A 72089-nucleotide genomic window follows, 5' to 3' on the forward strand; every position below is an offset into this window, starting at 1 on the left:
TTTTAAATTATTCAACATATTGTTTGCTAATAATTATCATCACATTTACATTATTATTTTAAATTAATTAAATATTTTTAAATTCCAACTCGCCGCATAGCACCGGTAACTTGCTAGTTTTTCAAGATACCATGTGTTAGCAAGCATCTAGGAAGCAATTCAATAAAGAACTTCGTAAATTACTGCAGGTGAACATTTGTTGAAAATTTTGTTCTGGTGCAATACGATCAGCTCTCCCATCACCAGTTACTGGTGAAAACCCAACGCTGATGATGATATGACCACGCCCAACCTCACATATTCACCGATGAGGCAAGACTTTTCAGCATCAAAATATGACCACGCCCAACCCCACAAATTCACTGATGAGGGAAGACTTCTCAGCATCAAAGAGCAATTGCAGCGAATCGCCATACAGCGATGTGGCAACCTTTGTGTGGATAAACTTGCATTTCCAAAGACCAACAATATTATCTCTATGCACGTACTTCTCACAACAGATGCATGATGGAAGGTCTCTTATCTCATTTGAAAGTAGCAATTACAGTTACTAAAATGTTCATGCTACAAGACCAACCGCCATCTCGATATTAAACCTCCTATCGATACCGTACTATTACAGTCTCAATACATGATACAATATGACAACATTGGTATAATATGAAATTACATACCAATTCAGTATGGTATGCTACCGATCAGAACAGCAAACCTTGCCCCTAATATTATTTCTGTGCTATTCAGTGAATTTCTAGCGGCTTGATATTAAAAAGAATTGAAAAACCTGAAAATTACAAGGAAGTTGCCAGAATGCAGGACAACAGCTTATCTCAGGACCATGCAAGGAGGCTATAGATAGCTCCAACCAGTCACAAAAAAATTCAACCAAAGTATTCCCTGCTGTCGGCTTGGAACACGAAATAAATACATTTACTGAAAGGACAATACATACAACTGACAAGACCACTTCATCCCAAGGTTAACAATCAGCTCTCATGACATCGGTGGTCCATAACACCAAAAACCTGGACCAAACTACTGTCACCTCTCATTTTGCGTTTGCCCATTTCATGCGTGAGCAATGACAATGTTGTAACCATGATGGTAAGCTCCTCCAGAGAAGAATAACTTTACAGATGTTTCTAGAGCATTTAGACTGCTACAGGAGGCTTGTAGTCAAGCATCTCTCTAATATTTAACCGAATGGAAGGCCCCATTGAAGAGCAAATATGCGCACTCTTCCAGTATACTCCTTTTGCACCAGAAGGTTTGTTTGCTTCTACGGATCTCTGCAATATCATAGGTACGAAAAAATGTCAGGTTCCATGTAAATAAGTCCACGTCTTTGTATATTGACCTAACTCATCATTGGGTGCATTAGTGGAGCTCTAGAAAGAAGGTAAACAACATACAACTGCAGCAATCAAATTTATGATAAGATCTTCATCAGGAAAGTTGGCCTTTCCAAAAGGCAGGTGAACAATCCCAGTCTTATCTGCTCGATATTCAACTTTGCCCTTCTTGAACTCTTTAATGGCCTGCAATTGTCCTTGTATCAGAGAATTTCTACCCAGTAGATTACGATAATAATTTTTAAATTTCAAAATATAGCAGCTAAAGTAGTCGAAGCAATAAGAACAATGGCATGAGCTTTTGCAGAGCATAACGTGATTCAATATTAATAGATATTCTTAGTGGAAGATCTATATAAATAATATTTAGAATGATGATGCATCTCTGGTAACCCCTTTTTTCTGAGAAAAAGAAACAGCTCGGAATTCATACAGTCCAAGAACTCCTTTCCTGGACCACTGCATGACATAAAGAAGTGCCTATTATAAACGTCAGTACTCCAAATTTCAGAAAATAATTTCCCTCTCACGTCCAGCAGCTGAACACAATAATTGTGAGCTGACTGAGATTTGCCCTTGCATGTACGTGCCCTTATGTCATGACCAATATTTGCTGTATGAAGGTAACTTCTATGAGGATTATACACAACATCACTAATTTGTAGTATATCAATTAATCTGCAAATGAAAATAAGCCCAAACTGTTTTTGATGAATCTCGTAATTCATCAATGGTATACTATCTTGATATGTTTTCAGAAATCTGTCTATGCTTTTCTTAGTACTTCATTCTAGCATTCCAGTTAAGGTTCAAGCCAACATTTGAAACTAGTCAGAAATGAAGGGACTTAGCCAAGGCATACTAATTCAGTTCAACCAAAACATGCTCCAAAACCAGAAGGATCAAAAGTTACCATCTAAACTGAAGGTACCTCAGTCTAGCAAAACTGGATCTAAGAAAGGTAGATAATTTTACATTCTTTGTAGTTGCACGTAGAATTGTGTTGTCAAGAAACTGAAACTTCTTGAACAATGACAATTTCCATAATTTTGAACTCAGATGAAATCTGAGGTAGTCAGGTCCAAGGAAGGAACTGACCCAGTCAAGAGAAAAAGCAATATACCAGCATCAACTTCTGGCTACTGAATATTGAAAATAGCAAAACTACAAAATGTGATAAGCTTATATCAACAAATTACCCAGCCATACCTGAGGTATATCTGTAGTGACTGTGCCCGCTTTAGGATTTGGCATAAGTCCTCGTGGTCCTAAAATCTTCCCCAAACTGGCAACCTGAATGATGTTCAAAGAATTCCAGGATGTAACTGACCCGTAGATTGTTCTAAGATTGGGCAAAGTCAACGTCAAATTACAAATAAAGCAATTCTTCAGACCTATCTCCATGCTGGGCATTATGTTTAGCCAGTCTTGGATATGTTATGAAGCTCAAATAAATGCAGAAAGCCTTTCCATTATGGAAGCAGAAACTATCTGAGTATATAAAGATTAATGCAGGACAGAAAGCATGCAAAATCACAAAAAAGACAACAATTACAAGCAAGGTTGAATGTAGCAAAACTGCAAAGACAGTTTTGCTGCTCATGTTCTGTTAGGTATATAGCACATCTGATAAATGTTCCCTCACACTCTCAAGAGATAAAAAAATGAAAAAGAACATTGGTGTATAACCATCCTACGCGACATTAGTAATAACAGCCGCAATTAATAGTCATGCTCCTCTCTATCAGATCAGATGGACAAGAAACAATTGTTTCTCCATAATGCTCTCTGAGGAGGTTATCCTAACCCACGACATCGTCGCAAAGTATCTGCCTTCATTTGTCCATTTTAAAGACCAATAGGGGCCCCTATAACCTGTCCTTCAAGAGGTATTTTAGGTTTTAGTTACTGAGAACTGGCAAAATTATGCCTCTTTTCTCAGTAGTGCACATGAATTGTTGTCATCTACCAGTCCAATGCAGGTAAATGATTATTATTAATGAAAATGCTTTGACCATTATCAATAATGAAGGCCGCTTTCTCTCTAAAGGTACTTGCTTTAGCAAAATAAATCTTCAACCTGGTTAGCCATGTTTCCAGCACTGATATAGTTGGCAGGTGATTATTACAAAACCTACATAAGTCCTAAGCCAATACAACATATTTAAATCATGGACTAGTGTTTTTCTTTTATACGCTAGAGAACCCACAGGTTATTCATTCACCCAGGAAAGCCTACACGGCCACACCTGTATGATTAGCAAACATATAGCTTCTTACAAAAATCAATGACAAGTCCAAGTTGGGGAGCATCCAAATCTCAGGCACATTCATTCATTTGCCTCTCATTGCAAAGACAGATATTCTGTTGGAGAATTGGCTTACTCAATAGATGTTGACACTGGCAATCATAAAAACTAGTTCTCTAGCCCATCAAAGTACCAAACTGAGATATCAAGGTAGTGGTTTACCTTTGTAAAGCAAGTTAATTAGGATCAGGTTTGCAGTCTTGGTACCAGACCCTGTACTGGTACCCAACCAATACACCTGTAACAAGCATTAGCATGTTATATACCTCAACACTCAATATGGCGGACATACTGAGTCTTGGTATGCTACTGGTACAGTACAATACACCCCATAGCAGGCAATATGGTCTGCTATAGCAAATCACGCTTGGGACCTAATTTGAAATTCAAAAGACATCCATCTGTCCTATAGCGCAAATTCAAGTCCTTTTAAAAGGTGACCACTTCAATCTCATGTTTTAAAATGTGGTGCATAAGGGCACATGCATAGATGTGATGTTGACCACACCTCATTGCCTATATATGGTTCTTATATGCAGTTATACTTCATATGGATCAAAAAGTCAATCCATTTAGTGGTATGGAGCTGTATATGTGGCCCAATTAGCGCAATATGGTTGCACGTGTGGCTTGCTTAGCATCATGGAGTCCAATATGTGGCCATTCTTTTGTGGATCTGGTGGACTGAGCATGTTTTAACTGATGGTTATGTTGGACAAATGTTTCCATGATGTTTTAATCATCGCTATTAATATTAAATACTAAATAATAAATGCTAATTATTAGTTATCATTATTATGAATATTTATATTATTTATATAAAAGTATATCAGCATTATTATTTTTTAATATACTTAATATATTTTACTTATTATCACATTTAAAATTACTAATGTGCCCGCATATGCAACCAGCATATCTGGTCCCTTGACTGCCTGCATACTGCACTGTTACTTTGATCTCTAGTGGATCATGAGTAACTACTTGATCTACAAACATGCAACATTGTGGGCTAGTTGGTAGACACCCCTCCATCCACAATGTAGTTGAATCGTGCACCTGGTAACTCCAGGAAACAATCACTTATTGTTGTTTTCTTCCTTCTTGCCCAAACTACATGGTTTCAAGTATGTTCGATATCGACGATATTTTAGTCACCATTATGCTACTGGCTTCTTAAACTCTCAAGTCTATGGCATTTATCCAGAATTAGACATGGAACCAGTAGAGTAGCTTTCCTATATATGAACTACATATAAACATCATATCGATAAATCAACTTTGTGTATTTTATAGGCAGAAGTTTGTCCTTCAACAAAAGTTTTAAAGAAATCAATAAAATTTAAGGAATGAAAAATAACAAAGAAACAGTTTCTGATACAGGCAAATGAATAGTTAGAATTCAACAAAATTACGAAGGCAATTCAGAATAAGTAATTAAAAAAAAAAAACCTCTCAGCAAGTATGCATGCTTGTGCATCATAGACTTACATGTGATAGGAAGACCTAGTAAGCTAAGGTCATGGACAATTGTGTGTACGTTCATCAAGATCTCTCTTGCTTGCTCTCTCCCCACCCTCTCCCTCCCGCCCGCTCCCCCCCCCCCCCCCGCCCCTCCCCCAACCTTTAATAGCAGAGACAATCCACTATTGTGAATTCCTAACATGGTTCACAGCTAGGAGACACCACATCTTAGAAGGCTGGATAGTCATAAAATTACATGATATGCTAAGCAACTTAAAACTTTAAATTTTAAGCTAATGGCTTTTCTTAGTAATGCATAAACAAATAATCACTGAGTCATCTTTAATTACAAATGACACAGATAACATGATCTTGTAGATTTTGCCACATTTTTTACTGAATATTATCACTAAAAAGTTTTTTATTTGCAGCTTTACTCAAAAAAACTGTAAGCACAAAAGAAGATGAAGATAACCTATTTGACCTCTTAAAATCACATAACTTTTAATCCAATTCACAATTAAGTGAGATGTTTAAGTCTTTAAGATCTAAGACCTCAATCTTCTAATGCTGTTTTGTGAAAGTGTTCCATTTCACATTCTAGTTGATTCTATGATTCTAGCATACTAGTTGGTAAATTCTTTATTATTATTATTATTATTATTATTATTAGTATTTTTAATTCTCTATGAAGTCTCAGATTTAACTTTCATTTTTCTTCTCTAGAAACCCTCAAAAGGCCACCTTAAATTGATTTGAAAACTAGACCAAATGGGCATCTCCACTGTACAATAACAATGTCCAACAAAAGATCCTCGCTAAATCTGCCATCCATGGTTCAGATATATGTTTCATCCACCCTGCTCCCAAAATAGCCATAAAGTATTAGATCAAACAAAACCAATATCTAAGTCAAGCTGCATAATGTAACAAGGCAGGCCAGGGCTTTTTGATTTTATGTTGCATCTCCTCCAAGAGGATATAAACCTTGAGACCGTATGCAATACAAACACAAGAAACCATCAAAGGAGATTATCAATGAATTTTGAAAATTTATATAACTCCAGGCTTCCACGAGAATGCTAATTGTGCTAATTAACAATTAGCAATCCAGATAACCAAGCCAATAAAGCAATCATAAGGTTATAACAAAAGTATGACTGATGGTGATTAAAGAAGAGAAGTAAGTTAACTACTGAAATTGCAGAAAACATTGTTTTTTGGAATATAGATTTCCATTAGCACCATCAAAGGAAACGATGCACCCTTAGTTTATGTTCCACTAGAGGTTATTAAAGCACTTAGATGGTCTCTAAAAGTTCTGCTCCAGTTAGACATTCTACAACAAGCTTACTAAGTACGAGGCAAAGATGTGAAAGAAAATGCATGTAGATAAAAAAAAACATATCACAGAAAAAATTATGGTGAATAAGTATTATTTATCTAGGCAGCAGGATATTAATTTAGATGGGTTATTAATGCAGCAGGAGCAGCCAAGATGATTAGTGAGAGATAAAAAAAAAGGGAGAAGCAGAAAGGGTGGATGATTTCTCCTATCAGCCACTTCCAAACCTCCTAAATTACCAAGGAGCAGTCTTTCAGCATTCCAGTTAAGTCCCAATCACAGATGCAAAAAGATTTCATATCTTAAGAGATTTCATATCTTAAGAGTCCCACTAACAGGAGAGTGGATAGGTTGACTGCTCATCTTGACTCACTTCTTTTCAAAGAATTCTTAAAGAAAACAGCTATACCTGTAGCTAGAAATACATAGCCTGCCGCCCCTAATGCTTTCTCTCTCTTTTTGTTAAGAGACACCTCACAGAAGGATTATACATGTAGAGTAATTTCAAAATTAGGACTTTTAAGTGTACATCAGTTGTTTTCATTTAATTTCTTTACTTTCTAAGTGTGATAACTTAGTCAATACCACGAAAAAGTGAGCTTCAAAAGCTTACATAGGCACCAGGTGTCTCTTTTCAAGAGCTAGATGATGTACAAACTACAGACGAAGGAAAATTTTTTCTACTATCTATTTTAGACTGTGCTGCAACTTGAACCGACAAGTATGAAGCTTGACCATGTCAGTCAAGAGCAAACCATTACTTCTAATACAGTATGCAATTGTAAATAAAAAATAAACCTATCTACATATAACAATCATGTTTGTAGTCCGTATATCATTTCCAGGATAGATAACTACTATATGTTGTTATTAAAACTATAATCATAAGGAATTTTGTAGAATATTTCCATATAACAATCTAAAGTTAGCTACCCTAGCAGATATTATGTGCTTAAGCAGTTAGAAGTTACTGATTAAAAGCTTAACAAAATAAAAAAAAAGGCACTGATTAATTTTTGTTTCTTCAACAAAAGTTTATTTTTTTAATCATACAGTCAAATAATTTAAATGGCTGTTTAAAATTTCACTTCATTAGCATTGAAGCAGCATCATATATTTAATAGCAGATGAAATGCATTTTTAATAAAAAGTAAAAGTATAAAATGCCATGACCTATTTTGCTTACATCCTCTATCTGTGTCAACATGAAAATTTAAAATGAAAAGAAAAGAGAAAAAAAATCCATTTTGAATACAAGATACATACCTTAGGCATCATATCTGGAGAAGCAATTAGCTTATCAAACTCCATGAATCCTCCCTTTATTTGTTGTATTAGATCTTCTCCACCAACTATATCAGCTCCCACATTTTGTGCCTCATCGATCTTTTCACCTATAAAATTTAAACCTAATAAATATCAAATTCAGGAAGAGTAAAGTTTTCAAAAGCTTGCCCGAGTAAAAATTAATGGAATGCCATCATCATTGTAGACCGAAAATAAACAAAGGCTCTATATTGAATTATGTATTGCATAGTTAAAAATGTCTCCAATTCTGCCAACAAAGAAAAACTTCTATTAATTGTTCAACTTTGATAAACAACTGCTGCTTTAAGCTGACTAAATTGAAAGCAATGTTGGATGAGCTCCACTTTAAGATGAATCTTTAGTGACAGACTAGGCAACACAGGCAATATAGGACAATTTTCATTAAGTTTATGACCCTGTTGTTTAGTCTATATTCAACCTCACCTTGACCTGCTGAGCAGCTCCATCACCAATAATGACAAAAGACCTGATCTCAGGTCTGCTCTAAAAAAGTTGTTCTCATCAAGGAAAATTCATCCTAAATTCACAACAACCACCTGTTCATGCAAGAAACCCAACATGGTCCAAGAATTCCTTATCCTACCGACAATAACAGGCTTCTTTGATCTGTGACAAAAACAGAAACATGCAGTATTTTTGCAAGATTCTGAACTGCTAGGCACATTTTAACACCCCAAAGTCTAAGTTTAGGCATGGCTGCATGGGCCATCATAAAGAGCACAATTTTACTAAGATTGCCCTCTATAGGAACACCATCACACTATACTTAATCCTTGTCCATTCTAGAGCAGCCTTTGATACCCAAAAGTCTGAAAGTTGACGAAGTGCCATTTTTTCACCAAGTGAGAAATCTAGAGGTTGGAAAAGCAAAAAACTCTCACCATATTAAGAAAAAGATTCGCCTCCAATAAGTTAGTTACTTCAGGCATCCCTTTATACTATACGTTAGATTTCATTATGCTTGCAGCTGTAAGCTGAAGAAATGGCCAAGGTTATGTTCTTCTTGAGTTACAAAAGGTTGGGAAGATGCCATCCAATTAAGCAAAAAGACTTTCATTGGATTTTATAACATAATGATGCAGGACCTGAATAGGAAAGATGATTCATAATTTGGTAAATTATTATTCAGGGGTTGATCAGCTGACGGCTCTATGGATCAATGTTGCTCATATAAAACTGAAACTACATGTCTCCTAGAATTTCCAAATATCATTTAAGTTAGACTTAGTTTGACATATTAAAAAGGGGCTAACTTTATGGAAATATCATATAGCATGAAAGCTTATGTCTAGGGTTAAAGGATGCATGGATTAGATTGGGCTTTGATGTTTTTCATCAAGGAATAAACAAATTTTCTGGCATTCTGGAGGGGAGGACTATGGATAAGTGGGGTTACAAAAGATGAACAGGATACCATCTGATTTAGAAGGAAAAAAATGGTTGGTGTTAAAGACACTTAAGAGTTTGTGATTCCATAGGCTGATCAGCTGTTGGACCTACTATGGATCAATAGGAAATTCAACAAGGTTTTTCAGTAGGAATGAAATTATAAGCCTTCTGCAATTTCTAATCATGCCTCAAATTTGATACAAATGGAACAAGAAAGTGGGAATCCAGACAAAATTCATTATATGAGATTCTAAGCTATGAGTGAAAATCGAGGACCCATGGATTGGTTTAGGATTTGCTAGAGTTTTGCAAATTAGTCAACAGAATTAATTTGCTGGATTTTCATGCATACCAAAGTTTTGGACTATGATAAACTTAACACTTTGTAGTGTCAGAATTGCATAATGAACAAGCTGAGAACTCTGCCAAATTCTGAATCTTTTGCAAAAACTAGCTATTGGCAGTCATGATTAATGTGACTTATCCAGAGCAGGGAATCTGATTAATAATTGTGTAATTCCCATCAAACAATGAGATGTTGGAGTAGAAATTATGCCATGAGAAGAGAACATAATTATGTAAGGCAAGATTGCTATATACACCCTCTTATTTTATTAATGTACTCTTGTCATGTTTCTCTTTCAAAAATGTACCAGAGACTCATGATTTATGCAGTCATGTATTGATATAACAGCATTAGGAAACCATGGAGGCAGACTCCGGAGATTGAACAAAAGCAGTTTTTAATGGATGGCTTCAAATCCATCTGATTTAAGACTAACACAATGGAATGCACCGTTCAGTACAGTTTGCATGAATTGAATGAGATACCGGACCTTCCTAAGAAACAATACGTCTTTGAAATCAAAATTTTCTTGCAAAACAAATGAAAAGATTGGAAATAAGCATCTTCCACAAACAAGATACTTCTAATGTCAACACAATCAGAGACTAGCTTTATCTAAAGCTTTATACCAATCTAGAACAATTAGTTGCTGAGAGATTGACCAGCTGTCAGGAAATTACGGTCAGAAACATAACATTGAAATGAGACAAATCAAAGTATTAAAATCACATTGTAATATTATGATGAAAAAGTAGAAAATTCATAAGTCTTGCTGAGAAAGCAAAAGATATCATGTAAAAGTATTTCAACTTCTGTTTAGATGTGTGCGATGGGCCACTATAACAACATAAGTATTTAGCTACCCGCCTTGTGTTAGTACGGCCACTTTAACAGTCTGCCCTGTCCCCTTGGGCAAATTCACCTACAAGAAGACAGAACAACAGATAAGCAATCAACCCAGAAACACTAACAAACCAACAAATTTAAAATGCAACAAAGCGAATAATTTATTGAAATTCCAAACCGTGGCCCTCAGCTGTTGGTCATTGTATTTGGGGTCAATGTTAAGCCGGAAATGGGCCTCCGCGGACTCGACAAACCTACTGTTAGCCATCTGCTTGAGAAGCGCCACGGCCGCCGGCACATCATACTCCTTCTTGTTCTCCCTCAGCTTCTGGATCTCCAAGAATCTCTTCGACCTCGTCTGCCATCAAAACACCACTTTTATCCGAGGCCTTTTCACTAGTTCCTCTAAACCACAAACGCGGAATAAAGAAGAAGAAGAAAAAGATGAAGATCAGAAAAGGAAGTACTCTATCCCTCTTGAGGAGCAAGGCGGCCTTGCCGGTCTTGGGCTTCGATGGTGGGGACGGGGCCTCGGCGGCGGCCTCCGAGGTGGCCTCATCATCCTCCACCACGTCGGTTTCGGTGGCGGTTGCGGCGACGGCGGCGATGGCGGCCTCGGTGCGGGTGGGTTTCCGGGAGACGATGGGAAGGCATGGGCTGCGGGAATGGAGGGTGTGAAGAGCCAAGGAGGGGTAGGAGGAGGAGGAGGAGGAGGAGAAGGGGCGGAGGGAGAGAGGGGCAGCGGCGGGCTTGGGGCAGGCGAGCGCGGCCGGTGGGGAGAGGGAGGAGGGAGAGGCGGCGGCGGGGGGGGCGGTGGCCATCATCGCCGCTTGTTTGGGAGCTCCACGGGCTTCCTCGCGCTGGGTGTGGGGAAGGGAGTGAGGGGAGGATGAGAGAAACACTTGGGATGAGAATATGTACTAGTTTTGTGTGCGGGTTGGGTTGAAGCGCGGTCTCGCCAGGACGGTGGGGATGTGGTGTGATGGTTGTCCGTGAACCGTTGGATTTTGAGGATAAAATAGAGGGCTGGAACGTTACCGTATTTCGGTATTTCAGGTCTATAATGGTTGCCGAGTCCCCATCAAGGTCCTCGATGGTTTCAGCCTGGCCACTAATTTTTTTTTTTTTTTTTTTTTTTAAATCCGGCTTACATTGCCACATTCTAGTATCAATACAATCATAAAGCCGTGAAAATAACGTGGAAGCTCAGCACCAAACAAACCATATTACTTCAGCCACAAAAGATACAATAAATACATGAACTATATAAAAAAAGTAATTAATATAAAATTTTAAAAATTCAAAACTAAAAAAAAAAAAAAATTCAGCTGCCTTTTTTTGCTTTACCAACTGAACTAGTCAATAATCTGGATGTATGATTATTTCCTTTTTTTCTTTTTGTCATATCCAATGAGGGTGAAAGGCCTGCTTACAAGAAGACACGGTGTCAAAAATCAGTGGAAGCCAGATTCCTTTTGAACCCAAAAATTTCCATCTATCGGGAATCGGGATTCCATAACCTTGAAATTACGAAAAACCTGTGGCTCCCCGAACAAAAACTTTCGCATTCTGCAAATTTGTGGCTTCTTACCTTCACAAGTGGGAGGCGGGCAGGGAGGTATAAGAACAAATGCTAATTTCTTCATCTCTTCAGTCTTCTTCTTTCTATTTTCTTTATTCAACAACTACGTTAGTGATGCAGGAAAATCAACAGCACCAGTATCGCTATGGATAAAGTTGGACAGAGCTTCAGCGTTGTCACCATCGCTATGGCAGGAGAACATAAACTTTCGTCAAAGAGCCAATGAGCTGCTTGATTGGCTTCTCTATACTGATCCTTTTCATCAAGCGTGCAATCTAGGCCTCTTCCTTTCAACAAAAAGGATCAAAAATTAAAAAAAGGAATCTAGGTCTCATAACCATCATGCAACTTGACATCTAATACAGCAACCTAATTCATTAGGTAATAATCTTTACAACTTACATCACTTGTTTTTTCAAATATGGTCTCTTAGGCAAACTACAGAAGTCGTCTTTGGGAGAAGGCAAATTTTAATTTCTTCCAAGACAAATCCCCGGGTTGATTTCGGAAAAACAAACAGCATCAAACAATAGAACGGCTACCAATACATGATGGCAGGCAGTGCGCTGTCCTCAGTGTTCCCACAGGATCTGGGATGACGATTCCGGAAGCTACAAGAGGACACTTCTTTTTTACTCTCTCTTTTTCTTCTGGGGAGACATCATAATATGATTCATACTTAGTCCCCTAATATTAACAGATATCCTCCAGAATGATGTCTAGGTATATTTAAGTCTCACCCAAGCACACCCGCACACGCACACGCACACGCACAGACAGAGACGGACAGGCATACATACACACATATATTATCAGACGTTTTCCTTTATGGTCGGCTACGGCAGTGAGTATCAAATCTTCAAGGCACCAGCAGATGTACCAAAGACTGCATTCTACACTCAAAGTGGAATACATTTTGTTCCAATGTGTTGTGTACACACACTCATATATATATATATATATATATATATATATATGGATGTATGTATGTATGTATATATGCATCAGGTAAGCAATTCCTGCAGGCAGCAAGAAGATCAACGCACATGATTTCTGAACCAGATTTGCAACAGAATTTCCTTAGCAAATGAGGGAATTTTCAAGTTGATATATTATAAATAATTAGGGTACAGATTTAGATCTGGAAAAACCCGTAAAAATTGGCCATTTCAAATGGTAGCATGAAAGATCAAAACAGAGTAAATGAATGTAAAAATTATTAAGCATAGTTAAACAGCTCCGCTCATTTGTTTGCCTCAATAAATTCTCTGTATTCTTTCTTCATTTTCACCCCAGACACAGTCCTGCAATGTCCAAGGACTAACAGGATCAGCAGCATAACATGCAAAAAAGTAAGTTACATAAGGTTCTCAAAACTCTAAGCTCATATTATTTACTATGAGAATCAGTTTAAAATAAATAAGGAATTGAACACATAATATTGATGCTGCATTTTCAGAAGATCAGTTCTCAAGGTATAAATTGATCAAAAAATATAAAACATGCAAAGAAGAATAAAGCATCAAATGATATAATGTTTCTGGAGCATAAATGCGTGGTGTACACAACCATATGCTTTCAGGTGAATGCTAACAAACATATGGGATGGAATCTCACCCGAAATTAATTGACTTGTTGTTCCCTCCAATTGGAGCCACTCATTCTAAAAAACCCATTACTAAAATTCGGTAAGTCGTTCCTTTTATTGGAAAGGATGGTAGCTGGTTTGTCCGTACCTTTGGCATAGCCATAACCCATCATTCATTTATCTGTCATATTGTCCTAACAAAGATGGTAAGATCTTTCTTGCAACTTCAATCAAGAGTTCCAATTCTTCACAAAATCTTCAACTCAAAATAAAAAGCCCCCCTCCAAAGGTCAAAATTCTCCATGTCTAGGCCCTCGAGCTTACCTGAATTATTATAAGCTTAACTTTCTTCTAAATAATAAGAAGCCTCTTTTATTAAAAAAAAGCATTTGTATTTCATTCAAAATTTTAGCCAGGCCAGTTGTTTCAGCAGAAACTGAAGGTGACTTTGATTTATTTATGTTGTTTGCATGTGGCGGCTATAGAGATGGGAAACAATCAAAGAAACAAAAAAGTTTCAATCCAATGTCATCAAAAGTAACTAAATTGACCATTTTGCAACCACTTATTGCATGGTCAGCAACCTCCAACACTATTGGCATTGAAATTGTCATAGGTCATTACAAGCTATGGTGGTTTCTCAATTTAAATAGTGCATCATGGGTTTTCAACTCATAGAGTTTGGTCTCAAATCCTACTAGAATAAGATATTATGTTTTGTTGCCATTTTGGTAAGGCTTTTCAGGTTCTCTAATCTAATCTGTGGTGATCACTTGCACATATGTAAAGATGAGGCTATTTAGGTTCTCTAATCTATTCTGTGGTGATCACTTGCAAATATGTACAGATGAGGCTTGTCAATGAGCCGGGTTGGACATAGGCACAAAGCAAGCCCAACATTCAAATCTCAGGCCAAAGCCCAGTCTGGGTATCAGGTCCAAGCATGACCAGACGTGGTTTTTTTTTTTTTTTTTCTTCCTAGTACAGACATCCAACAAAAAGAACATGGAAAGATTTGGTAATATTTGAACCTTAATCCTTCAATCTATTATTTAAGGGAAAAAAAAAAAAAACTCCAATAATGCTAGGGTTCTCACACCACCTAGCATCCTAATTCAAAATTTCTTGCTCCTAGATAAGGACTTATGGTCAGACCTTACATATCTTCAAGGCGCAAAGGCAAAATTCTTCGGTTGTAAGAAATCAGATTCTTGATAAGATTTGCTTGAAACTTTGAATTCATGGGATTCAAGAAATTTGACCTAGAAGGTTGCATATTTTTAAAAGAATTAGCCTATTTTAGACTTAGATTCTTCAGTAATTTTCCTTATGAGCAAGTCTTTTTCGTATTAAAGCAAGACCTGTCTAGATCCGATGTGGCCCAATTTTTGCCAAGCTCAAGCTCAAGTTTTCAGCCTAGTGGTTTGTTCCAAGACTCAACTCTCCAAGCCCGAATAAAATTGAGTCATGCTTAGGCTTGCTATTTTTTAATCTGGTGCAACCTGAATCTTTTATAAATATATCAAATTATCAATTCATATATAAAACAATACTACATAAAAATTTACAACGTGAAAATAGAAAAGAAAAAGAAAATGGGGAGAGAAACCCTAGATCTAATAACCCTCCCCCGCTTCCCCCCCATTCTCAGCAGACATCGTCCCTTCCACCCCAACCTTGCTCCCTAGCCCCCCATCTCATGCATCGTGGCACTTCTTCCGTCCACGCCGCACCTTCTCTCTCTCTCTCATGCACAGCCACACCTCTATGCTCCATCACCACTGCTGCTCCCTCTCCCTCCGCTCTCTTTCTCCCTCTCCCCACAATCAACATCCTCCTCACTCTCTCTCTCTCCCCTCTCCTCCACCCCAACTCTACAGCCGGCGACTCCTCTACCCCCTCTCCCTTCCCCCCCACTCTCTCTCCCTCCCTTGTCCTCTTCCCCCATCTCCTTCCACACTCTCTCTCCCACTACACCAAGAGAATCACTGTTATGGCGGACTTGGGTCATAGATGTCAAGCCCAACCAAGTCAAGCTCGGGCCTGCTGGCTTATTGCCAAACTAAACTTACACTCAGGTCTAAAGATTTGATGTCAACATGGATTTATGGCCCAACATGAACCTGGCTCAATTCAATGGATGCACAAGTCTAGTTATCGCATGTCCATCTAAATCTAAAAGGTTCTTACATATTTGAGACCAACATTCTTAAATTTCATGTAAAATGGTTAAGGGTAAAAATCTTAAAAAAATATTAGTCCATGATAATATACAAGTCAAGGACTCAAGTCCTGGCCGGACATCTTACGAAACATCGAGATGGGATACCATCCTGAATGTTGGGACAAAACCATCCTGTCATAATCCCAACATCTCAATTGATATATCTTAGGACATCTCCAGTCCCAAATATCGGCATGGGATAGGACAGTGTCGTGTCCCATAAGAAAACCAAGACAACCCCATCCCATAGAATTTAAAACCTTGATAAGTATGTTGCAAACTAATCACAAGACTATGGATAAATCCACATTGACCAAGTCAAAATTGACCCAAAAAAATGAGTAAATTTCAAAAGCAACTAAGAAATAGCCAATGAAGGTGCTAGCTTACCAAGCTGGTAAAGCCTTCGAGAGTGGTACCAAATGACTTGGGATCCAACCCTGCCTTGAGCAAGGTTCAAGGGGCTAGGGTCATTTGGGGGAGAGCTACCCCTCTTTGTTAACCAGGAAGCAGCTATCCGATGCTTCAACTTTGTGTCATTTCTTGCCATTTTTTCCACCCAAGGCAACAGTTTAAAAATGCTGTCATTTTACAATCTTTCTCATTTTACGAATAAGCTTTCATTGAATGCAGTAAGTTTTTTCATATATAAAGCACCCACAAAATCACTAAATTTGGCACTTAAAATCTGTAACATGAATATAGTAGATGTAGAGGGATCATATGCTATAGATCCTATGGGCAAACAAAGGGATGTGTCTTTCAAGTGAAACTCTTTTGGGTATTGAGATGTTAGCTTTCACATGTAATGCCCTTTACAAAGACATTTCATGACAATAAATCATGAATTACTTGATCAAGTCAGATGTTGTAGCAACTTAACTGTTGCAACCTCTTCTTTGATCATATGTAAATGAGCAAAAGCCTTCTGAAGATAAAGAAGCTCCACCGTACATGTTTCATAGGTAGCAGCAAGACAGCAGATGCACACAAGAATGAAGAAATGCAAGATATTTATATGTAGATGAGCTAACAAAATCCTGAAAGGAAGCAGCCTCACTTGAGCATTTCCTTATGTTTGAAAAATTGCACACAAGGTGTTCCCATAATTCCTGCTGCTTCCGCAATTTCAGGATCTTCCTCAATGTCAATTTCAACCAAGTGTACATTCTGATCAAATTCATCTATTACCTGCCATGAAAGAAAGCTTCCTGTTTAGTTATGATAACAAAACAAATATCATACCATGTAACCTGAAATTTACATAAATTTATAGAAAAAAAAGTTGGAGCAATCTCCCATCAACTTGATGAAATGCAAGAATAAGCACTTTAATCCATATTTCCTGACAAAATAAAGATAACGTCAACATATTTCATTCAAACATTAAAATCCAGAATATTGGCAATATGGCATGCTACCTATTGTCACCATTCAGCTTAAATGCATATTAATTTGGAGTCTTCTAATGAAACATACTTCAACCACAATGATTCAACACAACTATATGCTGTAGCACATTGCCTATATCCACCATGGAGTTTTGCAAACATAGTATTGGGGCTGGGCTTGCAGCAGTGGTGATCCATAACTATGGCACTGTCTTGCCCTCATCCATCTATCTTAGAATATAACCTGTACCCTGAAAAGATGTAATGTACTTCTCCTTGTTCTCCAACACACCTTAAAACTAGTTAATCACTATAGATAATCTGTCCAACTTAACAGAATAGCTTTAATTCCTGAAAACACCTGATTGATTTTTGATTCCATAGGTGAGTATATACTTCAGCAACAGTCACATACTTGCAAAGGGCAAAGAGAATCATCAAAGTCATGGACTTTTCACATCACATATCTAAAGTTCATATATTAACATGAAATGTCTTCCCGTAATGGCAATCTTGTGTTTAATGTGCAGGGAAGAACACAAACACGAGATCTACCATGTAAACCATGGTGATCCCACACACAGGAAGAAAAGGAAATTTTGAAGGCTGATGAAATCAGCTTCATTGACTTGACTGCAAAGTCAAAACTTGACAAAAACATGTCCCCTAGCAAAATTAAGATATACATGCAACAACTAGAAGACAGAAAAAGGAAAAGAAGATTAAATAAATTCCCCAACATTATAGAATATGTGGCCAACTGTAAGCGAGAAGAAAAGGAAGAAAAAAGATTAAAAAAAAAAACAAAAAGAGGCAAGGGGAGAGACCTGGGGTCAGAAAAGACACGAAATGCAACAGCAAATTCCCCAATCCTCAGCATTAGGGTGTCCCAGGGATGCTATTTTGAGTAAATTTTTGGCTCCAGGGTAGCATCCAACAATACGTGGCTATTTTTTCTCAAAAAACAATAAAAAGCTCCTGCCAAAGGACATGTCCGGAGGTCTAATAACATAATTTAACCACTTTGGATAACAAAAATACAGAAAAGAAACAAAATGCCAATAGAATGAGTCCATATAACTCCCTCTCATGTTGGAACATTGGTACCAAATATGGCAACTTTGCAAGTTCAACTTTCAATTTGGTTCAAACAATATATTTTAGAGAAGGGGGGCAGGGACATCATACAATTTATGGATCCAAATCATCTAAGAATATGTTATGACATGGGGGGATCTCAACTGTGCTGATGTGCAGAAAATATACTGTAGCAACCATGTTTGCTTTAGTTTTTTCACAATTATTTAATTTCCACTAATAAATGACAAATTCTTGTACAAGCTTTAAAAATGTGGTGATCCTACCAGCATTACATAAGTCACAGAGTTTGTAGAAATGACTACATGTTTACGAATACAAATTAATAAATTCTATTCCGTCCTCTTAAACTGATAGATTTTGTTGCTGTTGATCACACGAAATACACGAGAATTTCTGATGAGTTTGAGTTGCAGAATCCCTGATTATGGCCAAATGACAGATAGCAGAAGAAGGGTCTACCTCATCGAAAAGCATTACCAAAAATGCATTTCAAAAGATTACAAAACCTGATTATCAATGGAATATTCTTTTGCTGAAGATGTCTATATACAACCATTTTACGTAGCACTTTTGATCGCAAGGAGCGCATATACTGATAGAGAGGAGAAACATCACTGATTCATATAAGCAGGTAGAAGCATACAATATCTATCTGGATTGGCAATTGGCTCACCAACCTCAGGTCTTTGGTCATTAGAACATGAGAGTCAAGAGCTTTAGCACTTGGTTTTTTTTACACAGCATCTATTTAGGAGGTGAAGTTTGAAGATGGACAACATGATAGAGAACATGACAACATAAATGAAATTGGAAAGCAGAATATGTAAAGCACAAAGAGCATCTGTAAGGGCATGATATCTATTAAAGTGAATTAAATTAATGGAACATCACATAATAGTACCTTGCCTAAAATTGGTTTTAAAGTCCTACAAGGGCCACATGTTGGTGCAGTGTATAAAACACATAATAGCCTTGGGCTTTCATGGTACAATTTCCTTAGTGCATACTGCAGCAAAAAACAGCTCAAAGTTAATGCCACAGATTGGCCAACAGTGATAACCTCAGACCCAATAAGAAATGCGGAAGTCCTGTTCTATATGTACCTGGCCCTTGTGCTTTGTCCGTGTTATGTCAAAACCCATTTCTACATCCCTGTCTGTAACTTCCTTCTTTACCTCTTCAGCTACAGGCTGTTGGGAGGAAAAAAAGGAGTTACAAGAAAAACAATATGCTTTATGCCAAGAAAAAGATCTTTTTTGACACAACCTATGGGACATCAAAAGCAATTACGAAAAAGTTGATTAAAAACCAGAAGCAAAACTGGTGGGGAAATCACCAATAGTTTAAAATGTTGTAGTAATTACCAGTAACCAGTATCCAATTTTGATGAATCACCTTTAACCAGATAGATCGACAGGTTCTGCCTTAAATATTATTAACATGAAATGATGGTGCAAAATCAATCAGAGAGTGACAGATTTACCTGGTGAAATTCAACAAGGAGATTATTGGAAACTAGGTATCTCTCCACTGATAAAGCAGCGATACATCCAGATCCAGCAGCAGTTACCGCTTGCCTCCATTCATGATCCTATCAGGATAATCCATTAATTGTAAGGATCATGAACAATGATTATTTAAGAAACAGACCGTAGGCAGTTCTTCTAGATAATGCAAATCATGAATAAAATATTTTGGAAACAAACAAAGGATCGATGTGGACAGTTAGCAGTAATCATATGTGCATACCTCTTCCTTAGCTTAAAATCACAATGAAGAACAAAATTTTAATAACAGGGCAGTTAAGGTCCTTCACCCTACTCATAAATAACCTGAAATACTTTCAAGGATACCATTTTGTTTAATCTTAATAGCACGGACATTTGGTAGACAGCCCATTGTAAAAAGCATGACAAACAATAAATTGGATCCAAACTCTATATCCAACCCCAAACAGGTGGAAAAAGTTTTGAAGTTTACGGCTATGATTATGGTCTATGGACATATAAGGCCAAAATAGAACTTCTGTTGAAACTTGCAGAACTCCAACTCCAATCAAGATTATATATGCTACGGAAAAAAGATGAGAGGATGTTGTGAATTAACTGCAGAAGAATGATGGATCCAAATGAATCATCCAGAACTGACTTATTAACAAATGTGAACACAGTCCAGTTAATAAAATCCAGGGAGGTAAGGATGTCTGATATTGTTTGTCAAAGCAGAGGAATTGGTTGACAGATGAACAAAGTCTACAATGCAGATAGGGGTATCATCAGAGACACAATACAATTTTTTTTTTTTTTTACTTTGTTCCTCTGTCATTAATGATCCTCGACAAACAGTAGTGCATGGATTGATATGCATATTATGAAATTACCAAAGAGCATTTTTTTTCATGGAGTTGCACTTCTAAAAGTATCGTATCAAGAAAAAAGTCTGACTTAAGAGTTTATTTTATGCAATTTTACAAGCTCATAGTGAACTTAACATGAATGCAAGTCTTAAGAATTTATTGATAAATATTTAAAATAAAAAGAACAACAAACATAAATATAAATTTCTGTGTGCATATTCATTCAAATTTTACACAGTGTATGTTTTCTGTAAGGAAAGAAACAATTCTCTGCACAACTCTGATGTTTTATTGCAAAATCTAACTGAATCACATGTCTAAGTTCCAAAATAAACATACATTTGCATATATGTACATGTATGCATCCCAAAATATATTTACTCATACAAATATATGTCTGTATAAATATACGAGTGTATTTTACATAGGTCAAGTTATTTTTTATAAAAAGGTATTTCACGTGGCAGGGCCCCAAATCCTAAATCTCACTAGTGCGAAATCTAACTCTGAAAGATGCATGTCTGCATACATATACATACATAAGTCTGCATATCTTAGTTTGCATTTTACATATTTTATGTATTTCCATATATTAATATCTTTCCACTTATGAATACCCAAACCTTAAACTTTCGCTATTGCAAAATGACAAATATCTAAATCTCAATAACATGTCTTCGCCCATCATGATTAAAAGTTATCCAGACAAAACAGTGTTCTGAAAAGGAAAATACCTACTTTGGCCTAATTCAAAATTTTGATTCATTATTTTCAATGGAACACTCTTAGATTTGGCCTTATCTATGTAAAATTATATAACTACATCACTTATATTTCATCATGCATACCTCTAAATTCATTATATCACTAACATAAATTAACTTCCTCTTGGTAGTATAGCAAATTGTCATAACATACACAAGAAATACTGCTAATGTTAAAAGACTGCCCACATAGTAAAATATATCTATGCATAAAGATTATTAAAAAAAAAATCTTGATGACTTGTTTAGGTTTTCTGTTTTATTTCTTTAAATTTCCAAGTTTTAGCCCAAATCTCCAGAAAGTTACAAATAAAACAGATTTAAGGCCAAATTTGTAGACAATAGCTTCCATGAAGGTTTGGTTTGAGGCCAGGTGGATCTGATTGCAGCCTGCAAAATACAGATATCTAACCAGTACAGATCATTGATCTAATTCATAAAACAGGAGTCACTCAAGCATCATGGTTCATGGTGAATCTCTCTCACTAATTACTAGCAATAATAATCATGGACTAGCCTTATCCCATGTATGATCCATTACTTTTGTCTCTTTTTTTTTTTTTTTTTGCATCATCTATTTCAATAGAAAGTTGTATCATCCATAAACCAGGCTTTGCAAATTTTTTCCTAACACATTTCACAATTCATAGGCACCTATACTCATTATTTGGTCCTCTCAATATATATATGCGAGCATCTTTGCAACTGAATAAGTATGAAGATGTCAAACTGCGACTTTCATGCAAAATATAATAACTGCAGGTACAACATCAGACATAAGTTTGAACAAGGTCCATTTAAGCCGAATAATCTAGCAAAGAAAAGGAGCATGTCCTTTGCATGTTAAATCCCATTTGATCTCAACTATTGTTGAAGTAGCATTTCCTACTCTACTAATGTTGTTCTAAGCACATGTAAAAGAAAAATCAAAATGCTCCAGCATGAAGCAATCATGCAGCAAAGTGCTGAACATGTAAATTGGTAATATATGATCTCCATAATGTACAAACCCCAATGTAAGGACCTATGTGGGCGTGTATTTAGTCACAAATCAGCTATGCATGGTGTAGATCTTGGATACTTATGTAGGATCAAAAAACCCAAATAATACCTTCCGACTAGTCTCTTTGGATGAGGTCCTAGATTATTATGCATAATATCAAGTGGACCTAGCCATGGCCCATGTGAACCAGCGGACACTACAGCATGGATCCATTTGGACTGACCATAGGCTGATCATGGTGTTTGCAAATAGATTTGCGGTACTTATAATTGGATTTGAAAGGATTTGGACCCTTAGCCCGACAAGCATGCCCGGGCTTAAACAGGGGGAGCATGTGAGAGCCCACACAGGGGTGTGTTTAGTCCCACATCAGCTAGGTCGTTACACACAACCCACCTATCCGCCTATCGATAAAATAAAATAAGATTTAAAAAAAAAAAACTGTGCGCCCATGCAAGGGCAGCTGGCTAGGAAAGCGAACTACAAACATGCCCAAGCACACACGAGAGAGAGAGAGAGAATAGGACATGCCTATAATGAATTCATTATTTGTCTAGTTGAAAATGTGCAGTTAAAGATTAAACCATGTTGTTCTGCATAATTTAAAGAAAACCAAACTGTATTCATGCTGTTGGTAAAATTAAAGATTTTAGTTACTGAGATCCTAGTTACCAGGTATATTTGTACTACCACTGAAAATCATATCCACATATAGCAATCTGCGTACTTATGCTGATTCAGGGAGGTATTATAAACTGCTCTTTGGCAGTGAGGCATGTATTAAAGCAAATAACTGCTTGAAACTTCTACTTAAGTATAACAATATATTGAAGATGATTTAAATACTTATATGCTGTCTTAAATAGCCAATGAAAAACGAAGATCAATCTAGACATAAAGGAAAGACTTAACATTTATGATAGAATTCTTTCTAATGAACATAATTAGATACTTCTCAAACTAGGAGATTTGCTCCATAGCTGAATCCAATTTGATGGGAAATGAATTAGAATAAGGATGATGATGATGACGATGATGATGACAGTCTCTTTCAGAAAATTTAGAAGTCATATATATTCATTTGACTTTAGTTATTTCAATTTAAAAATATCAAGATAAGTAGAGGTCAGAGAACAACTAGAAAACAAAATAAACAATATAAAAAATTTATAGGAAAGAAATGATGAAATTGGACTTCAACATATTCTGAAAGATACAGAAGAAAAGAAACCTCCACATGCAAATGTACATGAAGTCACAGAAACAGAAATCAAGGATGGTAAGCAACTTGCCGTCACATGATCTACCTTACCATCCATGTGGAAAATGCTTTCAAGAATATAATGGACCTACAAACATCAATATTAAGAAAATTAATAATCACAAGAATGTAGTGACACTCTGCTGAGCAGTACCTGTACATCACCAGCAGCAAAGACACCTTCAACTGAAGTTTTTGCCGTCCCTCCTTTGACTAAGATGTAGCCTGAGCTATCAAGTTCGACTTGACCTTCTAACAACCGGCTGTTTGGTGTATGCCCTATTCCATAAAAGAGACCTTTTACCTCTAGGATTGAATCCTCTCCAGTATCAACTCTTTTTACTAAAATGCCTGACATCTGGCCTTTGTTATTGCTGACGGCATCCACAGCTTCTGTATTGAAGTGCACGGTAATATTTGGATTGTTGAATACTCTGAAACATTCGCCAGAATCAACCTGTTAAAAAAACATTCAAGGAGTTGAAATTTTATAATCATCAATACTTATACAATTGATTTGCAATAATATATAAGTGCCTTTAGAACAGTTGTTTTAATTAATCTGGATAGAACACGATGTTTTGCATCCTCGACCTCAAATTCCACACCATTGAACTATTGACCTGAGTCAATCTCCTTTTCAAACCTTTAACAACGTTGGATTGTGGACCTCAAAATGCAGACCCAAAACCTCTTCACATTAATATATATGTAATTTATAAGAACTAATGCCTTTACATGTTTTACTGTATATAATATATTATGAGGCACCTACAAAAAGATCTTAATGGCCTGAAATGGCTAAGATAAGATTCATAGAATAGAACAAACTATAAGATACCATGATCATCAACTTGCTACAGTTAGAAAAGAACTAGATATCTAATTTCTTAGGCAGTACTTAATTCACGAAACCTCGAAAAGGAATTGGCTCTAATTAACAGTAGACAATAAAAATAGAGATAATTAAAGTGGAAGATTTATATACATGATAAAACTGTAATCAGAGAAAATGGAGATCTCAGATGAATCTCATAAATGAGGTCTGAACAATGCTATGCTTAATAATTTGTTAAAGTGGTGACTCAAGGTATCAGATTTGATGCTGTGCAAAAGATGATATTTTCTCCAGAACAATGTTCTTATTCTAATATAATTATCCAACAGTTGAAGTTTATTAATAATGCCCATATTTGTTGGTTATAACACCGATAAAAGTTATAACAAACATCAGAATAACAAATGTTAGAAAAAGTGCACAGAAAATTTACCTGTCTTGCATTGCTTTTGATGCTCGTAGCTGGCTTTTACGAACAAGTAAGTGCACATGACGAGCATATTTAGTCAAATATAATGCTTCCTCGGTAGCTGTATCACCTCCTCCAACAACTGCAAGAACTTGTCCTTTAAATAGTGGAGATGCTCCATCACATATTGCACAAGCACTTATTCCTCTACTCCAAAAGTCATCTTCACGAGGTAACCTAAGCCTTTTAGCAGTTGCTCCTGTTGCTATAATAAGACTGTGGCACTTTACCTAAATATACAAATACAAATAACTAGCAACATTAAAACAGAAATTGAATTGAAAAGAGCTTATCCTTATTGTATTAACAACAAAAGCCGATTTTTGTTTTGCATTCACATCCTCTTCTAACAACTAAAATGCCTTCTGATGATGGATATATTTCATGAAAAAGGCAATAAATTTTGCATTTTTTGTTATCAGATTCCACTTGTCTCAAATTATAGTCTTAGACTTTGTCAAGGTGGATTCATAATATACTACGTGCTGCTTAAGAAGAATCATTAAATAAAACAAAAATAGGGACATTAATATCTCATAATAGCTTATTTTGGCTGATCTCCATCTTAGCTGATTTTGCAAGCCAGTTATTATATGGTCAAGTTTTATTTTAAATTGTTCCTTTAGAAATGCAAGCCCACACATGTGTGCGCAAACACACATGCACATGCACCAAGATATATATATAAACATGACTACAAAATATCACCTCACGCTCACTGCTCCGGATGGTAAATGGACTGCTCTTCACATCTACAAATTCAACATCTTCTTGAAAAAGTTCTGCACCCCAACGCTCAGCTTGACGACGCATCCTAGTCAATATACAATTGCAAGATATTGAATAAGGAAAGAATTTTAATCACCAGTTGGATGCAGTTGATAAGCAACTCTATACACAAATATGCAACTCCATGTACAATGAGAAACAAGAGAAAGAAAAGAAACAAGTGAGCAAACAAATAGCAAAACTGTTTTATTACTTATCCATCAAATCAGGACCACTTATGCCATCTGGAAATCCAGGAAAGTTTTCGACTTCAGTGGTAGTCATCAACTGCCCTCCTGGAACACCACCCATTTGATACCCTTCAAACACAAGTGGCTTCAAATTTGCACGAGCTGCATAAATTGCTGCAGTGTATCCAGCTGGACCAGAACCTATGATCACCAAATTCTCGATTCCACTAGAAGGAACTGCAAGAAATATAGATTAAAGAACTATCTCATTAGCTTTCAAGAATTAACAAATAACATGCCACCGATGGTAGATCTGTAAGTTGATCAGCAAAACAAAATTGTTAAAGCATGTTATGAAGTTTGAACTTCTTTACAGATCATTTTTTAAAAAATAGATTTGGGATATGTACTTACAAATGCAATTTATAATGTAAAACAATATACAATGATTCTTAAGTTGGATATAATAGCATGGCTTTTGGCTTGCCCAAAAGGAATTACATGAACAATGGACTGACAAGATCAAAAGAGCTAATTCACACATCCCTAAAAGGCTAAAAGCCTAAAACTATATAAGTGTGTCAATATAGCATGTAAAAACTATCCTGTTCCCAAAAATACCCCCTCTCAAAACATCCTTATAATGTTTTACTCTCAACAAAATTACCTCCTACTCAAAATAAGCCTCTCCCAAATATTCCTATAATGTTACATTCTCAACAGATTGTGTGTTAAATGTGCAACATGAATCCTCCCTATTTCCAAAATACCACCCTCCCAAAACATCCCCCATAACGTTTTACTCTCAACAGATTGGATTCCTTCCAACTATCTCTAGCTGGTTCTCGAGTAACTCACAGGAAGTGGACTCCCTCATAGATCATTCTCTGTGCTCATAACAGATGGAGTTATGAACGAACCCTCTTCATAAATAAGATTGATTTCTTATTAAAGTTCTACATTTGATTTTCTATGACTGTGTCTACCATATAGTTTGCAGCTAGCCTACATTATAAATTATCATTTACTGGATCCACTTGCATAAGCATGTGCATAATAAGCAGTGTTATAATCAACAAATTTATGAAGCATACATGAAAGATATTTCAAAAAATCAGAAAAATTCAGCCTATAACAAGCATTCAAGTTCTCTTGAAAATAAACACAACAAAATGCAAATGATACTAGTCATGAAATCCGGCAAGTTTTGACATATTCTAGAACCAACAACCCACTAGAACAATCCAATGATTCTCTTTTGAAACTTGTGGTGAATTGTCTAACTAATTCATGCATTCATCTTAGTAATTGTTAAGGTATCTTGAGTTCCCTTTTTTTCAATCTCTTTTCCTTGCCAACTTAGTTCTGAATCCTGTTTCTGTGACCATGACATATAAATTAACCATAACTTCACATAACATAGATATTCTTAGCTTTTTTCCTAAAGCCCTATTTCACCATTCATTCCAATCAAGCACTATGTTAGATATCAGTCAAATAGATTGTGACTTACATCTTCTACACTTTCATTTTAAACCCTCGGTCACCATTTATTCCAACTAAGGACTACATTCAATGTCAGTCCCAAGTTCTTATGAGAAAAAGTGAAATTACAATCAAGTATGTCATACTCAGAAGAGAATAATGGCTCGTGTTAAAAAGATTCCAACCCAAACACCACTTCAACAACTGTTCTCGTCAGAAGTTGACTGATCATAAGTCCCATCCTCTACAAGCTATTTATTCCATAATGGTGTTAAATTGACATATATTTGATGAGGCAATTATGTTGATTTCTATCAAGGAATTGAAATATGAATGCACTTCAGTTCTCCCATGCAACAATGTAACATGTCCGTTTCCCTAGCTACCTTGAAGATCAAAAATTTGTGAGAGATCCTGTACGCTAAGACACACATGTTAGGACAGTAACATTATTTAGAGAGGTTAGATGAAGAACTAGGGAATGAAGTTATCAGGGGATGTTCAGGGATTTGAGTATAACTTGAATAAGGCCTCATGTGAACATTCTTCTTTGCTGAACTTGCTAAGCAAAAGTAGCATGAGAATTCAAGATGGAAGTTTTACATTAGAAATTGACATTAAAGATGTAATGCATGAAAACAAGTCTGCATCAGACATCAAGAAGAGAGTTACTGGTCAGAAGCCTCATCATGCCAGGTTAACTGACACAATCTCCAACTGGAAGGCAAAAAGGAGAATCCTGTTATAATCGAAATTGGTGAAAAAAAGACATATTCAGCCATGAACCCATATTCCTTATGAACCAATGTACTGTAAACTACAAAGCATCTCCTAATCAGACAGCACCAAAATTGGCGGCTTTGAGCACATATATGGATGGCATCAGGATTGTCTTCTGAAATAAATGACTGATGCAGCCTTTGAGACATGAACTATCAGTTCAGACTCATACTGTAGCCTTGAATCTAGAATACAATGACTGGACCAAACTCACCAAAAGGTTATTCCCACTTCAAGTTCTACGCATCAATGATCAGTACAAGGGTTGTTATTCCACAGAGAAAATCAGATATGATGGAAATTTTGTTAACTCTATCTCCAAAACCGAGTGCCTGCACACTTTCTATAAAAAAAAATTAAAAAAAAAAAAGGTCATGCAGATGTCAAAAACAAAGGTATCACAATCATGGTTGAACGCTCGTTTATTCTTGACCAAACTATAAAAATCTCTTGGCTAATACATGCATATTATTTACTCAAATTCCAATTTTTCTTAAATTTGTTAATACTAGATCTTTTAGCTAAAGTGAGGAAGCAAGATGGAAAATTCAGAACAGCCAACCAACCCACCATCCACCAAAGCATTAAAAATCACTAGAAAGTCCTTATGAAGACACCAAGCAACATTTTCTTGAATCAAATTTTCTATAGAACATCACTACTTGCAGTATCCAACCTGATCCACACCACAAACATCAGTACATGAACTCAATTTAGAGATATACAAAAACAATCCATGTTCTTACCAAAATCCAAGAAAATCCAAGAAGTGGTGGAAGATAAAGAGAGGGACCGGGGTGATGGATCACCTGCAGAGGAGGAGACGGGAACCTCCTCCGTGGAGGAGGCCGGCATCGATACGGAGACGGGGCGGGCAGTCCGGCGGGGGCCGCCGGAGGGTGGAGGGCGGAGGGGGACGCCGCGAGGAGGAGCGGCGGCAGTGGTCCGGCGGAGGAGGAGACACCGGCGGCTGGGGAGGGCGGAGGAGGGCGTCACCGAGACGATGGCCGCCATGCCGACACGAAACACCGCCATTCGGCCGGCGGCGAGAGGTCGAGAGGATGGAGAGAGCAGAAGAGCTGGGGAGAGCGGGCTGCCGATACGTATTTGTTTATCTTTTATTGGCGGACAGCAGCGCTGGGATCATCCAATATTATCATCAGATCGTCGATCGATGGGGGTTGTATCTTTCTCACCAAAGAAAGAGTCACCTTCCTTCGCACAAATCCACCGTTGAATCTCCCATCACACATCTCGCAAAGCAATTCGAACTCCCTGTTTTACACTGTCAAAGCGACTTGTGGCAATGCAACGGTGGATTCGCGCGAAGAAAATTTAATCCTTCTTTCTCGTGAAGTTCTACACCTATCCAACCATCGATGCTTTCTTTTCTCTCTCTTTTTTTTTTTTTTTTTTTCTCTTCTCTTCCTCTCCACATTTATCATATTTTCATTACACCCCTTTTTCATTTTTATTAGTACAATTTCATTTCGTCTTAGTCCTTTCGATAATGATAATAAAATTAGGGTTGCATGATACAATGCAAACAAATTGCTACAAATTTTAATTATATTTTGATAATTAAAAAATAATCATAATTTTTTAATTAATTAAAAAAATTAAGATAGCTATTTTTTTATCTTGACATGGATAAAGAAAAGAGTCAATCAAGTGAACATTATGATCTTCTGGGAGTCCCAAAATGCGTTCTAATGTTGCAAGTTATTTGTTCCCTCCCAATCTGAGCAATTTAATTTCTTTCTCATGCCATGGTGCCAGCCTTTCTTTTAGTTCTCCTGCACCCAATCCAATTTCTATTGTCATCTGTGATTGAATGCGACTTCAGGGATAATGCTTGCTCAAAAATTCACCGTCCATATAGTAATAGATTAATTATTTTTCTTCCTCCTATTACAACAAATAGTGCCAAGTGTTAAGGCATGTTAGAAATATTCCTTGATGAAATAATCAATAGGAGGTAGATGAATTGATGTAAATAATTGACCTAGAACTTAACAGCTTAAATTTGATATTGTGACTCCCTATCTATCCTGATCTATCTCCCAACAAGATAATATATTGGACTTGACAGCTCTTACAAAGACTGTGTTTGGCATGCAGCTGTAGCTATAATTATGTTGAACTATACTTATGGCCTAAGCTGTGAGTTGTAACTGTAGTTATAATTATGTTAGTTTAAGTATTTGATAAAAATTAGCTGTCAGTAAGTTGTCATGTATAAAATGACACAAAAGGACGTAACCTCATATTATTTATTTTTAACATCACTTCAAATATTCAATTCAATTACATATAATAAATATAATAAAAATCAACTTTACTAAATTATAAAATAAATAAATTATTAAATAATAAAAATAAAAATCATATGATATTTTTTAAGTTTGAATTAAGAATTAATAGAGTCATATTGTTGTTCATAACATTATTTTTGTAGATAAATTTGAAAATTTCAATTCATAATAAAATAAAAATTTTCTATCACTGGGACAGAGGTTGTTTACAAAAAGTACATGAGTAATTTTAGAGGAGAGATAAGAGATGGATGCTAGAAGAATAGAGGAGAGAGGAGGAAGCTTAAATATTAATACGTGAATAATTTTAGAAAAAAAATAAAAGATAAATTTGAAAATAAAAAGTGCATAACTAGTTGTAGTTTTTGAGCCCTCGGAAGAGAGAGCTGTCAACAAAAACTAGCTTATGGACTATAAGCTATTTTTACTAAATACTAATATTGCTATACTGTAGATTAAATAAGTTAAAGCTATCTCAAAAGCTGCCTGCCAAATATAGCCAAAAAATAATAGCTTGATGTGGCAATGACTGCAACATATCGGGCGGATGTAACAAGTAACTCGGTAAAGCAAGATACTCAATTTAAGTGGATGTTTGGGGGTACGTTTGTGCTCGTCAAAAGTAATTCTGGATTTAAAAATAGATTTTAGTCCAGGTTCTAACATGGAGCTTGGAAGTGCACACTATTGCAAATGCGTGGTAAAACGTAGCTTTTGGAGAATGAGACTCTTGGACCTGAACGATGGCACACTTTGGTGAGGTGTGGGTCCTTCTGAGTTGAAGTATGGCTCTAGAAAGTAGACCCTTGAGTTCAAACAATAAGATATGGTATGTTCGGATGAGCAATTGGACATAGAATTTGATTAAAAAGGAATGGATTGAATTAAATAAAGAGTTAAAACTGGTTCATATATGAGGAGGGAGGATGTTGGGGATCAAGTGCAAGATTTAGTCCTCCGTGGAATAATTACTAGGAGGTAGAAGTTTAAAACAGATGATTGGAACCAGAGACCGAGGGCCCCAATTCCCAAATCTAGGAAGTGCCGCTCGATTCCTGAATCTGTTCCTCTTAGAAATTAGGATATAACATAAAGACATGTAATTCACTATAGGTTTGTAGAGTCTTTGTATAAATTTTCTTTCATGCCTCTGCCAAGCTTGTGTCATGCTAGATATGAAATAAGGTGATGCTCCATAATAATATTTTCTTGAGAAAGCAAACTACTTGAATAGTCGTTGAACTTCATTTATTTAACATGTTTCATTTTTGTTAATTATGTAGATATTGTGGAACGATGGCATCTTTAGTCCCACAGTTATAAATTAAAAAGGAATTTGACTTATATGGGATCGAGACCTTCTCTCTCTCCAATGAGGCGTCTTTTAAAGAGCGAAACCTTATGGAGGGCGTATGTAAAGCAGCCCCCAAAGTGGATAATACCTTGTGCAGGCGAGCATCTTTGACCGCAATATTGACAAGTCAAAGAGGGACTCTGACTTATATGAGATAGAGACCTTCTTTCCTCCCAGCGAGATCATCCATCTAAGCCACAAATCCTTGATGATAACATTGGCGCCCACCTTGATTGGGGGGCTACTATTGTAAGAAGACGGCATCTTTAGTCACACATCGGTTATGAGTCAAGAGAGACTCTGACTTATATGGAATCGAGATCTTCTTTTCTTCCAGCAAGGTACCTTTTAAAAGACAAAACTGTATGAAAGAGCATACGGGAGAGTACATGCACTACAACAAAAACAGTTTCTAGTGAAGGAATTTTAGTAATGCTTAGAAAAGAGTGTTATTATAAATACTTTCTAGTGATAATTTTAAAAAATATCATAAAAGATATATAATATTGTAGCACTTTGTCAAGAATGCTACTAAAAGTTATTATATAGCGACGGTATTTTACAAATAGTATAAGAAATTAAATTTATTGTAACAATTTTAAAAATTATAATAAAAAATATATAATATTATGATAATTATTTATAGATATTATTAAAATCTATAATAGTATAATGGTATCATGTAAGAATCATATTTTATAGTTAAATAGAATCTAATTAACAATATTTATAATTCTATTATTGAATATAAATTATTTATCAATAAAATAAATTTTATCCTTTATATATCATTATATAACTAATAGTTTTTATTATTAATTATTTATAAATTATTTTATGATAAATTGATAATATTTATAATTCTATTATTGAATATTAATTATTTATTAATGAAATAAATTTTATCCTCTATATATCCTTATATAAGTAATAGTTTTATTATTAATTATTTATAAATTATTTTTATGATAAATTAATATCATTGCAAACTACTTTAGATTTTTTGTGTTTATAATATTTAATTACTAAATATATATTTAAACTTTATAAAAAAATATATTTCATATATGTAATAAATCTTAAAATTAATATGATTTCAACTATATGAGTCAAGATAGTTTAATAATTAAATAAAAATAAATTTTGATATAAAATCTACTATTAATATTGAATACATAATATCACAATCAAATAATAATCTATGATGTAATTACTAAAAAATCTATATGAAACTAAATTTAACCAAAAATTTGGATCTGATCCAATATAATTTGTATTAAAATATATATAAAAAATTTAAGAATAACTTATATAAATTATATAACATAAAATTTTAAAATATTTTACATTAAATATCATTAATTTTTACTTATAGTATATACAGGAAGAATCATGAATTATCTATTTCTAAAGAACATTAGAAAAAATATTTATGATTATATAAATATGCTAAATTATTTATATTTTAAAATATTTTATATAATAAGATTTTTAAAATATTTTGAAGAATAAAATAAAGTAATTTATTTTTTAATTTTCTTTCAAAAGGAAGAGAATTGATTTTTTAATGAAAATATTTTATTGAACATTAAAGAAAATATTTATGATTATATAAATATGTTAAAATTATTTATATTTTAAAATATTTTAAATAATAAGATTTTTAAAATATTTTAAAGAATAAAATAAAGTAATTTATTTTTTAATTTTCTTTCAAAAGGAAGAGAATTGATTTTTTAATGAAAATATTTCATTGAACATTAGAGAAAATATTTATGATTATATAAATATGTTAAAATTATTTATATTTTAAAATATTTTAAATAATAAGATTTTAAAAATATTTTAAAGAATAAAATAAAGTAATTTATTTTTTAATTTTCTTTTAAAAATAAGAGAATTCATTTTTTTAATAAAAATAATTAATTATTAAAATTGAAATTTTTATATAAAATTTTAAAATATTATATACTAAATATCATTATTTTTTATTACCTTATAAATAAGAAAATTATGAATAATATATTTTTAAATAACATTAAAAATTATTCATGATTATAAAAATATGTTAAAATTATTTATATTTTAAAATATTTTAAATAATAAAATTTTTAAAATATTATAAAGAATAAAATAAAGTAATTTATTTTTAATTTTCTTTCAAAAAGGAGAGAATTGATTTTTTAATGAAAATATTTAATTATCAACATTCAAATATTATTAATATAAAATTTTAAAATATTATATATTAAATATCATTATTTTTTACTTACCTTATAAATTAGAAAAATCATGAATTATCTATTTTTAAAGAACATTAAAAAAATTGGTATGATTATTTTTTTAAAATTATTTATGTTTTAAATAATAAGTTTTTAAAATATTATAAAGAAGAAAATACAGTAATCTATTTTAATTTCTTTCAAAAAAAAGAGAATTGATTTTTTTATGAAAATAATTAATTATTAAGTTAAAATATTATTTATATAATATTTGAAATAAACATACTTTATTATATGAATAACTTTTAAATAAGTATAATAAATCATAACTCTATATCATAAGTTAATATTATCATCTTGGCTAAGTGTTAGACTATTAGGTAACCATCCAATAGGTCTTATGTTCGATTCTCTATATAGGTGATTAATTAAAATTTGTAAGTTTGATCAAATACAAGAGTGTCATATGATTCTCTACATAGAAGTACCATAGTCAAATATGACTTTAAAAGAACAATATTTGATTATAAAAATATTTATTATTAATTTATAAAAAATATGTGATTATAAATATAAATTATAATTAAAAATATTTGATGTTGAAACGCTTACTAAAATTATGACGATAAGTGGTACTAATTTTTAGCAATATCAACTATTATCGTGGTTTACCAATTATTGGTATAGATTTTATCAATAATTTTTTTTATTTTTTGTGATGGTTTTGACCGCTATTATAGATCTTTTTTATTGTAGCGATGTAAAGCAAGGCAAAATCGTGCAAGAGATTGTACAAGAGAGTATGTGTGAAGCAACTCTCAAAGCGAACAATATCTTGTATGGACGCAGCTCCTAAAATAGACAATATCTCGCATGGACGAGTATAGAGAACCGATCCATCCCATCAATCATCCGAGCCATGAGCCCTTGAGTCCTTGACCACACATTATGGCATTGAAACTCTCACTGCCAGCCATAAGAGGACAAAAGAGGAGACGTATGGAAGAGATGGAAAGAAGCAGAAGGATCAAGAAAACAAAAAACCCACCTGCGGGAGCGATTGATCGGAGAAAATCATCGGTAATCTAAGAAATTTGAAAGAAACGTCTGGAAGGATTTCTCAAAATGCCCGAAGGAGACTCTGGCAACCTAACTGAAGGAAGGAGAAAGAGATGACCGACACCCGGCATATTTTTATTGGCTTGCAGAGCTATCAGTCAGCTTATTTAAGAGAAACACACCCTAAACAAAGCATGCCGTCCTTCAAATTCTGCATGGTGCCCCTTTTGGGTCATGACTACTCATTGATGGACCCTTCACTTCACCTAAGAATTGTGGACGCATCGTTTCAACTGAAGTAAAGGCATATGCCCTATATCTTCGACAGCTCCGAGTTGGTATACTTCCTTTGTCTGAACCGACTCTGGCTCGAACTCGGGAGTAGGGGCATATGTTGGGGGTAATGTATCATCCAAGCCAAATATATAAGCAAGTAAAATGTTCGAAGAAGTTCGGACCTTACTGATCCCTACCTTCCGACTGAACTATCCTAAGTTCAATATTATCATCAGATCGTCGATAGATGGGGGTTGTATCTTTCTCACCAAAGAAAGAGTCACCTTCCTTCGCACAAATCCACCATTGAATCTCCTATCACACAAATCTCAAAGCAATTTGAACTTCCTCTTTTACGCTGTCAAAAAAGACTTGTGGCAATGCAACGGTGGATATGTCGAAGGAAATTTAATCCTTCTTTTGTTGGAGTTATATGATTTCATGCACGCATATTTTTCAAAACAAGTATACAGCAAAATTTTAAAAAAAATTTTAGATTAAATCTAATTTAATCTAAGCATGCATAAGATTAAATCTTCAAACTATAAACAGGACATCATATGTGAGATAAGATTCAGATATAAAAATCAAGTAGAGAAAAATAAATATAAAATTACTTGGACATGGATTAATCTTCAACGCGAACTGATGATCATGGATATCTTCCGAAGGTCCCTTTTAGCCACACAAGCATCCGACCTCTATGGATATCCACACAAGATAATGATTTGATCAGAAGTCTTTTAATCTCACCGAAGTGCTAGCTCCCTTGCAGAGATCGCATCTTGACGGTTGAAAATCTTCTTTTCTCTTAAGACACTCTTAGAGAACAAGAAGAACATAGGAAGATCTTGATCTTTACATTAGAGATCATGAGAAGAATCATTTTTTCTCTTTTCTTCCTAAAATTCATGCACCAAACCTCTACAATAGAGATGTAGAAATTTTGTCCAACTTTTGGACAAAGAGAAGAGGAGACATCGATGTTTAAATATAGACAAGAGGGAGAGAAGGAGATGTCCAAACAACCAATAATTGCTTGTGTAAGAAAGAAGAGATAGGGAGATAGAAAATACCTCATGCCAAGGACCAAGACGCCATGCCCTCTCTCCTTATTTTTCTCCACACCAAATCCTCCCCTTTTGGACGTCCCAACCTGGTCTAAAATTCCAGCTTACACATCCTATATGGTGGGGTTTTAATAAGGAATAGATAGAGTTTGAAGTTGGATAGGAGATGAGAGTCCTAATGCTTTAGGACTCTAGCAAACATTGGACGCCGCCCACAACTAATTTCACACCCAGGTTTACATGGTGATTAAGGAGGAATATCTTTCTTTCTTACATGCTAAAAGAGAGTGGAGAATTGGCATCAAAGTGGTTTGGGGCGTGGGTCTTTTGGGTGCACTAAAACAAGGTCAACGTGGAGTTCTTTTGGTGCATGGAAAGAAAGTGTTTTAATTACATGAGACTCTTCATTTAAATGGCTGTTTTAAACCCAATTAAATTTTAATAAGTTCTAATCATATTAGGATCAGATTAGATCCAAATAGATGAGAGTCCAAATTTAATTTGGAGCCCAATCTATTTAGATTAAATATCTCCTAATTAGAGAAGGAGTCCTAGTCCTATTGTACTTTTTCTTGATGCTTGAGTCAAACTCAATTTTTAATCTTAATCCAATTAAAATTTGATGCATCCAAAAAAATAAAGATTTCTAGTCCAAATAAAAATTCATATATCTTAGTCTAATTAAAAATTGAGTCAAATCTAAATCTTAATTCAACTGAGATTAATCATCCGATCCTTTTGAAATTATCTTATAACCCTATTGGGGTTGATCAAATCAAATCCATAATGAGTCAAATTAAATCCAATCAAATTGGACTTAATGCAAGCTCCATTGCTTAATCAAATTAAGTTAATTAACAATTTTATTGCTAATTAATCCTCCTATAACTTACTAACTCTTTAGTAAGTTACATAATACAATATTTGTATTGGATCAATTATCAATCAAATTGATAACAAATTCTATTATGATTCATAATCGTAATTCAACCATCTGATCAGTCAAAAATCTCTTTTGTGTGTGATCCCATAGATTCTATTCTGTTTGGTAGTGAGATATATTATGATCTCTATCACAATATCATTGAAACTTTTTTCAATGAGTTGAAACAATTCCAACTCTGTCTATCAAGAATCATTGATCATCAAGATGATCCTCATAAGTCTCACAATCCACCAGTGACATCTAGCAGTATGTACTGACAAACCAGCAGAATAAAAGATGATGAACCTCTAGATGTAGTTAACGCATGATACAATCTCTCTATCGTGAGTCTCGATCAGATGGCAGATCATGGATGAATCGTCAAACTTCAACATCGATCATATGATAGATTCAATCAGCTCAAGTCTACATGTGATTCTATGGAAGCTCTTTTCCATCAATCACACTGCTATGGTCATAGACTTAAGGACTCAGCCTCTTAAATTTCATAGAACTACTCTCTTCTGCTAGGATCGATAGATCCCATCTTGATGCACATCTTACTCCTACAGTGGACCAACTGTCACCAACATCCACTACAAAGGCTTATTGAGATTCATGTTGATTGTCAATCAAACTCCAGCAACCTCACTGCGAGTAGTAGTGCCATCTCAGATCAAAAAACTAATTATACAACTGCAGCATTGAGAAAGTCACTAATGAGTGAGCAGACATCCATATGATTTCTCGTGTTGGTTATGCTCAGTACTAGTTGTTCTCTAACAACCACCTGTACTCTCGCTTCAGTATCTCCACACTGCAGATTTGAGACCCATCTATCCAGAAGAAGTGATCCGTATACTAGTCTATCTGGATCCATTACCATCCTCATGATGATCCTATGATCATGAGCAATCTAGGAATCAACCATCAATGACACATGTCTCAAATTCTCAACTCTTTGAAAATATGTATCATCATCTTGTTAATCCCTTGGATGATTCATAGACACATAAATATGAATGATAATATAACTGTCTAATAAGTACAAAATTATGTCCTAGAAATATAATATGTGTCAGTTAAGATTGATTTTTAAGGCATACATCCAACAATCTTTCACTTGCACTAAAACCAATCTGCCATGTATCAAGCCCCATCTTCACAAGACAGGCTTTAGTCTTAGGCTAGCTAAGTGACCTACCAGTGAGTCAACCACATCATATGTAGAGTTTGCTCTCTGTACCTCTATATATTTTTACTCGAGATAGTCGCGTGTTCTGCTGCTCTATGTGCTTGGATATCTGGTGAGACTTAGGCTCCTTAGCAAAGGCTATGGTGTCATTATCTTTGCAGCATAGTGTCACGACATTTGATGGTATGACAATTAATTCTGCAACTAATATTAGAATCAGAATGCATCCTACATATCTACAGTGCACTCAGCTTTCATTGATCGATTATTTGGATCCTTCCAGAATATCGATATAGGAATGCACCCCATGATGTAGACATTCTACCATCAATATGAGACAAAAAATCTGAATTGGTATATCCTCTCACTCCTAGTTTTGATCCTTCTTCGAATTAAAAATATATCTTCAGTTCTTCTCAAGAGCTTAAGGATGTTTTCACAGCAATTCAGCGCTCTCAGCCTGGATACAACTGATATCTACTTATGACATTCACAGTATAATCGGTTCAAGTACTATATGATATACGACTATGTCCGAGAGGATAACAGACCCCTCTCCGAGATTTTTATACTAAATTCTTTCAGTATCTACTCTCTGTACTTTATCTGTAAAAATATAAGCATCCAATTGCATCTATCTCTATAGATCTTTAGGACACTCGCTTTATGTTTTTTATAGAAAAATCTATATTCAATCATATTTTAATCAATGTCAGTATTGGATATTTTCACTGACCCTTTCAAAAACACATAATTTTTCTTTTCTGATGTTCCAACTCCAAGATTATTACAGACTTTGTGATTTCCTATCACAAGAAGTGAAATTCATAGGCTATTTCATATAGAAATCTTTAGAAGATCTCTTCTCAGGAAAGCTATTTCACATCTCTTTCTTGGAGTCGATGTCTCACATCACCTCATTGTAGGCTTTTAGGATCATCTTTATGCTCCCATCTCCCATGAGAAATGACTTTTTCTACATCCTCTGTCAAGCATACCCGAGTACCTTTCGAGAGGATTGGAGATCCTACTATGTGTACGAGGTGGAGGAGAAATTTATGTCTACTGGCTCATCATAATAAATAGGTTCTTAAGGTCCCAAGACTCGCTGCTCTTCAGAGATACTCTCTTTGAGCTTAATTTTTCTCCCACTACTTTATCTTGGTTCAACAATTTTCAAGAAGATAGCATGTCGGGTCACAATCATATTGTGATTCTTTCAAAAAGTAGTATCTCAAACTCTTTTAGGATGAACTTTATAGATCTATCCTCTAACATATTTATCATCCGTCCTAGACACAGGCTGGACATCCTTGAGTCTCAAAATAATCAAGATTTAGTTCTCACCATGCCATATCTCATACGGTGTGGTAGGAACAAGTTTAGAGAGAACCCAATTTTATAGAAATAAAGTATGTCTCTAAAAAAATATAAATAAATAAGTGAATTTTATTATGGACCAGACCATATCTCATATAGTCTCATGATTCTTCTTATCTCATTGAGTTGAGATTTACTAAGAGGGGTCCAATATGAAACAATATCATTTTATGAGATAATCGAAAAATTTCTTTTAATAGTATTACATCCTCGATCCGATCGAAGTATCCTCAGAAATTTTTTGATTTATTTCTCTACTTACATCTAAATTCTTTGAACCTTTCAAAAATTTCATATTTGTATCTCATATATAAAGTAGAGACAACTCTTTGGTTAGCACATCACATGAGCTACACACATCAAATGTGTACAAGGATAAGTATCTCAGTGATCCTTTTCCTGCTGTCCCACAAGAATAGCTTGGTCATATTTTCTCAAAGAGATGATGCACAAACTAGATTTGACTCAACAGTTAATGAGCTCAAGTCTATATTTCTCTAATTTGTTAATCATATCTTCTCCCATACGACTTAGCCTAAGGGTCTACATATACTCAAGATTTATCTCAATTTTGGATCTCTCAGATCCAATAGCATTCACTGCTTGCTCAATCAAGTTCACATATGCATCATCATGCAAATGATAGAGACCATCTCTAAGAACTAAATCCAAATGATAATTACATAAGATAGATACCCATGGCCACAGCAGCAACTGTTGCCCTATAGCCAATTTCAAGGGTTACTTCCTCTGCCCTCTACATTTCCATCGACTCTACACTAGAGTATATAGCTCAATTAAGAGAAGAAAAAATTGTAAGAATAGCATTGAGCAATCTTGACATGCCTACTCTAAGCGTGTCTTTATTTTTTTAAGCTCTCTAGGTATTTATCTCTGAACTCTTTCAAGGTTCCTTTGTTAGCAATAATTTGACCAATTCAGATAAGATGCCAAGATGGTCTTTCACATAATAGTTTACCACAAACTACTCATATAAACTAATCAGAGATCGCAGGATCAAATCCATAAGTAATTCTTTGTGCATGATCATATCGAGCCGTTCCAGCTCTTTAATTTTTTTGATCATTATCAAATAACGATCATAGACTGACTGTCCATCATGCATTATATGCACTGTGCGACTTTGATCACCTCATAATATTTGCAAATGAATCAACATGTCGTAGGTAGTAAACATGTGCTCATGCATAGCACCTATCTTTATTGTCATTGTCTATCCACTCATCAAGTATAGCTTGTTGACTATGGGTTGGATGGGTTGTTAACATCAGAATAATCTGATAGAGAATATAGCTTAATTTTTTAAAATTAAAAATAATTTTTAAGTTCATGAGCCAGTCTATGTAATCGATTTCGATTAATCGGTTGATATCTAGGATTTGAGCTAGAGGATTGGAAGCTGACACAATAAACAGCAGAGAGCAAAGATTCTAGTTGGATGTTTGTATTTATTTTTATAATTTGTGCTAAAAATTTTTAAATATAAAAAGAGACTCTCACTATTTTATCAGATCTCCCACACTCTTCGAATGAAGAAACAAAAATTCTAACGTGATAATTGGGTTTTTAGTGGGTATTGTGGTCCCACCGATGCCGTGCACCTCACCTAACAGTTATTGATAACATAAATGAATATCGATACGTGGATAACTCTTTGTCCAGATACTTCTCTAAGTATGTTGCAGCCACTTGGTCTTTAAGTCATGTGGGCTCATCTAACAGTTATTGTCTGCACTTCTTAGTTAAGTCAGACCCACCATTCATAAGCAGGTACAAAACCGTCATTGGATCCCTCACCTAATAATTATTGAGCCCAACCCCATCTTTACCCTAGAGCAACTCTTTGCTAATAGAGTGGTCGCGTGTTCCTGATGCAACTGAACCACTGTGACCAGTCGAGAATAATCAATATCGGTAGCACGTCCGCACATCTATAATGGTGGAAGACCTTGGACTTAATATTTGATGAAAAGATTTAGGTTTACATCTCATCTAATCAGTCATCACATGATTGATGTAATTGGCATGAGCTAAATCAAACCATCAAGCAACCATATTTGAGATTCAATCTTCCAAATTAATTAGGTAAGTGGAGATTGGTGGGGGTCCCCCCATTACTTTTCTTAGACACCAATAGATTGGTCAGGTAAGCAAATGAAACTAATTAAATAATCATCTTTCAATTACTTGTCTTAGACACCAATTGGACAATTGATCTGAATAGGTTAGTTTAGGTAAATCAGACTCGAGCCACAAAGCCAAATTAGGTCCTTAGGTTTAATTAATTCTACATATGGGTGTCAATCGATTCGATCAATAATAATTATATGATTTTAGGCTCATTGATCTTATCTTAATTAATACTTGACTTGGTTTGATTAACTGCTAAATCGATTCTAACCCAATATGATCAAATCAGAAATCCTTTGATGTAATCTAATTACATGACCTAATTTGATCTATCCATGATCAATCCCTCATGCACAAACACTAATTTCAGATCTTAAATTAAAATTTTTAGATCTAAATTTTTTGCATGAAGAGTAAATTTTGATCTCAAAATAATTTTAGATCATATATACAAATATGTATCACATACATAAATAAGTTCAGGTCATTGAAATAAATTTTAGCCCTAAGCATACTTTCATATATCATATATATGAATCAAAACAGATCTCAAAACTCTTTTTAGATCTAAATAACAAAACATATATCACATATATGCTAAAAAAAAATAGATCTAAAAATTTAATCTAATTAAAAATTTTAACATCATTCTAGGATAACTATTCAGTATAACAAGTTATGCCGGGATAACCTTATGCCAGAACGACATCAAAAATTTTTAGATCTAAAATTTTTCTCTACAGATTTCAAATCTAAATCTCAATCTCATGCATATGACGTGGCTCTGACATCACTATTAGAGTTTTATGATTTCATACATATATATTTTTCAAAACAAGTATGCAGTAAAATTTTAAAATTTTTTTAGATTAAATCTAATTTAATCTAAGCATGTATAAGATCAAATCTTCAAATCATAAACAGAATCATCATATGTGAGATAAGATTCAGATATAAAAATTAAATAAAAATAAATAAATATAAAATATACCTAGATATGGATTAATTTTCAACATAAATTGATGATCATGGATGTCTTCCGAAGGTCCCTTTTAGCCACACAAGCATCCGACCTCTACGGATATCCACATGAGACTTTGATCTGATCAAAAATCTTTTGATCTTATGGGAGTGCTAGCTCCTTTACAGAGATCGTATCTTGATGATTGAAAATTTTTTTTTTTCTCAAGACACTCTTAGAGAATAAGAAGAACATAGGAGGATCTTGATCTCTACGTTAAAGATCATGTGAAGAATCTTTTCTTCTCTTTTCTTCCTAAAATCCATGCACCAAATCTTTATAATAGGGACGTAAAAATTTTATCCAACTTTTGGATAAAGAGAAGAAGAGACATCCATGTCTAAACATGGACAAGAGGAAGAGAAGGAGATGTCTAAACAACCAACAATTGGTTGTGTAAGAAAGAAGAGATAGGGAGATAGAAAATACCTCACGCCAAGGATCAAGATGCCATGCCCTCTCTCCACACCAAATCCTCCCCTTTTGGACGTCCCAACCTGGTCTAAAATCCCAACTTACACATCCCATATGGTGGGGTTTTTATAGGGAATAGATAGAGTTTGAAGTTGGATAGGAGATGAGAGTCCTAATGCTTTAGGACTCTAGCAAATATTGGACGCCGCCCACAACTAATTTCGTGCCCAAGTTTACACGGTGATTAAGGAGGAATATCTTTCTTTCTTACATGCTAAAAGGGAGTGGAGAATTCATGTTAAAGTGGTTTAGAGCGTGGGTCTTTTGGGTGCACTAAAACAAGGTCAACGTAGAGTCCTTTTGGTGCATGGAAAGGAAGTGTTTTAATTGCATGGGACTCTTCATTTAAATGGCTGTTTTAAACTCAATTAAATTTCAATAAGTTTTAATCATATTAGGATCAGATTAGATCCAAATAAATGAGAGTCTAAATCTGATTTGGAGTCTAATTTATTTAGATTAGACGTCTCCTAATTAGAAGAGGAGTCTTAGTCCTATTAGACTTTTTCTTGGTGCTTAAGTCAAACTCAATTTTTAATTCTAATCTAATTAGAATTTGGTGCATCCAAAAAAATAAAAATTTTTAGTCCAAATAAAAATTCATATATCCTAGTCTAATTAGGAATTGAGTCAAATCCAAATTCTAATTCAACTAGGACTAATCATCCGATCCTTTTGAGATTATCTTATAACCCTATTGGGGTTGATCAAATCAAATCCATAATGAGTCAAATTAAATTCAATCAAATTAGACTTAATGCAAGCCTCATTGCTCAATCAAATTAAGTCAATTAGCAATTCTATTGCTAATTAATCCTCCTATAACTTACTAACTCTTTAGTAAGTTACATAATACAATATTTGTATTGGATCAATTATCATTCAAATTGATAATCAAATCCTATTATGATTCATAATCATAATTCAACCATCTGATCAGTCAAAAATCTCTTTTGTGTGTAATCTCATAGGTTCTATTCCATCTGATAGTGAGATATATTGTGATCTCTATCACAATATCATTGAAACTCTTTTCAATAGGTTGAAATAATTTCAACTTTGCCTACCAAGGATCATTGATCATCAAGATGTCCTCATGAGTCTCACAATCCACCAGTGACATCTAGCAGTATGTAGTGACAATCCAACAGAATAAAAGATGATGAACCTTTAAGTATAGTTAATACATGATACAGTTTCTCTATCATGAGTCCCGACTAGATGACAGGTCATGGATGAATCATCAAACCTCAACATCAATTATATAATAGATTCAATCAGCTCAAATCCACATGTGATTCTATGAAAACTCTTTTTCATCAATCACACTGCTATGACTGATCACTGTCGTAGGCAGTCAAAAATAAAAACCAACTCAAACTATATAGATAGGGTGAGTCGGGATCATTTTCACGAGGATTTAGGATGATTATCTTTTTTTTAAGAAAAAATAAAAGAGAATTGATTGTAAAAGGATTAAAAAAAATAGAATAGCAAGAATTAAATTAAAAGTATAAATTAATTTATGAAAGAAAATAATTCAGAAAAATAATCCAAAAATTTTGAATCTACCATGTAAATTAGATTTATTTATTTTTTCTTATATTGCAATATTAATTTTTATGATTAATATATTAGCATGGCTTATCTCTAAGGGGTACGGACTGTATTAGTAGATTACAGCTTGTCTTGTTGGAGTATAAACTATCTAAATTTAATTACAAGATCTAAAGTTTAATCTCATATACTACAATCTATCTCTCTAAAGCACGTACCGTATCATGGATCACGGCACATCAATAGAGGGTATAAGTCGTGTAGGCTGGATCAATACCTCAAAATAAAATAAAAAGATATAAAATAAAAATATAATTTCATTATATAAAAATTAAATATAAAAAAAATAAAAATCTATTTAGAGGCTTCATCGTATTCTTGGATTGAAGGAATTTAGCCACACATCAAGCTCTCTTGCTCCATAATCTCCTAATATTTGATCCCTAAAGTTTTTAATTTTTTTTAAATTTTTTTCTTACTTTTTTTCTAATTTTTTCTCCTTCCTACTTTTATTCTTGGATCTTCTATTTATAGATAAATTTTTTATATTTTTTTGATAGGAAAAGGAGTCTTAAAACCCTTAGAATTTGTATAATATTCTTTACATTAATTTCTGACCGTCGGATCAGCTTCGGATGGCTCATATCTGCCCAAAAATCATAGTTTTAATCTTTATCAATGTCAGATTCTACCACAGCCATCTGATCGCACCCCAGATAAATTTTTGATCGTTGATCAACGTCTCTGATTTCCTTAACACAGTTGGGATCGATGCTGACCGTTGGATCAAACTCCAGATTCATTTTCGACCGTCAGATCGTGCAAAGAAGCTTCCACCCACCATGGACTGCACTGTAGATCGTGAACTATTCCTGTGGATCACACCTTTGATTCTGTGGATCGAGCGGTCGGTCCACCGTGCACCGAAGGTAATTTTCAATATTTTTTTTAAGATATTTTGGCTTGATTTTCACTCCAATTTTCATCTGAAAAATAAGAAAAAATATGTATTAAATTTTTTAAATTTTTTTAATTATTTTGATGTTTAAATTATTCAATTAAATTAACATCTATTTTTCATAAATATGCTCTAATTTTATATTTTTTTAAAAATTATTTATTTTTATAAAAAAATCTAATTTATTCATGAAATTAGATTTTTAAGAAGATGTTAGCACCATAAATTATCAAAAATACTTTCAACAAATATAAAAATATATCGCTTATCAATGACCATAGACTTAAGGACTCAGCCTTTTAAATCTCATAGGACTACTCACTTCTGTTAGGATCGATAGATCTCATCTTGATGCACATCCTACTCCTATAATAGATCAACTATCGTCAATATCTACTACAAAGACTCATTGAGACCCATATTAATGTGTCAGTCAAACTTCAGCAGCCTCACTGCAAGCAGTAGTGCCATCTCAGATCAAAAGATCAATCATACAACTGCAGCATTGAGAAAGTCACTAACGAGTGAGCAGACATCCATGTGACTTCTCATATTGGTCACGCTCAGTGCTAGTTGTTCTCTAACAACCACCTACACTCTCGCTTTAGTATCTCTACACTACAGACTCGAGATCTATCTATCCGAAGGAAGCGATCCATGCACTAGTCTATTCGGATCAATCACCATCCCCATGATGATCCTATGACCAGGAGCAATCTAAGAATCAACCATCAATGACACATATCTCAAATTTTCAACTCTTTGAAAATATGTGTCATCATCTTGTTAATTCTTTGGATGATTCGTGGACATATAAACATGAATGGTAATATAACTGCCCAATAAGTATAAAATTATGTCCTAAAAATATAATATGTGTCAGTCAAGATTGATTTTAGGACATACATCCAACATCTTTCTCGTGAAGATCCACACCTATCCAATCATCGATGCTTTCCTCTCTCTCTCTCTCTCTCTCTTCCATAGTGGATACGCATGAAGGAAATTTAATCCTTCTTTCTCGTGAAGATCCACACCTATCCACACCTATCCAATCATCGATGCTTTCCTCTCTCTCTCTCTCTCTCTCTCTTTTGCTCTCTTTCTCTCCATATTTATCTTATTTTCATTTCACTCCTTTTCATTTTTTTGGTATAATTTTGTTCCATTTCAGTCCTTTGGGTAATGATAATAAAGTTAGGGTTGTATGATACAATGCAAACAGATTGCTATAAATTTTAATTGTACCTTTGCAATTGCAATCTATGATGGACGACAAAGATGATCATGATTTTTTTAATTAAATAAAAAAATTAAGATAGTTGTATTTTTGTCTTGACATGGATAAAGAAAAGAGCTAGTTAAGTGAACACTATGATTTTCTGAGAGTCCTGGAGTGCAGTCTAATGTTGCAATTTGTTTGTTCCCCTCCCAATCTGAGCAATTTAATTTTTTCCTCATGTCATAGTGTTTGCCTTTCATTTAGTTCTCCTATATCCAATCCAATTTCTATTGTCATGTGTGATTGAATGCGACTTCAAGGACAATGCTTGCTCAAGAACTCACCATCCATATGGTAATAGATTAATTATTTTTCTCCCTCCTATTATAGCAAATGGTGCCAAGTGTCAAGGCATGTTAGAAATATTCTTGGATGAAATAATCAATAGGAGGTAGATGGATTAATGTAAATGATTGACCTAGAACTTAACAGCTTATATTTGGTATTGTGACTCTCTATCTATCTGGACCCATCTTCCAACAAGGTTACACATTGGACATGGCAGCTCTTGCAAAGAATGGCAGCATGCTGTGGTAAAGCTAATTACGGCGACTACGATATGCTGAGCAGATGTAACAAGTAACTTGATAAAATAAGATATTTAGTGAAATTCTTGATTTTTAGTGTTTAGAGAGAGAAATTTTTGTGACTGAAAAAGCCCTGTTACTGTTCATCACTGTTAGGGTTAGGGTTGCCTCTCTCTTGGTAGGGGCGTCGTTACAATGGATTGTGATCTTGAATCGATCCGTAATGTAACCTCTGGTAGGAAAGATGTTCTCCTTTTCGATGGAAGAGCAGTATCATCGACAAATCAAGGGGATTTAGTTAATCGGAGGCCTGAAGAGTGCATCCGAATGGGTGATGTTGATCCAAAAGAAAAATCGAAAGTAGAGGCTGTTTCTGTTTCATCTTCATCTATGGATGTACTGAAAGAGCTTCAAAATGAAGGAAGGGGTGTTCCATGATCGGAAGCTTCTTCCTTATCAACAGACAAAAGTTCTACCTTTACCTCTCAATCGACAAATCCCTCATTGGATCCAACTCACCCATGGTCACAGGTTGTCCAAGGGCAGAGAAGGTTTCAATGGGAGATGACTCGAATATCTGATGCTGAAATAGAACAACTAGAGTAGCATTTCTCAAAGGTTATCGACTTTTCGAAAGAGAAAATCCAGCCAACATCATAACAATTGTACTCAGTCTTAGTAGGTAAGTTCCTTCGTAAGGATTTTTCTACTGATTTCATTGAAAAATAAATGTGCATATGGTGGAATTTGCAAGGTAAATTCCATGCGTCTGCTATGTCTAAGAGGCTATTGCTGTTTCAATGCCATTCGGAAGAGGCTAAACGTCGAATCTTCGAAAAGGGTCCATGGTCACTGGCTGGGCAACTGCTTGCCGTTGAGCCCTAAAGACCAAAATTCAGACCTGATCGGGACACAATCAATTAGCTTTGAATTTGGCTCCGACTTCTGGACTTACCTTTGAAATTGTGGGAAGAAAAGAAGATTCTTAAAATTGTGTCCCAAGCAGGCACTCCTCTTTTTTTAGATGATTGGACTCTCAAATCCTCTCGTATAGGGTATGCAAGAGTGTGTGTTTTAATGGATGCGAAAAGGCCTATATGCCCTGGCACTAGAATTCAAGTATAGGATTAGGTTCTGTGGCAATTGTTCTCTTATGAGAAATTACCGAAAATTTGTTATACATGTGGGCATATTGGGGTTGTTCAGGCGACCTGTGAATGCTCAACCAAGGTAGGTAAGGAGGATGCAATTTTAGGCCCTTGGATTTGAGCCTCACGGGTGCCAATAGCCCCGATGACCCAAACTCCTTTGAGAAAGGTGCCCTTTTCATCTGCTCCTTCTGCTGATCGGCCATCAAATGAGTGGCTTCAACCAAAGAAGCTTGCAAAACGAACTGCTGCACCCAAACAAAATAATGATGTAGGTACATGTTATACAATGTCAAAGTTTTCTCCATTAACTGATGAAATTTCTGGAGTCTTATAGGAACCCCAAAACATGGATGTGACTGATGTAATGGCATTTGGTGCTGTTGCAAATGAGGTGGACAAAGGGAAAGATAAATGCAAAATATCTCCGACTAAGCAACAAGCTAGGTCTACCTCTACTTCACCGCCGCAAGCAAGGAGGCTCTTGCAAAAATCTTCAAAGGTTGAAAGCAAAAGAGATGGGTCTAATACTTCTACTTTGAGTGGGAAGACTAAAACTTCTATTCTCCGTAGCGAAAATTTAGTGCAGGGGCAAAATGGTAATTTTAAAACTTTTTCAAAATTACTATTTTACAGCGAAATTATTAATTAATCTTATTAATTAATACTAATTAACCCTACACTAGGATCTAAATATGATACAACAGCATGCATTTAAATTTGAAATTCAAATTTGAATCAGTAAATCTTTTACAGTACTGTGTTCAGAACACATCACCTTTTGCGGATAGTCGATCACCGCAATCTGATCACCGTCGGAGGGCTCTGATCGTCACGTCGCAGCCACACAAATATCTGACCTCTGCGGATCGTCCACACGAAGCTCCCGTTTGATCAGCTCCTCACGAATGCTAGTTCGTGATTTCACCATTTTGATGGTAGATGTTGATCGAACTCCTTCGATCGATGTGTGCCGACTTCTCGGATGCTTCGGATCATCTGCACAGTTGCTTGAGAGGCTGATGGATCTTTCTCTAAAATTTGATGGACTCACGACACTCGTGGCACACCAATCTCACTTCCCAAACCCTAGGTAGAACCCTAGGGTACACACCAAAAACCCTGCGCCCAATGTTCTTTCTTTTCTTTCTTTTTCTCTCGGAAGGTTTTGGACCTTCACCTCGCACACCAGCCTTCCTCACACCCCACTTTCTTTCTCTTAATTTTTTTGCGCACGCCCCACTTTTCTTCCATTTTTAAAACAACATCGAACGTGTCTTATCCGCGTGAGAGGATAAAGACAAGAGGTTACACATTTGAATTCAAATCAAATTTGAATTCAAACGAAAATCAACTTATCCCTATCCTTTTGGGTGTGAGAAGAGAAGGGGCTTGGCTCTTTGTGCATGGAAAATATTTCACGAGAAACCTTTTCTCGTGTAAGTAATGTGGCACACAAAATGGATAAGGATGAAGGGGCAAGTGATAAGTTATCCATTCAAATTCAAACATGCTTTGAATTTGAATGGCTAACTAATTATTTTATCCATCCATATGGCGCACAAATGAGGGTGTGGGGAAGGGTTTTGCGTGAGAAAAATTTTAATGAGAAGTTTCTTCTCGTGAATTCAAATGGGTGCAAGGAAGTTGGGTGTCGCAGGGAATTTAAAACAAGGTGGTTTGATTCAAATTGAGCCAACCTAATCTAAATAGGTTAAGCACAATTAGAATAGATTAAACCCAACATAATTAGGCTTAATTAGGCTCAATAAAATCCTAATCAAATCAAGAATTAACTAAACCTAACCCCTGATCAAATCAAAAACTAAACCACCTTAGCAATTAGGTCAACATTTAACCTAATCGGGTCAATCCAAACTGAATCCAATTCAATTAGACTTGATCCAAAAATAATTACTCAATCAAATTGAGTTAATTAGCGATCAAATCACTAATTAAACCTCTCATAAATATTGAGTCCAAATTCGATGGGCAATCAGGCATCAGAGTCCATCGATATGAAACCCTGATCAAAGAGTTCAAATTTCAAATTCAAAATTTGAAATTCAAAATTTCGACCCCGGTACCCAAAATGTGTGAAACTCATGATCAGAGAATCCTAATTCTCAATCATAGAGTTTCAGATAGATAAGACTCATAATCAGCCATCAGATCAGAAAGAAACCTCTAATGTGTGTGACCCTGCAGGTTCGAAACAAAGCCGGTAGCACGGAAACCAATTCCTGTACTAATCGAAGTGACCATTTAGCAATGGTACCCGACGATCGGATAGGTCGAATAATCGCAATCGCAACATTCAGAACCTACGTGAATATGGTTACCGTATAATTCATCCCTTTTGACCCCTGTGTTTAGGACGACTCAGGGTTAAACTGTCAACCCTGATGAGATCATCCGAATCGTGCTCAACTCAATTAGTCCTGTGACTCCTCACTAGGACTACCCTGGCCAAGATTTTGCTAAATTGAAACATAACTGTACACAGCTCCTAAACTGGAGTGGTCAATCCCATCTTGACACACGCACCAACAAGTCAAGTACTTGACTACATCCAGCAGCCTTCCGTCACTGAATTAAAAATTCAGGTAGTCCAGTGCCTAAGTGCAGTGAGTTGCTTGCAAGTCACCGTGGCGGTCTCAGATCGGAGGGATATTTATACCCATATCCCATCGGAGCAAATCTTGACAGCAAAAATAGCTCCGGAGTTGGTCACGTTTAGTGCAGATGTACCATTACATCTCACCTGTATGCCATAGGAGTGTCTCCACACTCTTTGGTTATGAGGACAACCAACCCATATGGCACACAACGACCTATGCTCGATAAATATTGTTGTCCTTGGTAACAACGTATCATTTGGTCGCGAACATGTTTAAGGACTAAGCGACAAATCCTCCTTTGTCAAGTCTAAATAGTCCTAAGGACTTCACCACAACACAGGAGTTCATTAGAAGATAAAACATTTGTGATGAAAAAATATCAAAATAACTTTTATTTATTTATAATTTATGTACTAATACAAAAGGAGCACAACCATCAACAGGCTGACGATTGGCTTTGGGACACTATTTTCAATAATCTCCCACTTGGCCTAAAGCCTATCGATGTAGTATCTAATACCCATCTTCGACTTGTAGTCGTTGAACTCCTTCACCGCAATGGCTTTAGTGAATGGGTCAGCCAGGTTCTCCTTTCCGTCGTTCTTCTGAAGGTCGACGTCACCTCGATCCACGATCTTCCGGATGAGATGGTAGCGATGCAGAATATGCTTCATCCGCTGGTGTGCCTTTGGTTCCTTCGCCTGAGCAATAGCTCCAGAGCTGTCGCAGTAGAGCAGAACTGAACCAATAAGGGAGGGTGCTACTCCGAGCTCGGTGATGAATTTCCTCGGCCACACCGCTTCTTTGGCAGCATCTGATGTAGCAATATACTCCGCCTCGCATACTGAATCAGCCACAGTGTGCTGCTTGGAACTCTTCCAGCAGACAGCCCCACCATTAAGGGTAAAAATAAATCCTGACACACTCTTGCTATCATCGCGATCAGACTGAAAACTAGAGTCTGTAAACCCTATAAGTCTCAAGTCCGATTCACCATATATAAGCCACTGGTCCTTAGTATTTCTTAAATACTTCAGGATGGTTTTAACAACCTTCCAGTGATTCTCTCCTGGATCAGATTGGTATCTACTCACTACCCCTAGTGAGTATGCCACATCTGGTCGTGTACATGTCATGGCGTACATGATAGATCCCACTGCCGAAGCATATGGAATCCTACCCATACGCTCTCTCTCTTGAGGTGTTGTCGGACAATCCCTCTTCGAGAGAGAAATTCCATGGCCTATCGGTAGATAGCCATTCTTGGAATTTTCCATGCTGAACCTTTTCAGCATAGTATCAATGTACGTGGACTGGGATAAGCCAAGCAACTTTTTGGATCTATCCCTATAGATCCTCATCCCTAGGATGTAGGAAGCTTCTCCCAGATCCTTCATGGAGAACTGTGACGATAGCCAAATCTTTATTCCCTGTAATGCAGGGACATCATTCCCGATTAAGAGAATGTCATCCACATACAATACAAGAAATACTACTACTGGACCATTAGCCTACTTATAAATGCAGGGCTCTTCTCCGTTCTTAACGAAGCCATACGTTTTGATCGTCCTATCAAAACGTATGTTCCAACTCCGAGATGCCTACTTAAGTCCATAAATGGACCTCTATAGCTTGCACACCTTAGACTCATCTGTGGATGTGAACCCTTCAGGTTATATCATATAACCTCTTCGTCCAGCTCTCCATTTAGGAAAGCTGTCTTCACATCCATCTGCCAGATTTCATAGTCCAGATGGGCAGCTATCGCAAGCATAATCCGAATGGATTTGAGCATTGCCACAGGAGAAAACGTCTCGTCATAGTCTATACCATAACGTTGACGATATCTCTTGACAACCAGACGAGCTTTATAGGTCTCCACCTTTCCATCTGCGCCCCTCTTCCTTTTGAAGACCCACTTACACCCTATGGGTTTTACCCCTTCGGGTGGGTCAACCAATGTCCACACATCGTTGACCTTCATGGACTCCATTTCGAATTTCATGGCCTCTAGCCATTTCTCAGAGTCAGGTCTCTGCATTGCATCTATGTAGGTGATCGGATCCTCATCATTTTCATCAAGTTCGACAGGATCACCATCCCGAATCAAGAAACCATAGTATCTGTCCGGTTGATGTGGTACTCTACCAGACCGCCTTAAGGGTGCATAATCAATGGGCTCCGGATCTGATCTAATCAAATCCGGTTCAGGTTCAGTAACATGTGTCGGTTTTTTCACCTGTCGAACTTCATCAAGTTCGACCTTAGAGGCAATAATTTTTTCACTAAGGAACTCCTTTTCTAAAAAAATTGCCTTAAGGCTGACAAACACCTTTTGCTCATCAGCAGGGTAGAAATAATACCTTTTGGTCTCTTTTGGGTATCCTATAAAATTATACTTGTCAGACCTAGGTCCAAGCTTGTCTGTAATTAAACGTTTAACATAAGCCGGACACCCCCAAACCCTAAGGTGCGAGAGTACTGGCTTACGTCCTATCCATATCTCATATGGCGTTTTGGCTACAGACTTACTCGAAACTCTATTTAGAAGGTAACAAGCCGATTCGAGCGCATATCCCCAGAGGAAGATCGGTAGACCGGCAAACCCCATCATGGATCGAACCATGTCTAACAGGGTCCGATTCCTCCTTTCAGACACACCATTATGCTGTGGTGTTCCAAGAGGAGTCCATTGAGAGAGAATCCCATTCTCCCCTAGATACGTCAGAAACTCATTGGAAAGGTATTCACCTCCTCGATCAGATCGAAGAGTTTTAATACACTTCCCAGTTTATTTTTCTACCTCATTTCGGAATAGTTTGAACATTTCAAATGATTCCGACTTATGCTTCATTAAATAGACATACCCATACCTAGATAGGTCGTCTGTGAAGGTTATGAAGTAGAAAAATCCATCTCTTGCACTTGAGCTCATGGGTCCACATACATCAGAATGTACCAGACCTAAGAGTTCACTGGCTCGCTCACCTTTTCCAGTAAAAGGTGACTTGGTCATCTTCCCAAGAAGACAGGACTCACAGGTTGGAAGTGATTCACAATCACTAACTTCAAGAATTTCTTCTTGAGCCAACCTGTTTATCCTGTTCTTATTGATATGACCTAGCCTACAGTGCCAAAGGTAAACTTCTGACACATTATCTATTCTAGAGCGTTTACCGAAGTTTTGAACCACATTAACAGGCTGTGATAGTAAGTAAATTCTATTATTTAATTATCTAACAAATATTGTAACACCATTCAAAATGATATTGCAAATATTTCTTTTTATTAAAAAATCATAACTGTACATGGCCAAAAGGCCTACAGAAATAATATTTAATAAAAAACTTGGACAATAGTGACATTCACTCAGAATTACATTACGAGAATTGATTACAAGACTCATGATTCCTAAAGCTAGAACTGGAACTTTGCTTCCATCTCCAACGTTCAGGAACCTCTCGCCTTCATCAAATCTCCTACTGACCTGCAGACCCTGCATCGAATTACAAATATGATAAGGGCTTCCGGTATCCAATACCCAGACAGTAGTATCACAAATCAAAAAGTTGCAAGGAGTTATCATATAATTACCTTGCTTCTTCTTTGGCCTGTTCGGGTCCAGGGAGGTAATGTATTGAGGACAGTTCCTCTTTGTTGCTCCTAGATTGATTTTGATGATTACAAAGCAGATTGAAGGGATACAAACAATTTTAAATTGAAAATATCCTTATGCTCTTCAAGGGCAAAATCATAATTTTACTAAAATCCTAATTTGATAGTATCATTTGGTAGAACAAAAGATTTGTGATCCAATGGTGAAAATTTTATTGATTTTGGACTTGTATTTTGAAAGTTATGCATGTTTGAAAATCATGAGTCAATCCGTGAGTCAACTCATGGCACAATGAGCTGATTGGCACACAGATTTTTTGTTGGCACACCCTGTGAGTCGACCCTCATGAGTCGACCCCCAGGCATGAGTCGACCCCCATGAGTCGACCCCTGCAGTTTTAGACCAAAAGTTGCAGAAACTCATTTTTTGGCTAATGCAACAGAAGTCGACTCATGAGTCGACTCCTGTAGCATGAGTCGACCCCTGCGACGGAAAATGTCAGCAACGACTATTTTTTTGCCCGTTTTAATTGCCTTTTATGCTTCCTAAAATTGCTCTAATGGCTCTTTATCTGCCTAAATTATTTTCTCTTGCTTTTAATGCTATAAAATGCTTGAAATGGTGAAAGAAATTGCAGATTAAATAGCAGATCAAATTGGAGAGAAAATAGAAGATCAATCGGCAGATCAAAAGAAAGATAAAATTCATTGAGAGGATCCACGAGATATTTTTGAGAAAAAGAAAAGAGGATCCAAAATCCACACGAGAGATTGTGAAAGAGATTCAAGAGCTTTCAAAGAGAGGATCTTTCAAGCCTATTGTTCAACCTTGATCTAGAGATCTTCCAAAGCTTTCAAGAGATCTTCAATCAACAATCAACCTCTTCTCAAGCATTCGTTCAAGCATTCATCCACTTTGAGAAAATCCGAAAAGGGGTTCTTCATTTGAGTAAAATTTTTATTGTTATATTTGCTCATTTAAGGAGCTGTTATTGTATTAATCTGTGCTCAAAATTTTCTAACTCTTTGTGAGTTTTTGTTCTTGTTTTTGGAGGATTTCCAAAACAAGAAAAGGTTGATCCGAACCTGAAATCGGAGTATTTTGGGTTTACTTGTACCCAGAAATCAAGTGATCTAGCTTGGGATAGCTAGTGTCGGAGTTTCCGACGTTTTGTATTCAGGTTGAATACAAGCATAGTGGATTGAAATTCCCAAGTAGGAGCTTGGGGAGTGGATGTAGGTGCAAGGTTGGCACCGAACCACTATAAATCCTTGTGTTTGTGGTGTGCTTTATCGCTTTACCTTATTTCTTTATTATATCCTTGCAATACTGCTTTAGGTAATTAATATTAAATTAAAATCTTTCTCTTATTCATCATAAGTAATTAATTAAGTCTAAAATTTTTAGAAACCCAATTCACCCCCCCTCTTGGGTTGCATAGCTGGGCAACAAGTGGTATCAGAGCCCGGTGCTCTAGCCCTTCTTTGATCTAACAATCAAAGAGCCAAAGATCTATGGCAACCCATGTCGGTACTTCTCTAGTCGAGGGGCAATCTACAAACCGACCTCCACTTTTCAATGGGTCTAATTACACCTATTGGAAAGCTCGGATGAAGATATTTATACAAGCACTCGACTATGATATGTGGAGTATCATAGTGAACGGTCCTCACACACCCACCAAGATTATAGATGGTGAGGAGTCAACCAAACTCGAGAAAGAATGGGATGAGGTTGACAAGAAATTGGCACAATTAAATGCCAAAGCCATGAATGTTCTTTATTGTGCACTAGATGCTAGTGAATTCAATCGCATTTCTACTTGTGCATCTGCTAAAGAAATATGGAATAGGTTAGAAGTAACCCATGAGGGAACAAATCAAGTAAAAGAGTCTAAAATAAACATGCTTGTACATAAATATGAATTGTTCAAAATAGAGCATGATGAGTCCATAACTGCCATGTTTACTCGTTTTACTGATATAATTAATGGTTTGAAGAGTCTTGGCAAATCTTATACTAACAGTAAACTTGTAAGGAAGATTCTCAGGTCACTGCCAAGAACTTGGGAAGCCAAGGTGACTGCCATCCAAGAAGCAAAGGACTTGAACACTCTACCTCTAGAAGAGCTTCTTGGATCCTTGATGACTCATGAACTAAGCATGAAGCAACATCAAGAGGATGAAGTCAAAAAGAAAAGAACCATTGCCCTCAAATTCACAACTTCGCCTGATTATGAAATGGATGAATCTGAAGATGAAGAACAGGATGAAGAGATGGCACTCATCATCCGAAAATTTAAGAAATTTCTAAGAAAAAAGAAACAGGGGATGAGAAAGAAATTCACAAAAGGAGAACAAAGCAAAGAAAAAGAGAAAGATCAACCCCTTACATGCTACGAGTGCAAGAAGCCGGAATATTTCAGATCCGAATGTCCACAACTGAAGAAAGGTCCCAAAAAGTTCAAAAAGAAGGCAATGATGGCGACTTGGAGTGCGAGTGATGACTCAAGCTCCGACGAGGAAACCTCAACAGAACAAGCCAATCTGTGCCTGATGGCACATGAAAATGAGGTAACTTCTGAATCCACTAGTGAATTCACATTTGAAGAATTGCATGAAGCATTCTATGATTCAATTGATGAATTAAAGAAACTAGAGAAGAAAAACAAAGAACTGAAATTGGAAAATCAGTCCTTAGTGAAACAAGCTGAAATTCTTTCAATTGAAAAATTCACCTTGAGTCAAAAAAATCAAAACTTAAAGGATGAAATTAACAAGCTGAAATCTATAGTAGATAAGTTCACCTTAAGTTCAAACAAACTAAATATGATCCTTGAAAATCAGAAAGCTATATATGATAAGGCTGGACTTGGCTATAAACCTCTGAAGAAACAAAAGTTTCTGAAGGATATTTATGTAAATTATTCAAGTAACAAGTCTACAAATATTACTTGTTTCAAATGTGGTAGAATAGGACATAAATCATACATATACCTCAAATCTACAAATACAACTATAAAGAAAATATGGGTTCCAAAAGGAACCATTCTGACTAACCCAAAAGGATCCAAGAAAGCTTGGGTACCAAGACAGAGACTTGACCTTTGCTTGCAGGTGTGTCTAGCATCCCAAGAAGGAAACAGGAAATGGTATCTTGACAGTGGATGCTCGAGACACATGACTGGTGATGAATCATAATTCATCATGCTTGATGCTAAGGATGGAGGGATGGTCACCTTTGGAGATAATGGCAAAGGAAAGATCATCGGGATAGGTAACATTGGTATCACTCCCTCCAAATCAATTGAGAATATTTTATTAGTCAAAGGTTTAAAGCATAACTTACTTAGCATTAGTCAATTCTGTGATAAAGGGTATAAAGTAGTTTTTGAATCATCTGTTTGCATTGTGACTAGTCCTATTAACGATGGCATTAAATTTATAGGACATAGGCATGGCAATATTTATATGGTAGACTTGAATGACTTAGCCAAATTAGACATGCAATGCCTAGTATCCTTGAATGCTAAAATTAATGAGACTAGTTGGCTGTGGCATCGTAGACTTGCACATATTAGCATGCATTCTCTTTCAAAATTAATTAAGAAAGATTTAGTTCTCGGTTTGCCAAAACTGAATTTTGAAAAGGATAGAATTTGTGATGCATGCCAATTAGGTAAACAAACTAGAGTATCATTTAAATCCAAAAATACTGTTTCAACTTCTAGACCTTTAGAGCTCTTACATATGGACTTATTTGGACCAACAAGAACCACTAGTCTAGGAGGAAAATGATATGGCTTTGTAATTATAGATGATTACTCTCGTTTTACTTGGATTTTCTTTTTGGCTCACAAAAATGAAACTTTTCATATTTTCACTAAATTTCATCAAAAAGTCTCTAATGAAAAAGGGTTTTCAATTCAAAATATTAGAAGTGATCATGGAACTGAATTTGAAAATCAAGATTTCGAAAATTTTTGTGATGAAAATGGAATTGGCCATAACTTCTCTGCTCCTAGGACACCTCAACAAAATGGGGTAGTTGAAAGAAAAAACAGAATCTTAGAAGAAATAGCCCGTACCATGCTTTGTGAAAGCAACCTTCCAAGATATTTTTGGGCGGAAGCTATTAACACAGCATGTTACATTTTAAATCGTGGTTTGATTAGACAATTTTTAAAGAAAACCCCTTATGAACTTTGGAAAGGAAGAAAACCAAATATTGCATATTTTCATGTTTTTGGTTGCCGATGTTTTGTATTAAATAATGGCAAAGAAAAACTTGGTAAATTTGATGCAAAATCAGATGAAGCAATCTTTCTAGGTTACTCCTCCACTAGTAAAGCATTTAGAGTTTTCAACAAAAGAACTTTAGTAGTTGAGGAGTCCATACATGTTGTTTTTGATGAATCTAACGATCTTCCTTCAAGGAAGAATGAGGGTGTTGATGATGCAGATCCACTAATAGAAGGTATGAAGGAGATCACTCTGAAAGATTCAGCAACTCCAGAAGACAAGGATCAAGAAGACAAACAAAATGAGAAAGGTGAAGAAACTCAAGAACAACCTCAAGGTACAAATGACCTACCCAAGGAATGGAGGTATGTTCACAACCACCCTAAGGAGTTAATTATTGGTGACCCTATGCATGGGGTAAAAACCCGTTCTTCACTTAGAGATATAGTTAATCATTGTGCTTTTGTATCTCATCTTGAACCTAAAACTTTTGAAGAAGCTGAAAATGATCATAATTGGATTAATGCTATGCAAGAGGAACTTAATCAATTTGAAAGAAATAATGTTTGGACCTTAGTAACAAGACCTAAAGATTATTCAATAATTGGCACAAAATGGATCTTTAGAAACAAATTAGATGAGCATGAAAATGTAATTAGAAATAAAGCAAGACTGGTTGCTAAGGGATATAATCAAGAAGAAGGAATTGATTTTGATGAAACCTTTGCACCTGTTGCTAGATTAGAAGCTATTAGACTTCTACTTGCATATGCTTGCTTTATGAAATTCAAATTATTTCAAATGGACGTTAAAAGTACATTTTTAAATGGATATATTTCTGAAGAAGTATATGTAGAACAACCCCCTGGATTTGAAAATCATGCTTTTCCTAATCATGTCTTTAGATTAAATAAAGCCTTATATGGATTAAAACAAGCACCTAGAGCATGGTATGAAAGGCTAAGCAAATTTCTACTAAATAATGGTTTTACAAGAGGTAATGTAGATACAACCTTGTTTATTAAAAGAAATCAAAATGATATGCTAGTTATACAAATTTATGTTGATGACATAATTTTTGGGTCTACTAATGAATCCCTTTGTCAAGACTTTGCTAAGCTTATGCAGGGAGAGTTTGAGATGAGCATGATGGGAGAACTCACCTTCTTTCTTGGACTCCAAATCAAACAATCAAAAGAGGGAATCTCCATCATCCAAAGCAAGTACACCAAGGAACTACTCAAAAGATTTGGAATGGAGAACTGCAAATCAATTGGCACACCAATGAGTCCCTCATGTAAGCTTGACAAGGATGATGAAGGTAAATGTGTAGACTTAAAATACTATAGAGGTATGATTGGCTCATTATTATATTTAACTGCAAGTAGGCCTGATATCATGTTTAGTGTTTGCTTATGTGCTAGATATCAATCTAATCCTAAAGAATCTCATTTGAATGCTGTTAAAAGAATCCTTAGATACTTAAATGGTACTCAAACTCTAGGGTTATGGTACTCTAAGGACTCACAAATTAATTTATTAGGATATTCAGATGCTGATTTTGCTGGATGTAAATTAGATAGAAAAAGCACAAGTGGAACTTGCCAATTTCTTGGAGTTAACCTAATCTCATGGTTTAGCAAGAAACAAAATTCGGTGGCACTGTCTACGGCTGAGGCCGAATACATTGCAGCCGGAAGTTGTTGTGCTCAAATCTTATGGATTAAGCAACAACTCAAAGATTTTGGAATCAAACTTAATGAAACACCAATAAGATGTGACAACACAAGTGCCATAAATCTATCTAAAAATCCAATTCAACACTCAAGATCTAAACATATTGAAATAAGACATCATTTTATAAGAGAACATGTTCAAAACAAAAATGTAATTCTTGAATATGTTTGCACTGAAAATCAATTAGCCGATATCTTTACAAAGGCCCTTAGTGAGGATAGATTCTGTGAAATTAGGAAAAATCTAGGAATTCTAGATCCATTTGCCTAAAATTTTTCAATTTTCAAAGAATTAATTAGAGCTCAATTTTCAACATCTATCTTGGTCCCAAAAGCTCAAATTTATCATTCTAAAAATTTATTATTGAGCAAAATTTCTTCTCCCAAAATTTCAATTTTTTTTGGAATTTATTCATATTTTTTTTGATTTTCTGAACTTCATGAGTCGACCCCCATGAGTCGACTCAATGGCAAACTTGTAAATCCCACCAACTTTCAACGGGTTCATTATTTTTATACTGAAATCCTGTTCGTGAGACGACTCATCTTCCCATCGTCCTTCTTCCAAAAGCCGTCTTCTCCAACTCTTTTTGCTCCAAATCCAAGGATTAATTTCGAGGCAATTCTTCCTCCTTCTCTCCACCAAAAATCGCCTCCTTGGAAAAGGATTTTCTGTGCTTGCTCGCATTGCGTGGCGCGGTTGGAACGTGCCCTAGCACTTCACCGATCTTCACAAATCCACTTCTTTTCTCCACCAAAATTCCTCTTTACTCTTGTGATCCCTCCTCCACTCATTCACGTGTTCCTCCAAGTCTCATTGCCTGCTACTATATTGAATATGGCTCCAAAGATGAAACTTCCCCAAAGAAGAAAATCAATCCGTGAGCCTGAAGAAATTGTCCAAAAGAAAAGGCATGCTCAGTCTTCAACTGCTCCCACTCCAGTTTCAGTACCTGCTCAAGGTCCCTCTCAATCCCTCCTAAGCCCCAGTAAGAATCCTCTTTCTGATAGAAAAGTAGAAACCGGAAAAAATATAAATTTTCGGTTCTTTGAAGATGAGGGCTTTACTTTTGCTACCAAAATTAAAAACCAAGGATGGAAATTCTACTGCTCCCTTAAGGAAGTCACCTACGTTGACTTAGTGAGAGAATTTTACCAGAACCTACTTTATGGAAATGGGTCAGTGACTTCAACTGTCAAGGGAATTGATATCTGCTTGAATTCTAGGATATTGGGAGAAATACTTCAGTTGCCTAGTGAAGGATACTCATATATGGAACTCCCAATTAAAGAAGAGGGGATCAGAATTATTTTAGGAGAAACTTATTCAGGAAATTTAAACAAGTTAGAAGCAAAGATTTTGTCCATTGAAATGAGGGTCCTGCATCAGATAGTAACAAAACTCTTCTTTCCTAGGAGTGGTAGGCATGATCTACTGTCTGGCAGAGATGTATGTGTCATGTTTCATGTCATCACTCAGACCCCCCTAAACCTCCCTGCACTTATGATAGAGGCCATGAGAGAAACCTTGAACAGATCCAAGGCACACTTGCCTTATGGTATGGCCCTTACTAGAGTATTCAGGAGGTTTGGAGTTAGTTGTGAGGGGGAGGCTGCTACTAAGCTCTCTCATGTGGACACTTTCAACCAACACACCCTGCACCGAATGGGATTTGCAAAGACTGATGGTGGTTGGATCAAGGGATCTGAGGAGAGAGCTGAAGAAAGAACTGAAGAGAGAACTGAAGAGAGAGCTGAAGTCAGAACTGAAGGCAGAGTAGAAGAAGAAGATCCATCATCTCCTGTCCATGACTTCAGGGCAGCATCACCACATATCCAGTTCATTCCTGATACAGAGGCTGACCCTTTAGAGTTTACTAGGATGCCCACACCAGTGTATCAGCCAGAGAGTAGAGCACCTCATTCAGAGTTCAGACTGGCTGACGATCAGATCGAGCATATTTCACAGCGTGTGGCTTCTTTGCTGTCTAGTCAGTGGGGTAGTACTTCTTTTGCACCTGGAGCCACCTCTTCTGATCAGACCATTACTCCCCACATCTCCACTGTGTTTCAAATGATATCAGATCAGTCCATCAGGATCCAGCAGCTTGAGGACACAGTCTGGAGACTTTCTGGCAGAGTTCTTGACTTGCAGGGGCAAGTCCTTGCTTTGGCCCATCCCAAGCCACAGGAGTCAACCATTGAGGTCACAGACCTCACTGCAGAGGCTGGTAGGCTCAGAGGAGCACTAGAAGGTGGATATGAATTGCTAAGGAAAGAAATCCGAGGATCGAGTGAGCATGCTACCACTCAGTTCACTGCTCTACTTCAATCTGTTTCCAGAGCACTGAACGTACTTGATTCTATCAGACTCTCCCTTTCTGTTCAGTCTTTGGCCTCTCAGCGTTCTCAGCCACCCAGTTCATCTCGCTCTCCTGCTCGTGGCAGAGGCAGACGGGGTAGAGGACGCACTTCTGATCCATCATCTCCTCACCCTATATCTGATGACTCCGATCATTGACTTATCTTGATCTTTACTAGATCCTAGGTGTTAGTGTCTTGTTCTAGGATCTATACCTTGGGGCCATGTATTGACAATTAGCTGGTTGATTTTTATTTTAAAGAACTATGTATTGAAACAATTATGATTTTAATGGAATCATTTTTCACTTATATTTCTACCTTTTGTAATGATATTGATCATATTTTGGTTATATATATTCTTCTTGTGGAAAAATTGTCTTCTCTTTATTGTTGTTTGCTGTTGATAATTGCTATATTAAGGGAGAGCAAACTTCTGTGATAAACTCCAAAAAGGGGAGAAATTAATGAATGTTTCAGAAAAAGGAAGAGTTAACCATGTTTGATGATGTCAAAAAGGGGGAGAAATTAAACAAAACAAAATTGAAGATATTAAACAAAAATTGGAGAAATTAAATATTTGGAGAAATTAAACAAAAATTGAGAAATTAAATAAAATTTGAGAAATTAAATAAAAATGATATTTTGAGAAATTAAACAAAAAATTTGAAAAAATTGATATCAGACAGAAATTAAACAAAAAGCAAAATCATAAGTACAATGCAAATAAGTAATTTTTTATATGCTCTGATATATTTCAAAATTCAAACTTGCTCTGATATATCTTTTGAAATTTTATTTACCTTGATACATCTTAAGAAATTTAACTTGCTCTGATACATCCTAAAATTTCTTTTAACTTGCTCTGATATATGATAAAATTTAATCTGATACAGTGTGAAATTTTCTCTGATATATTATAACATTTGCTCTGATAAAGTGTGAAATTTTCTCTGATATATTATAAAATTTACTCTGATACATTGAAAAATCTTTTCTGATAACATTGTAAAAATTATTTTTCTTGCTCTGATACATTACAAAATTTATCTTTTCTCTTGCTCTGATAAATCTTAAGCTCAAAATGAGTTAATACACTTAAGCTCAAAATCAACTCTTAAACATACTTTGGCACACATAATTTTTTTTGCACATAAGTATTTTTTGCTCTGATGCTAAAGCTAAAATCAAATGAGAATGGAATTTTCAAAATACAGCTCAATCTGATAACAAAAATAAGTTTTCCGCTCTAACACCAAAATCACATATTCCAATGAGCATATCTTCAAATCTTTAAGAAGATGGACAAACTATTTTTGTATATGACTATTTATATCACATGCCAAAAGAATCATACTCTTTTCAAGCATATACACCTATAATGTATTCTTTTGAAATTAATGCATTCACATAAATATTTTTGTTCAAGTATTTTGTCATCATCAAAAAGGGGAAGATTGTTGCTCCTAGATTGATTTTGATGATTACAAAGCAGATTGAAGGGATACAAACAATTTTAAATTGAAAAAGTCCTTATGCTCTTCAAGGACAAAATCATAATTTTACTAAAATTCTGATTTGATAGTATCATTTGGTAGAACAAAAGATTTGTGATCCAATGGTGAAAATTTTATTGATTTTGGACTTGTATTTTGAAAGTTATGCATGTTTGAAAATCATGAGTCAACCCGTAAGTCAACTCATGGCACAATGAGCTGATTGGCACACAGATTTTTTGTTGGCACACCCTGTGAGTCGACCCTCATGAGTCGACCCCCAGGCATGAGTCGACCCCCATGAGTCGACCCCTGCAGTTTTAGACCAAAAGTTGCAGAAACTCATTTTCTGGCTAATGCAACAGAAGTCGACTCATGAGTCGACTCCTGTAGCATGAGTCGACTCATGAGTCGACCCCTGCGACAGAAAATGTCAGCAACGACTATTTTTTTGCCCGTTTTAATTGCCTTTTATGCTTCCTAAAATTGCTCTAACGGCTCTTTATCTGCCTAAATTATTTTCTCTTGCTTTTAATGCTATAAAATGCTTGAAATGGTGAAAGAAATTGCAGATTAAATAGCAGATCAAATTGGAGAGAAAATAGAAGATCAATCGGCAGATCAAAAGAAAGATAAAATTCATTGAGAGGATCCACGAGATATTTTTGAGAAAAAGAAAAGAGGATCCAAAATCCACACGAGAGATTGTGAAAGAGATTCAAGAGCTTTCAAAGAGAGGATCTTTCAAGCCTATTGTTCAACCTTGATCTAGAGATCTTCCAAAGCTTTCAAGAGATCTTCAATCAACAATCAACCTCTTCTCAAGCATTCGTTCAAGCATTCATCCACTTTGAGAAAATCCGAAAAGGGGTTCTTCATTTGAGTAAAGTTTTTATTGTTATATTTGCTCATTTAAGGAGCTGTTATTGTATTAATCTGTGCTCAAAATTTTCTAACTCTTTGTGAGTTTTTGTTCTTGTTTTTGGAGGATTTCCAAAACAAGGAAAGGTTGATCCGAACCTGAAATCGGAGTGTTTTGGGTTTACTTGTACCTGGGAATCAAGTGATCTAGCTTGGGATAGCTAGTGTCGGAGTTTCCGACGTTTTGTATTCAGGTTGAATACAAGCATAGTGGATTGAAATTCCCAAGTAGGAGCTTGGGGAGTGGATGTAGGTGCAAGGTTGGCACCGAACCACTATAAATCCTTGTGTTTGTGGTGTGCTTTATCGCTTTACCTTATTTCTTTATTATATCCTTGCAATACTGCTTTAGGTAATTAATATTAAATTAAAATCTTTCTCTTATTCATCATAAGTAATTAATTAAGTCTAAAATTTTTAGAAACCCAATTCACCCCCCCCTCTTGGGTTGCATAGCTGGGCAACACTCTTCCAATGCCCGTACTTCTTGCAAAAGAAGCACTCCGCCTGGCTCTGGTCGTGCTTGCGCTTCTTAGTCTGACCCTGTGCTACTGTCCCAGCATGAGATTGCACCTTCTTATTTTTCTTCTTCTTGTTCTTCTTCCCCTTCTCAAAGGGTTGACGACGAGAAGAAGACCCTCCCACTACATTCACCGACTCCTTATGGAGTTGGTGATCCTTCTCAAAGTTCTGCAGCAACCCCAACAATCCGTGGTAGTTTACTGCAAGCTTTGTCATTCGAAAATGAGTAAGGAATGGGAGGAAGGACTTGGGCAAAGAATTAAGGATCGCATCCTTACCGAGCTGCTCGTGTAGAGGAAAGCCCAATTTGCTTAGGCGCTCAATCATCTCGATCATGTACAGTACATGATCAGTGACTGAGGCCCCATCCCTCATCCGAGCATTAAAAATGGCACAACTAATTTTGTGCCTTTCAACGTCGTCAGGCGTGCCAAAAGAGTCGTTCAACATTTGAAGCATCTCCTGTGGCTGGGCATTCTCAAACCTTCGGCTGAACTCATCATTCATTGCTGCCAGCATAATACATCGAACGGTAGTGCGGTCATTGAGCCACTTCAAGTAAGTATCTCGGATCGCCTTACTAGCGTTCGGAGCTGGCTCCTCCGGTGCTGGATTCGTTACTACATAAAGGATCCGCTCATGCTCAAGGATGATTTTCAATTTTCGATACCAGCTATCGAAATTGGATCCCATGAGCTTGTCATTATCTAATAATGACCGGAGCGACAGGGTAGTGGCCATAGCTGCATAAAGGAAAATGAGACCTCTATTAGTACATAAATTAATACTAAAGATTTGGACTTTAGTCTAAAGTTTTTCTCAATATTTTTACGAACTGGTAGCCTCATCCTCCAATTCGAGGAATTACTTTAATTCCTTAATGGGTACTAGAATCCACACAGACTACACACGAGCCCAACTTTGGTTGGTCAACCCATGTGCATCTATGGGTAGGTTCTTAACCAGTTGTTTCTCTAAACAACTTCTAGTAATTGATTTTGCCCCAGAACCTAATCAGTAGGCTTTGGCCTCCACTGAAAAGATCTGGTTAGGTCCAACCATTAACATGACTTAATTTAGTGAATCGGATCAATAAATGATCAGGCCCGACTTTGACCGGCCAACCTAACCACCATCAGAAAGACTCAATCAAATTATCATATTATGAATAATAATTCCATTAGCCAATGAGCACCAGGCCTTTGGGCCTCCAATGATCATTGAACTAATGGACTCATTATCACTCACTTAATGAGAGGCTATGACTTAGTTATCATTATAACTTAATCATTTTAGGGACCTAATAATTTTGAGGATTTTATTAAAGAATAGTAGAGAAGAAATCATCCAGCCAATTTCAATCCTCCCACTGACTTCACCAAGTCAGATTAAAAAAAAAATTAATTAAAGCTGGCATTAGGAGCACCTAAATCAGTCACACTGATTTACCTAATGACATGGGTGAGCTCTAATCACCAAGTGATCTAATCAAAATCTAACTTACCAGATTGGCCAGGTAAGTGAGATCAGTGGTGGGGATTTGCCATTAACTCGTCAATGATCGAATCAATGCGAGTAGCTCCCGCTTAAGAATCACTGGTCAAAACTGCCGAACTTACCTTAGACACCAACCGGTTCATTAGTTTTAATTTTGATCAACTTAGTAAATAGGGCTCCACCGCGTAGCCATGAATTAAGTCCATCTTGGTCTAGTTAAAGACATGGACCCATTCAACTACAACTATTGAAGTTGAGTCTAGAGTATCCTTGACCTAATCTAATTCAACTTTTGATTAGATTTGACCAATTACTCCATTTAGTCTATTTTTTAAGCTAACCTTAGGTCTAATCCAATTATGGACCTAATTCATCTAACCCATTGACCCACAAGTTTATGCAATTGTCTTAGGTCTTAATTCATAATTCTAGACCTACTAGACAACACTTAATTCTTTTAATTAAGTACTTGGGCTGATGGGTCAGGGTTTGGCATGTCGAAAATAATTTTTAAATTTTGAAAGATTTTATTTTTTGTTCACCAAATGTGTTGACTCATTTCACAAACGGGTCAGCACAATTCATAAACAGCAATCCTATTGCTCATTTCATAACAGAAAATAACTCAAAATAAATCATAAATTTTCTTTTAGATCTAATCTAACACATTCATGATAAATTTTATAATTAAGTCCTTTCGCTGCTTCATCAGCATGGGATATAATTGCATCGGCACCCCTACCGTCATAGGAGACCCCATCGAATGGGAAGAGAGGGTCTTTAAACCCTACTTTTCTCCTATGACCGGACGGCCATGGCAACCAACCCAATTAGATTACTTGCTACTTGGATCAAGTATATCTAAATATACCAATTTCAAAATTTAAATTTTGAATTTCAAAATTTATATTTTGAATTTCAAATTTCAAATTTCAAATTTTAAATTTTAAATTTTAAATTTGAGATTTCAACCAAATTTCAAATTTCGAATTTCCAATCTTTGAATTTTAAATTTTGAATTTTGAATTTCAAATTTTAAATTTCGAATTTTAAATTTCAAATTTCAAATTTGAGATTTCAACCAAATTTTGAATTTTGAATTTTCAATCTTTGAATTTTAAATTTTGAATTTTGAATTTTAAATTTCAAATTTCGAATTTCAAATTTCAAATTTCAAATTTGAGATTTCAATCAAATTTTAAATTTCAAATTTTGAATTTCAAATTTGAAACTTCTAACAAATTTCAAATCTTTTTGAATTTTGAATTTTGAATTTTGAATTTCAAATTTAAACTTATAGATTACACCTTAATCTACGCATGCATATGTATATCATATTCTAGAACCATGCTCTGATACTATTTGTAGCGAAAATTTAGTGCAGGGGCAAAATGATAATTTTAAAACTTTTTCAAAATTACTATTTTACAGTAAAATTATTAATTAATCTCATTAATTAATACTAATTAACCCTATACTAGGATCTAAATATGATACAACAGCATGCATTTAAATTTGAAATTCAAATTTGAATCAGTAAACCTTTTACAGTACTGTGTTCAGAACACATCACCTTTTGCGGGTAGTCGATCACCGCAATTTGATCATCGTTGAAGGGCTCTGATCGTCACATCACAGCCACACAAATGTCTGGCCTCTGCGGATCGTCCACACGAAGCTCCCGTCTGGTCAGCTCCTCACGAATCTAGTTCGTGATTTCATCCTTTTGATGGCAGATGTTGATCGAACTCCTTCGATCGATGTGTGCCGACTTCTCGGATGCTCCAGATCGTCTGCACAGTTGCTTGAGAGGCTGATGGATCTTTTTCTAAAATTTGGTGGACTCACGACACTCGTGGCACACCAATCTCACTTCCCAAACTCTAGGTAGAAACCCTGAGATACACACCAAAAACCCTGCGCCCAATGTTCTTTCTTTTCTTTCTTTTTCTCTCAGAAGGTTTTGGACCTTCACCTCACACACCAGCCTTCCTCACGCCCCACTTTCTTTCTCTTAACTTTTCTGCACACGCCCCACCTTTCTTCCATTTTTAAAACAACGTCAAACGTGTCTTATCCGCGTGAGAGGATAAAGACAAGAGGTTACACATTTGAATTCAAATCAAATTTGAATTCAAATGAAAACCAACTTATCCCTATCCTTTTGGGCGTGAGAAGAGAAGGGGTGTGGCTCTTTGTGCATGGAAAATGTTTCACAAGAAACCTTTTCTCGTGTAAGTAATGTGGCGCACAAAATGGATAAGGATGAAGGGGCAAGTGATAAGTTATCCATTCAAATTCAAACATGCTTTGAATTTGAATGGCTAACTAATTATTTTATCCATCCATATAGCGCACAAATGAGGGCGTGGGAAAGGGTTTTACGTGAGAAAAATTTCATGAGAAGTTTCTTCTCGTGAATTCAAATGGATGCAAGGAAGTTGGATGTCGTAGAGAATTTAAAATAAGGTGGTTTGATTCAAATTGAGCCAACCTAATCTAAATAGGTTAAGCACAATTAGAATAGATTAAACCCAACATAATTAGACTTAATTAGGCTCAATAAAATCCTAATCAAATCAAAAATTAACTAAACCTAATCCCTGATCAAATCAGGGACTAAACCACCTTAGCGATTAGGTCAACATTTAACCTAATCGGGTCAATCCAAACTGAATCCAATTCAATTGGACTTTATCCAAAAATAATTACTCAATCAAATTGAGTTAATTAGCGATCAAATCACTAATTAAATCTCTCATAAATATTGAGTCCAAATCCGATGGGCAATCAGGCATCAGAGACCATCGATATGAAACCCTGATCAAAGAGTTCAAATTTCAAATTCAAAATTTGAAATTCAAAATTTTGACCCCGGTACCCAAAATATGTGGAACTCATGATCAGAGAATCCTAATTCTCAATCATAGAGTTCCAGACAGATAAGACTCGTAATCAGCAATTAGATCAGAAAGGAACCTCTAATGTGTGTGACCCCGCAGATTCGAACCTAAGCTGGTAGCACAGGAACCAATTCCTGTACTAATCAAAGTGACTATCTAGCAATGGTACCCGATGATCGGATAGGTCGAATAATCGCAATTGCAACATTCAGAACCTACGTGAATATGGTTATCGTATAATTCATCCCTTTTGACCCCTGTGTTTAGAACGACTCAGGGTTAAACTGTCAACCCTAATGAGATCATCCGAATCGTGCTCAACTCAATTAGTCCTGTGACTCCTCACTAGGACTACTCTGGCCAAGGTTTTGCTAAATTGAAACACGACTGTACACAGCTCCTAAACTGGAGTGGTCAATCCCATCTTGACACACGCACCGACAAGTCAAGTACTTGACTACACCCATCAGCCTTCCGTCACTGAATTAGAAATTCAGATAATCTAGTGCCTAAGTGTAGTGAGTTGCTTGCAAGTCACCGTGGCGGTCTCAGGTCGGAGGGACATTTATACCCATATCCCATCAGAGCAAATTTTGACGGCAGAAATAGCTCCGGAGTTGGTCACGTTCAGTGCAGATGTACCATTACATCTCACCTGTATGCCATAGGAGTGTCTCCACACTCTTTGGTTATGAGGACAACCAATCCATATGGCACACAACGACCTATGCTCGATAAACGTTGTCGTCCTTGGTAACAACGTATCATTTGGTCGCGAACATGTTTAAGGATTAAGCGACAAATCCTCCTTTGTCGAGTCTAAATAGTCCTAAGGACTTCACCACAACACAGAAGTTCATTAGAAGATGAAACATTTGTAATGAAAAAATACCAAAATAATTTTTATTTATTTATAATTCATGTACTAATACAAAAGGTGCACAACCGTCAACAGACTGACGATTGGCTTTGGGACACTATTCCCAATATTCTCAAGGTATGAAAATCAGTTAATGTTATGTCAACTAAATCTTCAATGCATCACAGTATATCGGATGGAACTCTTCAACAACCTAATCA

At 35.8% G+C, this 72089-nt stretch overlaps 2 protein-coding genes across 3 annotated transcripts; both read right to left on the bottom strand.

Annotated features, from left to right (window-relative positions):
• Window positions 1-880: 880 nt before the first annotated feature.
• Window positions 881-11312, bottom strand: LOC105057725 (large ribosomal subunit protein uL1c). Its single transcript, XM_010940419.4, has 7 exons — window positions 10848-11312; window positions 10559-10738; window positions 10402-10456; window positions 7737-7864; window positions 2562-2645; window positions 1413-1538; window positions 881-1289 (listed from the first exon to the last, which is right to left on the bottom strand). The coding sequence occupies exons 1-7, from the start codon at window positions 11202-11204 to the stop codon at window positions 1152-1154; spliced, it is 1068 nt and encodes a 355-aa protein (XP_010938721.4). The 5' UTR covers window positions 11205-11312; the 3' UTR covers window positions 881-1151.
• A 1700-nt stretch (window positions 11313-13012) lies between these two features.
• Window positions 13013-43640, bottom strand: LOC105057591 (thioredoxin reductase NTRC). 2 transcript variants are annotated; one of them, XM_073248383.1, is made up of 11 exons: window positions 43579-43640; window positions 28991-29318; window positions 25940-26153; window positions 25666-25771; window positions 24922-25187; window positions 23805-24084; window positions 19750-19857; window positions 19370-19456; window positions 19168-19272; window positions 16835-16965; window positions 13013-13282 (listed from the first exon to the last, which is right to left on the bottom strand). In XM_073248383.1, exons 2-11 carry the CDS (start codon window positions 29214-29216, stop codon window positions 13219-13221), a joined length of 1587 nt encoding a protein of 528 aa, XP_073104484.1. In that variant the 5' UTR covers window positions 29217-29318; window positions 43579-43640; the 3' UTR covers window positions 13013-13218. The 2 variants fall into 2 exon arrangements, with proteins under 2 accessions (XP_073104484.1, XP_010938542.1); XM_010940240.3 differs by lacking the exon at window positions 43579-43640 and having other exon boundaries at window positions 13013-13266; window positions 28991-29328.
• Between the last annotated feature and the right edge of the window lie 28449 nt (window positions 43641-72089).

Source organism: Elaeis guineensis, chromosome 14 (genome assembly GCF_000442705.2).
Source record: "Elaeis guineensis isolate ETL-2024a chromosome 14, EG11, whole genome shotgun sequence".
NCBI lineage: Eukaryota > Viridiplantae > Streptophyta > Magnoliopsida > Arecales > Arecaceae > Elaeis > Elaeis guineensis.

Bases quoted from the DNA above. Each gene is read 5' to 3' on its own strand.
- LOC105057725 (XM_010940419.4), bottom strand. From the start codon at position 11,204: ATGATGGCCACCGCCCCCCCCGCCGCCGCCTCTCCCTCCTCCCTCTCC. The intron at 2,646-7,736 runs GTATGTATCTTG...AACATCATTCAG, and splicing joins CTCCAGATATGATGCCTAAG to GTTGCCAGTTTGGGGAAGAT. The intron at 1,290-1,412 runs GTATGTTGTTTA...ATGATATTGCAG, and splicing joins TAAATTTGATTGCTGCAGTT to AGATCCGTAGAAGCAAACAA.
- LOC105057591 (XM_073248383.1), bottom strand. From the start codon at position 29,216: ATGGCGGTGTTTCGTGTCGGCATGGCGGCCATCGTCTCGGTGACGCCC. The intron at 25,188-25,665 runs GTGATATTTTGT...TTGTATATTTAG, and splicing joins TCCGGAGCAGTGAGCGTGAG to GTAAAGTGCCACAGTCTTAT. The intron at 24,085-24,921 runs GTAAATTTTCTG...CGAATGTTTCAG, and splicing joins TCAAAAGCAATGCAAGACAG to AGTATTCAACAATCCAAATA.